General features: G+C 33.8%; 1 protein-coding gene and 1 long non-coding RNA gene across 2 annotated transcripts; both read left to right on the top strand.

Annotated features, from left to right (window-relative positions):
• The first annotated feature begins 34390 nt into the window (after positions 1-34390).
• On the top strand, positions 34391-57570 carry LOC149532787 (uncharacterized). The gene is made up of 3 exons (XR_016356750.1): positions 34391-34724; positions 48519-48583; positions 57325-57570. It is a non-coding gene; the product is annotated as an uncharacterized LOC149532787 (long non-coding RNA).
• On the top strand, positions 34723-38203 carry LOC149532788 (uncharacterized). The gene has a single exon (XM_089803453.1). It carries the CDS (start codon positions 34734-34736, stop codon positions 38073-38075), a length of 3342 nt encoding a protein of 1113 aa, XP_089659579.1. The 5' UTR covers positions 34723-34733; the 3' UTR covers positions 38076-38203.
• Positions 57571-72089: the final 14519 nt, after the last annotated feature.

Raw genomic sequence — 72089 nt, 5'->3', positions numbered from 1 at the left:
CATAACATAGTGAGATATGGGATCAAATAATTCAAAAAATACCTGTATATTTCTTTGGTGTGCATCATGTCTAGGATTCCATGCATGAATAATATAATGAAAATATCTTTCAGCACTTTTTCTCTCTTCCTCATTTTCCCAATCAATAGTGTCCATGTTTGGTGCTCCTTCCAACCATAGGAATCCATGCACATGAGGTGAACCTCGGTGGTGCCACTCATATCTACACCAAAAAATTTTGACTTTCATACCCTTTTGAAATATTTCTTTTCTAAACATTGTATTTCTAATATGCATGTAATGTGCAACAATGTGAGGATAGTCAATGATATTTTGTCTTATCCATTTTTGAGCCTCCCATGGATCACTTGGAAATGTCCTAGGCATTAATGCATGTAAATTAGGCCACTGCATGTTTGCTGCACTTAATGTGAAAAAAATTGTTGGAGTTCCTACTTGGTCAAGCAAGTCTATCAACTCACCTTTGCATTTAGCCCAATATGACCTTGTGCCTCATAGACTTATTCCAAACCTCATCAATCTATCAGCCAAATTACTACATGGCATACTTTCCATATGTTCACATAACTCATTGATTATAATTGGCAAATATTGTAAATTCCTTTTTACAAATACACTTGATGAACTTTGTGCACGATGTCGCATTATCATGTTTGTCATAAAATACCTGAACCTTGAATGTTTACCAAAATGATGATCCCTATACTGAATCAAATGCTTAGTGAATTCATGAAGATAAACTCACTTCATTCTTGGTTCTAACTAGTCACATCTTCCATCAAGAAATAACATTGGAAAAGCCATATCCAACAATCTCAATGTAACATATTCATTGATAGGAGATGCACCTATAGCTGGTCATTCAATTAATTGAGATGAAATTGAATCAAAATTGTTCACCCATGCATGAATTAACTCCATTTCCCTTTGAGCATTGGGTGGTCGAGAGGACATAGATGTAGTATGCTCAAGTATATTATCTTCATCAACCTCCATGAGTGGACCAACAAAAATTACCTCATTTGCATTAGAATCAAACTCCACCTACACTATCTTCAACCTATTAAAAATATTATCATCAAAATTTTTGGTCAACTCATTGAGAGCACCTTCATCAATTGTAACATCTGCATAAAAGCGATCATTTTCTACTTTGTACTTTAATGCTCTATACACATGCTCCTTATTTGTAATAAAGTTATAACAAGTGCCAGGTTGATCTTGTCTACGGACAATAATTATGGGTAACTTGTCAATTGGATGTGGCAAAACATTGGATACTTCTTCTACACGTTGTGGAAAACATATAATGTGTCCCTTGTACTTGTATTGACCACCAGTTGCATGTGTAACTTGAAGTATAGGACTAACATGTGCAATCAACATCTCTTCAACTTGGGTCAAATTTGCAAGCACTTGTGGCTGAGACCCAGGATCCATATGGTTTAGAGAAGAAAATCTATGGATACCTATCTGTTGTCAGCACCTGTTACATATAGGACCTTCATAAGTATGATTAACTTTCATAAAAAGATATGATTCTTGAAAAACATGACACATATTTGGAGTCTTCAAACTATCTATTTGATGCCTAAATTGCATCTGAAATCTTCTAAATTCACTATCAAGAAGACCATTTGGGTTTGTAACATTTTCCATAGTTCCTTCAACACCATCATTCATTCTCAAAAAAAATTCATGATGTGGAGTTGCAGAAAATCATTGTACTGAGCTAGAATTTTCATGTTCAACGTGTAATTGAATATTTCCATTATGTTGTTGGTTGTACCTTTCAGTTCCTTGGGAGTCATTTACTTGATGGTCATGTTCTAGTTCATTTTGAAGGAGGATTTGTGGACTATTTTGATGTCGTCTATTTATTTCTACATTTCTTCCATCTCTATGTTGGATTTCCAATTCTTCCACTATTTCTTGAGCCCTTCTCCTAGCACGTCTCTCTCTATCAACTTGGTTATGCATTGTCCTTTGTTCCTCTATCTGAGCTTCTGTCATTTGTTCTCTTTGATGTCTATGATATTCTCTTTGGTATCATCTATTATATTCTCTTTGGTATTCTATCCTCTCTTCCTTTGATTGAAAGTTCAACCTCAGTCTCACCATAGCTAATTATATTTTTTAAAATGAGTTAAGTTAGCAAAATAAATTTAAAATGTAATTTTTTTGTGAGGTAATGCATTATAATATAAAGTAAATAATTATGTTAAATAAATGTATGTAGGTAGATCATGTTCATATTTAAACATGGACTTAAATAATATAAATGATTATTGGAGTTAAATATGATCCTTATATGTATATTTCTTTGTTGAAGATAACACAAATTTATACAAAAATTAATAACAATTAGATGAATAAAACTTAGAAACTAACTCACAATGTATAATAAAAAGATCTTTGCAATTTTACAATAACATGAAAGACATCTCATATTTGTAGAGAACAATTACATAGTTGTAAAATCCAAAAAAAATTCTCTCATTTACAAAACAAAATTAATGATACCAATGAATGATATCATCATCTATAAGATCATAGGATGGAAAATAGAAAGGTCAAACAACAAATCAGTTCCATTCTTGAGGCCTCCATTCGCCATCTACCCAATCCAACCCTGGACATAAGTTTGAAAATGAATATGCTTTCAAGGTTATAGTGTCTGGAAAATAAACTTCATAGAATTCTTCATGGCTTAGTGGGGTTCAAAATGTAGCTTGGACAGTCCCTCTCCACCAACAATCATTCTCTCTCACTTCAACAGAGTCCCCCACCTTTATACATCTCGATAACGGAATGGCAGGTGGCAAGGGGTCTGATACAATGTACAGTAACTTACTCCACGAGTGATTTTTTAGTCCCCTCATCTATAACGAAATGATCATGCTAAAAATAAAAAGTTCTATCATCTCTATTTTGCACAAATCCTATTATTGTTCCCTCGAACCATGCACCCTGATACCCTTCTTTAGAAGAGGACATTTCAACCTTCATGCTAGTTAGATTGTCCATTGTATCTTCCTTAAATATGATTACAAAAAACTTGATATTTCAATAAATAATTTTAAGATATTCGTAAGACAAATTGTACAACAATATAAAAAGAGTAATGGTTGATCTAACATTAATTATTTAGTAATTTAAAAAAAATAACACAAGTTAGTATAACATTAACGTATAGTAAAAATAAAATAAAAGCACAAATTTTATTATGAAAGAATATTAGCATTAATAAAATATTAATATGGTGACACTGCTTTCCATATGTAAAAGTAGAAAATGTAAAGTAACATAATTGTGAAATAAAGGATTGTATCGAATTATTCTTCTACTTTTGTATACCCTTCTTTTTAGGATATATTATATGTATTTCCCAAATAGATAATTAATCTATTTGTAGTAAAAAAATAGAAGAAATTAGTATGACATTTAAACGTAAATTTAAATTAAAATAAAAATCTAACATTATATTAAGAAAGAATTTATTAGCATTAATATAATATAAATATGGTGGCATTGCCTTCCATATGCAAAAGAACAAAACACAAACTAACATAACTGTCAAATAAAGGAGCTTTTCAAATTGTTCTTTCTACCTTTGTAAACCCCTCTTTTTAGGAGATATTATATGTATTCCCTAAAAAGATAATTAATCTATTTGTGGTTTTAAAAAATACAAGAAATTAGTATGCCATAAACGTAAATTAAAAATACAATAAAAATCTAACATTATATTAAGAAAGAATTTTTTAACATTAATATAATATAAATATGGTGGCATTGCCATCCATATGTAAAATTAGAAAATGCAAGCTAACATTTTAATTAAAAAATAATAGTATATTAACATTAATATATTATGCTTGATATGGCAGCATTGCCTTCCATATATAAAATTAAAAAACTTAAACTAACTTTAATATATACACATTATATTCTAAGCAAGTTGAAAAGTTGTGAACTATTAAAACTTCCTCACCAAAGTAGTGATATTGTGGAGCCTAAATTTTAAGTCACCTTAGATAATGAAACAAATATTAAAAAATTAATATTTTAAATAAAGTGGCAAAAACTGCAGTTGCAAAAATAAGTCCAAATGCTACCCTTCAGTGGGATATATTGCAAAGTGGTACAAGATGAACATCAATATAATATAACTATGGTAGCATTGTCATCCATATGTAAAATTAGACAATGTAAGCTAACATTTTAATTAAAAAATAATAATATCTTAACATTAATATATTATGTTTGATATGGCAGCATTTCCTTCCATATATAAAATTAAAAAACTTAAACTAACTTTAATATATACACATTATATTCTAACCAAGTTGAAAAGTTGTGAACTATTAAAACTTCCTCACCAAAGTAGTGATATTTTGGAGCCTAAATTTTAAGTCACCTTAGATAATGAAACAAATATAAAACTTTAATATTTTAAATAAAGTGGCAAAAACTGCAGTAGCAAAAACAAGTCCAAGAAATTTTGTTTTTTTCTTGCTTTAAGATTAACAACGGAAATTGTTTTTGTGTTTCATTGCTTTGAGACAAAGGAGTTTTTTTATGCAATAATATATTGAACATTATATGAGGCTTCTTATTAAGACTGATTTGTTGGATGATGAACATAAGGGAGCAAGTCAAGTATTATATTGACTTGAGTTTTAACATTCTAAGATATGTTAACGAAGTTATATTTGGTTGAGGAAGCATACCGATATTCTTCAAATGTTGAGGAGAATGGGGAAAGGGGCAAGTGGTGAGCCAAAGTATTAATAATACACTATTGAGTATAAACAAAGGTTCTTCAAGTGCAGCTGAAGTTGTAGATACACAAGAATCAAATGAAGAGAAGTAACATTGCAGCAAAAGAGCAAGTCTTGAAGGTAAAGAAGACTACTTCTGATATGAAGGAAAAGCGGGCTTGAATCTAGAGATAGAGATAGAGGATAAGGTGCTCATAATTGTTTTTTTGGAGGCCTTTAAAATTACATCTTCAAAGTAGCTCATAAGGCCTAAGGTTGTTCAAAAAACTCAATAGCTCCAAATCAAGATGAACCTCAACTTGAAGAAATTGAACCTGTAATGGGAGCAAGCAAATAGTTCACTTGATCAGCAAATACTCTGCTCAATATATTATCACACAAGAACAAGAGGAGGCTAATCACAAAAATAGGGCATTCCAAACATAAATTGAAAAACATGATACATAAGGCAAATAGAAGAACTCCAACAAATGGTTGGACATTATTCAAACATGTTGTCAGTGATTGAACTTTAGTAACCAAGATAATAGTCAAGGTCTACCTTTTGAATTCCTTGATCCGTACACCCCTTTGAACATAAATATTGCAAGAATCTATTGCAGAAATTGTAAAATAATGAGAACCATCGACAACAATCTATCAACAAATAAAATAGAATATTCTCTAGCAGAAGATCCTTCAAAAGCACACCACAGATAGGATTAGTAATAATAAAAAATAAAAATAAAGTTGAAGAAATTGAACCTATAATGGGAGTGAGCAAATACTCTGCTCGATCAGCAAATACTCCACTCGATCAGATGTTCAATAAAAAGGAGCTTTGGGCACTTATAAATAGAAGATTTTGCTATGGTTCCACTTCTGAAAATTGAAATGCATGATAGACTGGCATTTAACTTTTTGCATGGCATGATATTTGAAATGATTCTAATCCCATATTGATTGCAAATTAAACTCTATCTAACAAGTGGCGATGAATTTTAATTTCTATTTCTATTTACAATCCATTCAATTCATTTGTAACTCCTATGCACTCTTTTTTCCTTACACAAGAATATTTGTTGGCATATTCTTGTGATGGCTCCTCTTGCTCCCATTGTATATGCCTCTCAGCATAATAAGTGGTTAACTATTACACTAAAATAAAGGACATGATTAAGGGAAGTATGAGACTTAGGTGTAGTATTGGAGTATTTGGAGTACAACTATGGTCAAATTTGGGATATATGTTATACAAATTACTCGAATAGTGGAAAAAATTTAATTCATGAAAGGGGAATTATAAGTCCCAACACAACTATTTAGATAATGCAAAAAGTCTAAAAGAATATATAAGAATCAATTTTATGGAAATTATTTCTTCGTGATGATGTGAGAACATTATATATTATTGATTTTTTAATAATGCTAATGCAATTTTTATTGCAATGATTAAGAATTGTAATCAATAAATATGCCTATCATTAAGGACATCTATTTAGATTTATGACTTTCTTTCTTAATTAACATATTTAGTAGCCACATCCATTGAAGAAATGTTTTGTACAACAATAAATTTATTTTTCCTTGTTCTCTTCTTCATGAAAGTTGCATAGAACAATGGGGAAACAAAATTGCTAATACAACTAATTAGAAGTAAAATTGTGAAACTGAAGACAAGAATGAACTATATACAAAAAAAAAATCTATGTAATGGTGTAAATACATGTCACATTCTTCAATGATTAGGATTCTTTTGTGACCTTTATTTGAACAATGATTGTGAAAGACTTCTTTCATCATTAAGGGAAACTCGTCCAATTTTGTAGATGTGTCAGGTAGGAATTTTTATGCATCTTTCATATGCATTACTTCCATTTCCTCAATATAGTCAATTGGAAATATTGCATTCTCCACAACTTTAATTATAGTTGTGCATGTATCTTTAATTATTTGTAGGCATTTGTCAAACCCGGTCTCAAAGAAATCATTTAAAGGTCATTGAAGTAGTCATGCTAGTATCAAATGATGTTTGATTCTCTATTCGAGGCAACCGTAACTCAAATAGTAACCTACAAATTTATAAACAAACATCAACATATAGAAATAATCAGAATAAAAAAGTATTAATAATTAACATATATTCTTTCAAATTAATAATGTTAAAAATAACATAAATAAAAATCAAAACTATTTCAAATAAAATAGTTAGATTGTAATGTTAAAAATATGGTGGCATTGTCTTCCACTTTTTAAACATTACAAACATAAATATTAATAAAAATCTATATACACTATGAAAAATATTTAAATAAAACACATACATAATCTAATTAAATAATGACAAAATATAAACTAAATATATGATTCATTTATTTTAAATTAATCATTAACTTTAATAAAATACAAATTTTATTGATAAGGTGACCTTGACATCGACATTAATGATAAAATTTAATAATGAAACATGAAAAATATAAATATTTTGAAACATGCAAATATAAAACTATTATGAAACATACAAATCTAAAACATGCAAACTAAAAGCATTTTGAAATATGCAAATCTAAAACTAATATGAAACATGCAAATATAAAACTAAATTGAAACATGCACATTAAAAATGTGCAAATGAAATGTATTATCAAATATCTAAATCAAATTTATTTTGAATCAATTTGAATTCTAAATTTAAATCAAGCATGCAAGGCTAAACTATATGAAACATATTGAAATTGAAATATAAATCAAAGGAGAATATTATAACTAATTTTGAAACTAAATCTACATTTAAATATAAATATATAACTAGATCTAATAAATCTAAATGCAAAACTAAATTAAAAATTAAAAATTAAAATTAGAAATCTCACATGCAAAAAATACTCCAAAACTTTAATCTACTCCTCTTCAAAAACTCTAATGTTCTCCAATAATCTCCACCTCTTCCTCCCTATAAAAAACACAAAATGAAAATGAAATGGTGAGCATTTGTTTTATAACCTTTGAGAGACTCCTCATATCCCCCAATAGATATCTTTTGACATTCCACGAATTTGTTTCAAATTCCCCCACTCCCCACAATAATAAACATGAATGTGCATGCAAAAAAAATTTAACAAAAAGAAAATGTTTTATATTTAAAATTTTATTGAAATTATTTCAGCCCTTTTTTTTTTGTTCTATTTTTTCCGGCCTTATTTTTTCGGGTCCTATTTGTTGGCCCTATTTTTTGAGTCCTATTTTTTGGCCTCTTTTTTCAGTGCCTATTATTTTGGAATCCATTTGGCTTTATATTATTTTGGCTAGCTATTATTTCAAGAATATTTTTTATTTTATAATATAATAATGATAATATATATGATTTATGTACTTTAAATAAATTATTAACTTTAATAAAATACAAATTATATTGATATGGTGGCATTGTCATCCACATTTACTTTGAAACATGAAAATATAAATAATTTGAAACATGCAAATGTAAAACTATTATGAAACATTCAAATCTAAAACATGCAAACCAAAACAATTTTGAAATATGCAAATCTAAAACTAATATGAAGCATGCAACTCTAAAACTAATTTGAAACATGGACTTTTAAAATATGCAAATGAAAAGTATTATAAAATATATAAATCAAATAGATTTTGAATGGAAATCTAAATCTAAATCAAACATGCAAGACTAAATTGTTAAATGCAAGCCTAAACAATTTCGAATAGAATTCTAAATCTAAATGAAACTAATTAAAATTAAAATCTAAATCAAAGTAGAATATTATAATTAATTTTGAATCTCAATCTACAACTACATCTAAATCTAAATAAAAAATAGAAATCTCACCTACAAAAAAATTACTCCAAAACTTCAATCTATTCTTGTTTAAAAACTCCAATCTAATCCTCCAATAATCTCCACTTCTTCCTTCCTACAAAAATATAAAATGAAAATGAAATGAGAAGCCTTTGTTCTATAACTTGTGAGAGGCTCCTCATATCCCCCAATGGACGTCTCTTTACATTCCACAAATTTGTTTCAAATTCCCCCACTCCCTACAAAAAAAAAGCATGAATGTGCATGCCAAATTATATTTAACAAAAAAATTAATCATATTGAAATTATTTCAGCCCTAATTTTTTTGGGGCATATTTTTGGGCTTTATTTTATCAAGTCCTACTTTTTTAGGCCCCATTTTTTTGGGCCTATTATTTTGGCCTCCATTTGGCTTCCTATTATTTCGAACAACTATTATTTTGGAAATATTTTTTTATTTTATGATTTAATAATTTAATATTTAATCTAGAAGTTTGTAACTGCTCTCTTTTCTTTTTTATTGACAAGGAATCTTGGCATATTCTCATGCTGGACATTTGTGTTGCCATTATATAGAATGCCTCTCAATGTAAATATATTTAGTAAGGAATATTATGTAGTATCATATGTCTGTGATGATTATATGTAATCATAAGTTGCATTACGTATGTTTATATATACACAGTATTTGAATTTTATATATGTAATATATTTAGATATATTCATATATCTATGTATATAGAAAATAACTTGCTACATATAGGAAATTCTTATATATATATGATGTTGACACATAAATAATTGTATATAGAATATGACTTCCTTTATGACTTCTTATATAAAGGAAGTATTACATGGACTTGTGAATTCTATACTAATGTACAGACCTTTTGATGCAAATGAATTAATATGTTTACAACCAATTACCTTATTCTTTTACTATACTCCTAGGAGTTTATAGATGGTGTTGTGTAGGGAGACATAGAGTAAAACTAGAGGATGTACTCCTATCAAGCTCCCTACAACAAGTAAATCCACACTCTCCTTAGGATAGGTGTAGGAGTGATGTAATGAATCAAGGTTTAACCATGTTAATTAGTAGATGCATTACAAGATATATATTGTTTACTAAAAATTAAAGGATGTGTTTGCATAGTAATAGGCTTTAAAATTTGGTTATTGACAACCTCTAAGGAGGGGACATTATAGTAAATACTCACCTTTCTTGAAGAGACCCATGTCAATACGGACTTTGCAATGATTATGTCTTGTCAATGTTGAATTTGTAATGAGGTGTGTAAGAAAACTCAAAAAATACAAGGATCTACCAAAACTACATCACGGAACCATGGATCTAAGCCTACATCAATAAAAAAAATGTGATTAATGTCTCATCTCCTTCCTTGTTGGCAAACAAAATGCTAGATCTTGAAGAGGAAACACTCATAAAGGATTCTTGAATCTTGAATGCCTTGAATGCTTGATTAATTTTTTTTACTTGAATGCTTAAGTACTTGAAATCATGTCTTTTAATTTCTTGAGTGTATCTTGATGTCTAATAACTTTAATGGATGTGAAAATGAGGTGCCTAGGCATCCTTTTATATTAGTTTTCATTAATGAAAACAAAGCAATCTGACTGGGTCAACCAATTTCAAAATTTACAACCCCAAGACTATATTGTCCCCAGGACCTAAAGTCCCTAGGGAATAGGTCAACCTGGGTCACCCTATTATAGAATAGGGTGACCTAGGTTAACCTATTCTAAGGGTGGGACACAAGGAGAAAACCTTGAGGTCTTGGAAACTGTGTAGATAAAAATTTAATAAGAAGGGAAAATTGGAGAAATAGTTGATTGAGAACAAATGTATTAGAAATGCTTTAGAATAACTAAGAGGTGGGGTGAATTAGTTATTTAGGGTCAAAATATCCAATTAAAACTTTTTCATCAAGTAAAGTAAGCCTATTAAACTGTTCATGCATCCAAGCTTAAACTTTTCCTACTTAGCAAGTTATTGTAAATCAGCATACAAGCATAACACATGAAAGATCAACACATAACACAGTGATTTATGTGGAAACCCAATTTGAGAAAAACCACCAGTAACATGCTACTCAATTCTCACTCTTCTGAAGCAATGACCTATTAAAGGCTATAACACACTGTTAAATGTGACTTGGTTAAAGGATTTAACCACCCTCTTAGAAGTGTGCCTAGTTAGAGGACTTTAGAATATTCACTTGGAATTCCACTCAATTAAAAGATTTACAAATGGTTATTAAACCAACTTAAGTCCATAGGATTTTACCCTAGCTTGCACAATTGTTAGAGAGTAACAAGAAGGGCTCTTGACCTGATATAGCTCACAACTTAACTTGCAGATTTCATATCTCTATTTAGCTCTTCACATTTTGCCCGATTTTCAATTTCTACAACTCTGACAACTTGTTCTACTTTCAAGCTTCATCTCCTTGAGTCTTCATGCTCGATGTACCAATGCAATCTCCTATATGACCACTTATCAAAGAAGAGTCTCTATGCTTTGTTCTTTCTTCTTAATTCTTTCTCCTTGACATCCTTCAACAACTTTGCATTTTGGCACCCCAACTTTTTTTGCTTCTTGGCATGTGACTCCTTAAATAGAAGTCTGAAATTGTTTTTCCCGCTCGATTCTTCCCTCCTTTAATTTTAGTTCAAATGGATTAGGTAGGATTCATTGAATCTAACCCACATCTTGTTCCTTTTAGAAACATCATGAAGAATCCTCTTGAATTCACTCAAAAATGGTTTACCTAAAATTTTGTGCCATTAGCTCATCATCCTTATCCTCCATCTAGTTTACAAAATTCAAGGTAACAAACTTTTCGGCTCAGATCTAGCGAATCTTTGACTTTTCACATAATGTAGTAGCTCAGCACAATTGAAATTCTAGTTCTCGACACATACTGTGTTACTTGGCACCAACTATATTTTACTAATGCTCGGCACCTATTGTGGATTCACTCGGCATCAACTAAGTTTTTCTAATGCTCAGCACTTGTTACTTTGCTCGGCACCCGAACACGCTTAGCTCCTTCTGTATCACTTGGCACACACTAGATTTTGCATTTTCTTGGCTCTAACTAAAAATCTACTTGGCCTGAACTAGCTTGCTTGGCACTCACTAATGAACTTAGTTAAGCTTTGCAGATAACCTTGTTGCAACTTATTCTTCCAGTGTTTCTAAGTGTGGCCAACCTCTGCATCTTCAAGTATATTATCAATACATCATTTTACCATTGTCTTAACTGATCCTTGCACTTCATTACAAAACCATAACTCAACCTTTCCCTTAGGTACTTTTGTTACATCTTGTTGATCAAATCCTCTTCATCAATCAACTAAGTGGTAGTACTTGGATCTTATAAGCAATTTTCATTCCAGCAAATAATAGATTTGACATCAATGACAAAACAATGATTGAAAAACATTCTTTATCAACAATCTCCCTCTTTGATAGTACTCTTTTTCAATCAGATTTCCAACAATCTCCCTCTTTAGAATTGATGGCAAACCAAACTGATCAACCAAGTTATCAAAATGCTAACTACGTTAAAACAATAAATCAAATGCCAAAAAGAAAGCATTATTCAAACCTATTCATTTTATTAGCAATATAAACTAGCTTATGACTCCCTCTTAACTCTTTTACTGATAAACTGTGTTCTCCATGTTTGTTCTACTATTCCTCTGATTGATTCTTATTTGCACTATTTTCTCCCTCTAAGCTGCTATTTCCTTTTTGTTTGTTTTCTACTATTCTCCCTTTACATATCTGAACATTCTTTTTCTTTCTCTTTTATGTGGCTTACCACTATTCACTTTGTTGTTGTGTTGCTCCTCACTCCTTACATTATTTCTCCCTCTGCATGCATTGATCATTTTTTGCTATTTTGGTATCAGCTATTTCTCCCTCTATCCATTTGATTTTGTAGATTTGATTAGTTTCTACTATTTCTCCCTCTTTGACAACAATGCCAAAGATACATTATCTCAAGATCTTACCATGCAAGTATAGCATATGCAGGTACTCTAATTTCTCCCTATGTCACCTTACTTGTGACTCATTTGGAACTTCAACACTTTAATTACTTCAAGCACAGTCCTAAAGTAAAGGTCCTCTACATCAATGTGTAATATTTCAACAATCAACTTATTTGATGCAGGGCAATCTTGCTTTTGCTTCAAACAACTAACTTACCTCTAAGATACTCAAATGAATCTTTAGGTAGTGCTTTTGTGAAGATGTCAACAATCTATTCTTTTGAGCTGACATATTCCATCTTTACTTGCTTATCTTCCACCAATTCTCTTACATAGTGATAATTAATTGCAATGTGCTTTGTTTTGGCATGAACCACAGGATTCTTTGATATGTTGATAGCACTTGTGTTATCATAATAGAGTATCACAGGTTCAATTACCTCTTCCTTCATGCCTTGCAATAGATGTTTGATCCATACAATATTAGTGCATTTAATAGCAGCAACAACATATTCAGCTTCTGCTATGGATTGTGAGGTACAACTTTGCTTTTTGTTGGTCCAAGTAACCAATCTTTTGCCTAAGAAAAGTGTTCCTCCACTGGTGCCCTTTCTGTCATCAATATTACCTCCCCAGTCTACATCAATGTAGGCTTTCAACTCAAACTTTTCACTCCTCTTGTAGTATAATCCAAAGTTATCAGGTCTTGTTAAGTATCTCAATATTCTCTTTACTGCCATTAGATGATTTTCTCTTGGGTTAGCAGAAAATCTTGCCACTATTCCAACAGCTAATGCAATGTCTGCTCTACTATGCACAACATACTATAACTTTCCAATCATTGATCTATAAATTATCTGATTTACTTCAGCTCACTCATCATTCTTAGATAACTTATGTCCTGTTACCATTGGTGTACTAACTAGTTTTGAGTCTTCTAATCCAAATGTCTTGAGTATCTCCTTGATATATTTTGATTGGGTCACAAATATGCCATGCTTCAATTGATGTACTTGCAATCCAACAAAGAATTTGATTTCTCCAAACATTGACATCTCAAACTCATTTTTTATTTGGTCAGCAAAATCTATTATATCATCAACAAATATTTCAGATATTAGAATATCTTTAAATTTTTTTTCTTTGATGTACAAGTTGTTGTTGTCATATGTTCTCTCAAATCATATCTTCACAAGGTATTTATGCAGTCTCTCATACCATGCTCTAGGTGCTTGCTTCAAACCATAGAGTGCTTTATGTAGTTTGCAAACCATATCCTTGTTGTTGTCATCAACAAATCCCTCTGGTTGTTCTATGTCGACTTCCTCTTCCAGTATACCATTCAGAAAAGCAAAATTTACATCCATCTGATAGACTTTAAAACCTTTATAAGCAACATATGCAAGTAGTGTTCTTACTCCTTCCATTCTTGCAACAAGGTAAAATGTTTCCCCATAGTCCAATCCTTCTTCTTGTGCATAACCTTTGCAGACTAGTATGGCCTTGTTTCTTGTTATCTCACCATTCTCATCGAGTTTGTTCCTAAACACCCATTTGGTACCAATTACATTCTTATTAGTTGGTCTAGGAACTAGGGTCTAGGTTTTGTTCTTCTCAATCTAATCTATCTCATCTTCCATAACTTTATGCCAATTATCATCTTGTAGTGCATCTTTCACTATTTTGGTCTCAATCTTGCTTAGCAGACATGATTCATTCCTTAGTCGATTCCTTGTCACTGGTCTAGCTTCCTTGTCACCAATGATTTTTTCTATAGCATGATGTCTTCTCACATACTTGGATAGTCTTGGTTCTATTTTTCTTTCCATGTTTCATCCTTCAGCTTCAGAATCACTTTACACATCACTTTCAAGTATTCCATCATCTCTTCCATGTGTACTGATTTCAGAATATGAATGTACATTATCTTCATTCTGCAACTTAGCTTCTAAATGTAGCTTGGCATTCATTGGCTATGACTCGGTTGATACTAAAATTTGATGTTGATTCTCAACTTGGTTGGCAGCTTCATCTTCAGTAGACATTCCTCCATAGAAGTATACAAAAGATCTATAATCTTCTAGTTTATTGGATTCATCAACTTGGACTTCTATATGCTCATCAAAATTTACATTTGCACTCTCCATAATCTTGTTTGTGTTAGTATTCAAACACTTATATGCTTTGCTTCTAGTGGAGTATCCAAGGAATATTCCTTCATCACTCTTTGCGTCAAACTTGCCATTTCTAGAATCTTTAAGAATATAACATTTACAACCAAATACTTTGAAATGTTTTACATTAGATGAGTGACCATACCATAGTTCAAAAGGTGTTGCATCTGTACCTTTCTTGACTTGTACTTGATTCAAGGTGTAGACAACAGTACTTACATCTTCTCTCAAGTACTTCAAGGCAACATTTTTCTCCATCATTAATGTTTTGACACTATCTATCACTGATCTATTCCGTCTTTCTGTAATGTCATTCTGAGGTGGAGTTCTAGGTGCTAATGTTTGTCTTTTGATTCTTTTATCATTGCAAAATATCTCAAATTCTTTTGATGTAAACTCTCCTCCTCTATCTAATCTTAGGCACTTCAGACTCTTTCCTATTTCCTTCTCAACCCTAGCCAAATACCACTTAAACATTTGAAATTCATCTAATATTTTCTTTACGTACATGGTAGTCATCATCCTAGAATAATCATCCACAAAAAGCATTATCTATATGTCTCCTTGGTAGCTTTGTGCTTCTATTGGGCCACATAAGTTTGTATGGACTAGCTCTAGTACTTCTTTGGAAGTGTAGACTTTACTTTTCAAACTAGACTTGGTCATCTTTCCTAGTTGACATTGTTTGTACATGGTATTTTCAGGCTTCTTTAGCTTAGGCAAACCTCTAACTTTTTTCTTTTTATTGATGCTAATCAGATTATCAAAGTTAACATGACATAGCCTTTTATGCCATAGCCACACATCATCAAGTTTTACAATAATACAGGTTGCATCTTCCATATCTAGGTAAAAAAAATTACTCCTAGTTTGTTCTCCTTTTCCTATTAGATTTCTATTAGTGTCATAAATTTTGGCAGTTTTGTTTCCAAATTCTACTTTGAAACCTACATTTCTTAATCATGATACACTTAGCAAATTGTAGTTCAATCCTTCAACATAGTATGCATTATCACATGAGATTTTCTCTGTAAGTTTAATAGAACCTTTTTCTTTGATTTGACATGGAGCATCATTTTCAAATCTAACACTATTTCCATCATATTGAGTAAAGGTAATAAACTTACTTTTGTCTCCTGTCATGTGATGTGAGCATCCACTGTCTATAATCCATTTGTCATTTTTGTTCACACAAGTTACCAGTGTTGTTGTCTCATCTTCATCTAACTCATCCTTCATGGCTACATAGACTACCTCATCATCATTTTCATCAGAATCTTCTTTTTCAACAATGTAGCACTTTTTGCCTTTCTCTTTGTAATCTCTACCATCATCTTCTCTTCTGTTCTTGTTCTTGTTGCCTTCTCTATAATTCTTCTTTTGTGTACATCTTGCAACAATATGTCCTACTTCATTGCAATTAAAACAAACGATAGGAAACTTACCTTTGAATTTACCTTTGCCTCTGTGGAATCTTCTGGCCAATAGTGCTTCCAATTGTTCCACATCTTCTTCATTTGTGCTGCTATCACTTGGTGAATATTTTACCTTTTTATTCTTTTTTGGTTTCACCTCCTCAGTGTCTTTTAATGATAGCTTGGCCTTGAAAGCATATTCAAGGTTCTCAAGTCTGTAGTTATCAAAGTTGGACAACTCAAATGCATTAAGTCTCCCTACTATTCCTTAAAAAGTTAATTGATTTCCTGGTACACACCTTAGCTCTTGGATGGGTAAGACTCTAATAGCATAAATAGGAAGCAAGGTTCTTAAGTATTTTCTATTAATAGTATCATCTTCCAAATGACCACCCAAACTTCTTATTGCACTTACCACTTCTTTCATTCTGGAGGCGTATTGAGCAACATTCTCACCTCCCTCCATTTTCATGTCATCAAACTTTCCTCTAAGGCTTTCTATTTTTTCTCTCTGAACATTCTAATCTCCTCCATAGATATTATTCAAGGCTCTCCACATCTTGAATGTAGAGTCACATCCCTTAATGTCATCAAATTTAGCATAGTTGAGGGCAGAGGCAATCTACAGTATTGCCTGATTATGCTCCTTCTTTTTCTTCATATCTTCTGTAGTAGGTACAACAAGATCAACATTTTCTACTTCAATTGAGGTTTGAGCATGGTCACTTATTGATCCAAGGTGTAGTTTCATCAACCTCTGCCATGTAGTGAAGTTGTCTATGTTGAGCTTGGGAACTTCTCTCTTGGACATCTTGACCTTCCTGCTTCTAGTACTTATAAACTAAATCAACAGATGGCTCTAATACCAATTGTTAGAAATGCTTTAGAATAACTGAGAGGGGGGGTGAATTAGTTATTCAGGGTCAAAATATCCAATTAAATTTTTTTCATCAAGTAAAGTGAGTCTATTAAACTATTCATGCAACCAAGCTTAAATTTTTCCTACTTAGCAAGTTACTGTAAATCAACATGCAAGCATAACACATGAAAGATTAACACATAACACAGTGATTTACGTAGAAACCCAATTTGAGAAAAACCACTAGTAACATGCTACTCAATTCTCACTCTTCTAAAGTGATACCCTATGAAAGGCTTGGTCTGTTAAAGGCTACAACACATTGTTAAATGTGGCTTAGTTAAATGATTTAATCACCCTATTAGAAGTGGGCTTGGTTAGAGGACTTTAGAACATTCACTTGGAATGCCACCCAATTAAAGGATTTACAAATGGCTATTAACACAATCTAAGTTTGTAGGATTTTACCCTAGCTTGCACAATTGTTAGAGAGTAACAACAAGGGCTCTTGACCTGATACAACTCACAACTTAACTTGCAGATTTTAGATCTCTGTTTAGCTCTTCACAATTTGCCTAGCTTTTAGTCTTTGCAGCTCTGACAACTTATTCTCCTTTCAAGCTTCATCTCCTTGAGTCTTCATGCTTGACGTACCAATGCAATCTCCTATAAGACCACTTATCAAAGTAGAATCTATGTGCTTTGTTCTTTCTTCTTAATACTTTCTCCTTGACATCCTTCAGCAACTTTGCATTTTGGCACCCCATCTTTTTTTGCTTCTTGGCCTATGACTCCTTAAATAGAAGTCTGGAATTACTTTTCCCACTCGATTCTTCCCTCCTACAATTTTAGTTTGAATGGATTAGGTAGGATTCATTGAATCTAACCCACATCTTGTTCCTTCTAGAAACATCATGAAGAATCCTCTTGAATTCACTCAAAAATGGTTTACCTAAAATTCTATGCCACCGGCTCATCATCCTTATCCTCCATCTGGTTCAAAAAATTCAAGGTAACAAACTTGTCAGCTTAGATCTAGTGAATCTTTGACTTTTCACATAATGTAGTAGCTTGGCACTATTGAAATTCTGGTGCTCGGCACATACTATGTTTCTTGGCACCAACTACATTCTACTGATGCTCGCCACTTATTGTGGATTCACTCGGCATCCACTAAGTTTTCCTGATGCTTGGCACTTGTTACTTTTCTCGACACCTAAACACGCTTGGTTCCTTCTATATCACTCGACACACACTAAATTTTTCATTTGCTCGGCTCTAACTGAAAATTTGCTCCTCAAGTCGAACTAGCTTGTTTGGCACTCACTAATGAACTTAGTTAAGCTTTGCAGACAACCTTTTTGCAACTTATTCTTCCAGTGTTTCTAAGTGTGGCCAACCTCTGTATCTTCAAGTATATTATCAATACATCATTTTACCATTGTCTTAACTAATTCTTGCACTTCATTACAAAACCATAACTCAACCTTTCCCTTAGGTACTTTTGTTACATCTTGTTGATTAAATCCTCTTCATCAATCAACTAAGTGATAGTACTTGGATCTTATAAGCAATTATCATTCCAACAAATGGCAGGTTTGACATCAATGACAAAACAATGATTGAAAAACATTCTTTATCAATAATCTCCCTCTTTGATAGTACTCTTTTTCAATCAGATTTCCAACACAAATCCATCTATGGTCTATAAGGTTACTAAAGGGCATGAGCTAAAGGGGTCTTAAATAATGGATATTTCCATTTTAATATGGTATGATGCTAAATGCTAGTGTCCCACTAAATCAATTTAAAATTTTAGAATTTAGATGTCAACTTTGGGCCATAAACAATCATGAAATTATTTTGGACCTTCTCAAATATTTGTTTATCAAAAGGTGTAGGAAACATTTAAGTCTGATTGCATTCTGCATTTTAAATTCTAGAATAGAATCTAATCTAAATACATATCCATGAAGCAATAAAGATATGTAAAGATAAGGAGACTAAAATTATCACCAATAAGACATTGATCTATTATCAAGTATTATTTATTATTTTTCATAATGAAAATATACTAACATCTTGTGGTACCTCAAGAGAGAAACTTATAATCATATTACATGAGATCTAAGAAATTTTTCTATGCCTTAGGTAGTTATTGTCATTCATGTTATTTTTTTGAATTTTCTCCCTTCAGAGCATGTGATTCGTATCATCATCATCATTTTTTTTTATGGAGGTGAGAATGCCAAAATGGGATTTGACTAAAGAAACTCCCTATACAACATAACATTTTTCTTTTTTATTTGTGTAGGTGTAGATTTTAAGGATTTAGATGACATGAATGGTACACACACACACACACACACACACACATATTGAAGACTATGATCAATAATTATAGAATATTAACAACTCAAAATCCTATTACTATAGAGTCCACCATATGTTTCCTTCTCTTTACTCAATATTGTGAGGATAGTTTTCCACATCCCAGATCATATTATCCTCACCATTAACTTCCACATTTGTATTCCTTGGTCACTAATGTCCAATGTTTGATTACTACTTAATCAATGTCAACTTTTAATCTTAGGTTCCTCTTTGCACTTCATTATATACTTTAGATTTTTTTTGTACTTTTTTCTATATTTTATGCATTTTGTTTGACTTGTTCAATTTAGACTTATTTGGTCTTGTTCATTGCATATAATCAAGTAATCCCTAACATAATGGTGTGGGTCCATGATAACTTCTCTCTTCACTAAGGACAATAGCCAAGCCCATTCACATGCTTTTAATGACTCATAAATGAAAAATATTGTTTCTAGGTTAAAGTATATATTATTATAGTACCACTTTCCACACACATAAAAATGTTTAGATATAGCTAACATGATTCATGATGGAAATATCAATGTTACTCACTATTTTTATTACTTCTACAGATTATTATTTTTTGAAATATTTCTCAATCATTAGCTTCAAACTATCTTTAATAAACTATGACCATCAATCATTTTTATATCATCTTCAAATTGCACATTTTAATTAATAGATAGGAATTCAATCTAGATATCTACCTTAATCTACCTTAATTTATAACTTGGTCTATTATTCAATGATCTATCTAATAACCAATTTTTTTTGTTTAGTTCTTTCTCTCCATAAGAAAACAATGTTTTTTTTGTATCTTAAAATATTTGTTCCCCTACCATTTTGCCATTCCTCTTTTCAATAATATCTTTGAGACTCTTATCCAATCTTAACCATTCACTTTCATCATGCAATTTGATGCACTGATTTCATCATAAATTTCCTTCTTTTCATTTTGACCACATAATTTTATATCTTCTTAATGGATTTTGTTGCTTTGGATAAAATTTTATGCACTAAATATTTACTTAAACCCTCCCATAACATTTTTATTATATATCTTTAGGTAAAAGAACAAACTTGTGTCACCTTTTATAAAGAAAAATGATCCTAAAATGCAAATTTATCAACTTTAATGACATAAAAATGGTAAATGTTCTTAAAATTTGGAGATGATGTAAACTAATCCAATGTGTGAAACTGAATGAATTTTACACCTATATTTTAAAAAAAAATATTGAGTAAGAATTTACTAATTTTTTAAAAAAATTTGATGTCTTTTTTTTAACTATGAAAAATATAGGGTGTAGTTCATGTCAAACAAGTATATGCAAATCATCTTTTTTTGCTCTGATTCAAAAATATGTTATAGATGACATGTATAGATAGGGCCCAAAAATAGAAATGTTAGGTCGATCTTATAAAAAAACAACAATTTTTTCCTCCTGGCAAAACTTCCCTATCAAACTACACCCTTTTGAAAAATAAATACTTATTCTTGAAGAGGACTCTCCTCTAGGGAAAAATATAGATTTTTTTTTAATATATGATTTACTATTTTTTTTCCTTTTTTGAGGGAGCATCTTCTCAAATGTTAAAATACCTACTTATAATATTTTGTCTTTCTAAAATCTTGATATGACTTTTGGATCAAATTAGAAACAACATCAAACTAGAGAATTTTTAGTTGAGCTAATTTTCTCTATTTGATAGTGAGATTCATAGTCAAAAGTAAGATGTTTAGATTGGGGAATATATGAACTAACAATTATAATATGGAAAATTGTAGTAAAATTATTAGGGGAGGTATAGTTAATTGACACATGTCATGATTGAATAAAGATATATCAAGTGAAGATGAGGGTGAAAGAATAGATGTAGAACAAAGGGTTTATGAGATGCATGTGATAGTGAATAAGTAGTTGATGAATGGGATGAAGAAATTGAAGAGGTACTTGAATCATATCCTCTTCACCTTATACCTCCTTCATATAATTTTCTTTCTTTCTCCTTGCATTTCTTCTCATGAATTCTTTTTATCCTTGTATTTCTTCTCTTCCTTCTTTCTTTCATCTTTGTATATTTTTCTAGGTTTCATCCTTGCAAGATCTTCAACATCACCTCCTCCATCTCCATTTATATATCACAACCATTGGATGGTATATGATAGGTGGAGGAATAGTTGTTTTGGTTCCCTTCCTTTTGTATTTGACTTCTTAATAGTGTTCTTAAAAGTACACTCTTGTTCTCTTCTTAACACCATTTTTTATCGTCTTTTATTGTTTTCACTATTGAAATGAAGAAGATTGTTGAAGTATTTAAATGAAGGATATTGTAGAAACCTATCATGGAACAATCATTATTTTGTCACTAATGTCAAACCTACTACGTGCTAGTGAGACAATTGCTAATTGGGTTTGAATGTTATGATTTTATTGATTGATGAAGAGGATTTGAAAAGAAAGGATAACAAGAGTACCTAGAGAAATGTTGAGTTATATGGTGTATAAAAGGAGCACAAAGACCAAGTAATACTTTGATGATATAGTGTATTTCTTATCTACTTAAGGCAACAATGAAAGGATTCTTAAGCAAAGACAAGAAGAAGACAAGAAAAGAAATGTGTATGCTAAGCCTGACTGAGAAAACTATGGAAGCCAAGCAATTTAGTTTAGGCTGAGTAGAAAGTTAGTTGTGGTCGAGCAAAGATAAATTCAATGTGTGTCAAGCAAAGGAATTTTAGTGTGTGTTGAGCACCAATTAAACTTAGTATGTGTCGAGCATCAGAAGAATGGTAGTAATGACTAAGTGAGTGAAGACTTAGTTCATGCCGAGCAACCTAATGTTGACCAAGCATTAGAAGCATGTTATTTCTAAGAAAACACCATGTTATTTCCAAGTGACAATAAAATGAGTTTGATCGAAGATTTGACAAATCTGAACTGAAAAAGTTGATTTCTTGAATTATGTGAAGTGTTTTGAAGATAAGTACGATGAGTTGGTGGCACAAAATTTAAGATAAACTATTTGAAGATGAGTTTGAAGAGGAATGTAAGGGAATTTTTTAGAAGGAACAAAATGGAAAAGAGGGAGGATTCGATGAATCTGAGCTAACCCCAAGATGGACAATTGTGATGAAGTGGAAAAAGATCAAAATCATCTATATAAGGAGATAATAAGCTAGAAGAAAAGTGTCAGACTACAAATCAGAGATAGACAAGGAAGTTTGGATATGTTGCTTCATATGGGGGTTGAAGGAATGAACCTACAGTTGGCATACTAAGCATGAAGGCTTAAGGAGGTGGAGGCTTGAAGGGTGAACACGTTGTCAAAGACAAAGAAGAATGAATGCCAAGCATAATGGAAAGCTGAATAAGAGAGTTTGTAATCTGCAAGTGAGTTGTTTTGTTATTAGATCAAATCCTACTATTACTTTCTAACAAATTTATTAGTCTGGATAAATCGTTTGGACTAAGATTGACCTAACAGTCATAAGTAAATTCTTTAATTGGGTGGAATTCTAATGGAATGTTTTAAAGTCCTCTAACAAGGCTCACTTTTAATAGGGTGAGTGAAATCCTTGAATCAAGGTCACATTTAACAGTGTGCATTGTAACCTTTAATAGGGTTGGCTCCTCACAGGGTTCACTTCATAAGAGTAAAAATTGGTAGTATGTTACTGGTGGTTTTTCCCAAATTGGGTTTCCATGTTAAATCCTTATGTCAAATTGTGTGATTAAATTTTTGGCATTTCATGTTTACATTTCTATAAAGTTCATTTGACCTAGGACAATAATATACTAAGGTTTGAGATATTGGATGATCTAATCAATGCATGCACATGTATTTGTTAAGTATTGAAATTTTTTATCTGTACATATGGACCTTGGATGATTGCTTCACCCTCCTCTCAATTATTCTATATTATTTCAACAATTGGTGTCAGAGCACTAGGTGCTTGTGAAGGAAAAAGTTTGAAGGTACTTGAAGCTAAAGATCAAGATGTACAAAAAGGAGGTGCCCAAGTTAAACAAGGAAAACTTTCCTACATTGAAAAGTTTGATGAAGTTGCATCTAGGAGGACTTGGAGATTATGCCCAGTCAACTCTTATCATTGAACATGTTGTAGTAGTTGGAGCTCTAATTGTTGAACACCTGAAACATAAGAAAGAACACAATCAGACAATGTTGGAGATTGCATCTTCCCTAAACTATTTAGAGTTTGAAGACATCAAAACATGTACTACTTCTAAAGAAATGAGGGATGCCCTACTAGAGATCTATGGAGGAGACAATAATGTGCTAAGAGCCATTGCAAAAATTCTCAGAGGAAACTTTGATAAAATGAGAATGCAAGAAGGTGAGACTATAGTCAAGTATTATGCAAGAATCAAAGATGTTGTAAATGAAATCGAAGGAGCAACTGGAATTATTGAAGATGAGACTTGTGATCAACAAGTATTAGAGTCTCTGCTATACAAGAACTAAGGTGTACTCCTGGTAGTGATCTGACCCTTAAAGGATTGGTTGGTAGACTCACTTCTTTTGAACTTACAAATTTTGATAATTTCAAATATGAGAATATTGATTATGCTTTCAAAGCTAAACTTACACTTGAAGAGCCTAAAGGAAAGAAAAAGATCAAGAATGTTGCTAGTGATAGTGAAATAGATGATGAAGACCTAGAAGAATTGGAAGCACTGTTGGATAAGAGATTTCATAAAGACAAAAAAAAATACAAAGGTAAGTTACCCATCATATGTTTTAATTGTAATGTAGTTGTTCATATTGCAACAAGATATCTTGAGAAGAAAAATAACAGAAATGAAGACAAATCCATAAGTAGAAAAGATGAGAGTAACAAAGACTATAAAGAAAAGGGAAAGAAAGCTTGTTACATTGTTGAAGAAGAATCTAATGATGAATCAGATGATCATGATGATGAAGTTTTCTATGTTGCTATGAAAGATGATTAAGATTAAGATGAGGCAACTGCATTAGTATCTTATGTAACCAAAAGTAACAGATGGATCATTGATAGTGGATATTCTCATCACATGACTAGTGACAAAAGTAAGTTCATTACCCTTGAGCATTATAATGGAAATAGTGTTAGATTTGGTAACGATGCACCCTATCAAGTGAAAGGTAAAAGATCAATAAGATTGACAAACAAGATCATGTGTGACAATGCTTACTATGTGGAAGGACTTAACCATAATCTATTGAGTATGTCACAATTGAATAGTGTAGGATGCAAATTTGAATTTGAACACAAGAAGGCTAAGATCTATGATGTTGATGGAGAACTCATTGGAAGTGGAGATTAGACAAGAGGCAATCTATTTTGTCTTGACATGAATGAAGCAACTTGTCTTGTTGTACAATTTCATGATGTGTGGCTATGGCACAAAAAGATTATGTCATGTAAATTTTGACAACTTGGTTAGTATTAGTAAGACACGAAGAGTTAGAGGTTTGCCAAAACTAAAGAAATGTGATAACGTGATTTGCAAACAATGTCAGTTAGGCAAGATGACAAAGTCTAGTTTTAAGAGTAAGATTCATACTTCAAAAGAAATTTTGGAATTAGTTCATACTGATCTATGTAGACCAATTAATGTGAAAAGCTACAAAGGTGACAAGTATTTTATTCTATTTGTTGATGGTTACTCTAGAATGATGACAATGATGTTTTTGAGAGAAAAAATCTAATGCTTTTCAAATGTTTAAGTGGTATCTGGCAAAAGTTGAAAAGGAAACTAGTAAAATCTTAAAATGTCTAAGATCTGACAAAAGTGGAGAGTTTAGATTGAATGAATTCAACAATTTCTGCAATGACAGAAGAATCAAAAGACAAACTTATGCACCTAGGACCCCTCCACAAAATGGGATAGTTGAAAGGAAGAACAGATCTATGACGAATTGTGCTAGAACATTGATGATGGAGAAGAATGTTGCTTTGTCAGTACAACTATTTATACCTTGAATTGAGAACAAGTCAAGAATAATACAAATTTCACACCTTATGAATTATGGTATGGATAATCACCCAATGTCAAATATTTTAAAGTATTTGGAAGCAAGTGTTACATTCTTAAGGAAAACATAAATGGTAAACTTGATGCAAAAAGTGAAGAAGGTATATTCCTAGGATATGCAAGAAGTAAAGCTTATAAGTGTTTAAATATTAACACTAAAAAAGTTGTGGAAAGTGAAAATGTAAAAAATGATGAATATATATAAATACACGAAGATGAACAAAAGAAGGAACATGAGAATTAAAAAACCTTTATGTACTACTATGAAGGCATGTTTGCTAATGCTGATGATACTATGAACCAAGTTGCTAATCAACAAGAATTAGCAATTGTCGAGTCACACATAATGGATGTTAAGTTGCATTCAGGAGCCAAGTTACAATCACAAGTCGAGGTACATTTTGATGCCAAGATTAGTTTATAGGAAAGGAATATCGAGTTACCTGACAGAGAAGTACACAGTGAACCTGAGATTGAAATTCATGAATGACCTATTGTTGAAGAAAGAAGAATAGAGCCAATATTATCAAAATAAGTTAGAAGGCATCATCGTGCTGGACAAATCATTGGAGAAAATGAGGATGGACCAATAAAAAGAAATATATTAAGGGATGAAACATGTTTATTAAGCATAAATGAACCTAAATTAGCAAAGGATGCATTAGAGAATGAAGACTGGAGTCAAGCCATGAAAGAAGAAACTGACCAGATTGAGAAGAACAAAACCTAGACACTAGTACCAAGACTAGAAGACAAGAATGTTATTGGAAAAAAGTGGGTGTACAGAAAAAAAAAATTGGATGAGAATGGTGAAGTAACAAGGAATAAAGAAATGTTAGTTTGCAAAGGTTACGCACAAGAAGAGGGAATTGACTATGGAGAGACATTTGCCCCAGTTGCAAGATTGGAAGGAGTAAGAACTCTACTTGCTTATTATGCTTATAAAGGATTTAAAGTTTATCAAATGTATATTAAGTCAACATTTCTGAATGGTATATTGGAAGAGAAAGTTTACATTGAACAACCTGAAGGATTTGTTGATCCAAACAATAAAAACATGGTGTGTAGATTGCACAAAGCTTTATATGGTTTAAAGAAAGATCCCAGAGCATGATATGAAAGGTTGCATAATTATCTTGTGAAAATTTGTTTTAAGAAGACTGATGACAACAACAATCTATACTTGAAGACAAAAGGAGGTAAAGGAATTTTACTAGTTGAAATATTTTCTGATGATATCATATTTGGAGCAAAAAATGCAATGTGTAAGACATTTGCAAATGAAATGATGAAAGAATTTGAGATGTCTATGTTTGGAGAAATAAAAATCTTTGTTGGATTATAAGTATATTAGATGAAATATGGTATTTACATTACTCAGTTCAAGTATGTAAAGGAAATTTTGAAGACTTTTGGTATGGAGGATTCAAGACCAATTAGTACTCCCATGGTGATAGGACACAAACTATCCAAAACTGATGATTCTATTGAAGTAAATCAAACCTTGTACAAGTCTATGATTGGAAAATTGCAATATGTAGTTCATAGAAAACCTATTATTGCACTAACTATTGGGATTGTTGCAAACTTTCTGCAAATCCTAAGGAGAATCACTTAATGGTTGTTAAAAGGATTATGAGATACTTAAAAGGTACATAAGACTATGGTATATACAACAAGAAGAATGAAAAGTTTGAATTGAGAGACTACATAGATGTTGATTGGGTTGGAAACATTAATGACAAGAAAAGTAAAGTGGTGGAGCATTTTTCTCAGGAAAAAGATTGGTTACCTAGACTAGTAAGAAATAGATTATATTTCACAATATACTGTTAAAGTTGAATATGTGGTTGTTGCAGTGAATTGCACAAATGTGGTATGGATCAAACAATTACTCAAAAGAATGAAGGAAGAAATCATTGAACCTATGGTAATCTACTATGACAATACAAGTGATATAAGCATATCTAAGAACCCTATGATGCATACAAAGATGAAGCACATTGCAATCAAATATCATTATTTGAGAGAGTTGGCTCAAGACAAAGAAATGTGAATGGAATATGTGAATACAAAGGAATAGATCGTTGATATATTCACAAAGGCTTTACCTAAGGATGCACATGAATATCTTAGAGGTAAGCTAGGGATGATATCCCTATCTAAAGCTACTTAAGAAGTAATAGTAGTGCCCTAAATCAACTGAGTTGAATGACATACTTTACAACTTGATATAGTAGATCTTACTTTAGGAACTACCTAAAGTAAGAAAGGAGTTGAAACAAAAGATTTATAGTCACATGCAAGCTGACAGAGGGAGAACTTGAATTGATGATATCTACATGAGAAGATGACAAGTCTTTGGCATTTTTGTCAAAGAGGGAGAATATATAGGGAGAAATAGGGAGAAATATAACATTATCAAGAAAGAGGGAGATTAGTACTAGAAAATAGAGAAGATCAGAGAGAAAGATTGTTGTCTGGTGAAAGAGATAGAATAAGATTTTACACTGAATATCTCAAGAAGAAGAGAGATTGTAGCCTACACATAAGAAAGACAGATATTGATAGAGGGAGAGATTTCAATAAAAGGTATTAACTTTCTTTTTGGTATTGGTTTTCCATTAATGCCAAAGAGGGAGATTGTTGAAATGAAGAAGATTGTTGAAGTATAGCAATGAAGGAGATTGTAAAAAAACCTATCATAGATCAATAATTATTTTGTCATTGATGCCAAACCACTACTTATTGGTGAGATAATTGCTAATTTAGTCTGAATGCTATCATTTGATTGATTGATGAAGATGATTTAAAAAGAAAGGATAACAAGAGCACCTAGAGAAAGGTTGAGTTATATGGTGTATAAAAGGAGCACTAAGACAAAGTAAGACTTTGATGATATAGTGTATTGTTTATCTACTTAAGGCTACAATGAAAGGATACTTAAGGAAAGACAAGAAAAGGACTAAGCAAAGATATGTATTTGCCAAGCTTGACCGAGAAAATAATGGAAGTTGATAAATTTAGTTCAGGTCGAGCAGAAAGTTGTGCCTGAGTAAAGCGAAATTCAATATGTGTCGAGCAAAGGAAGTTTAGTGTGTGTCGAGCACCAATTAAACTTAGTATGTGTCGAGCATCAAAAGAATGGTAGTAATGACTGAGCGAGTGAAGACTTAGTTCATGTTGAGCAACCTAGTGTTGATCGAGCATCAAAAGCATGTTATTGCCAAGCAAACAACATGTTATTGTTGAGTGATAATAAAATGAGTTTGATCAAGAATTTTACAAATCTAAGCTAACAAAGTTGATTTCTTGAATTATGTGAAGTGTGTTGAAGATAAGTATGATGAGTTGGTGGCACAAAATTCAAGATAAACTACTTGAAGATGAATTTGAAGAGGATTGTAAGGGAATTTTCTAGAAGGAACAAAATAGAAAATAGGGAGGATTCGATGAATCTGACCTAACCCTAAGATGGATGATTGTGATGAAGTGACAAAAGATCAAAATTCTCTATATAAGGAGATAACATGCCAGAAGCAAAGTGTCAGAGTATGAACCGAAGATAGATAAGGATGTTTGGAGGTGTTGCTTCATATGGGAGCTGAAGGAATGAACTTGCAATTAGCATACAAGCATGAAGGCTTAAGGAGGCGAAGGCTTGAAGGGGTGAACAAGTTGCCAGAGATGAAGGGGAATGAATGCCAAGTAGAATGGAGAGTTGAATAAGAGATCTGTTATATGCAAGTGAGTTTTTTTGTTATCAAATCAAGTCCTACAATTACTTTCTAACAACTGTATCAATCTGGATAAATCCTTTGGATTAAGGTTGACCTAACAAACATAAGTAAATCATTTAACAGGGTGACATTCTAATGGAATGTTCTAAAGTCCTCTAACAAGTCTCACTTTTAATAGGGCAATTCAAATCCTTTAATCAAGGTCATATTTAATAGTGTTCATTGTAACCTTTAATATGGTTGGCTCCTCACATGGCTCACTTCAGAAAAGTGAAAATTGGTAGCATGTTACTGGTGGTTTTTCCCAAATTGGGTTTCCACATTAAATCCTTGTGTTAAATTGTATGATTGAATTTGTGTATTTCATGTTTATATTTCTACAAAGTTCATTTGACCTAAGACAATAATATACTAAGGTTTGAGATATTGGATGATCTAATCAATGCTTGAACATGTATTTGTTAAGTCCTAAAAAGTCTTATCTATACATTTGGATCTTGGATAATTGATTCACCCCCACTTTCAGTTATTCTAAATTATTCCAACACTCACTTATCTAACATCTCAACTAACAATAAATATTGGCTTTGTGCCAAGATTAACAAAATACATGGGATCTTCTAAATCAAACTGATTATTATCTATGATTTTGGCATTCCAACTTAATGAGAATTGTTTATTATAATTTAGTCCAATCCCTCTTTTGTCCTCAAAATTTCTATCATAATCAACTTGATAATCTTCTAGTTCTAAAAGGTGATAGAAACTAGATCCCAATTACATATTATTATTTTATTCTTCTTTTTGGTATCATGAGGAAATCTCCTTTAAAAAATTTGCATGGATTGTCTCACCGTCTTTTCAAATATTTAGTGAATCATAAAATGAATTGCATAAATAATGACTACACCAATGGGAAATGAACTCCTTCCTTCTTTCTTTCTTTGCACCTTTTGCATAAGCCCATCTATTTGCAAAACCTCAATGAGAACAACTACTTTCACTTTTGGGTAATTTTTGCGGGAATTCATCAAAGGCTCCAATTCTAATATATATGAATCTATGAAACCAAATGTAATAACTCTTTTATATATTGACCAGTTGGTTATGTTCTATATAGACATTCTTATGCCCTACCACTTTTTAATTCACATATCACATGAACTGTAAATTTGTCATTCACCCTTTTGAAAATTCTACACTTGTCCTTTAGTTGACATTGTGGATAATAACTATATGTTTGAGTCACCTCATCATAATTATTGATTGTAACTAACCTTGGTTAAGATCATGCCAATATTAACATAATAGATAAGATGAAATATAATGAGAAATATCAAGCTAAAAAATGGATGACCTTCTAATGAATCTTGTCATTGATTATAGTTCCTCAAACTATGAATTTCTCTCCTTAAGTAATGACCATACATATCAAATACATGTATTCCTTAAAATGATGATCATCTTGGTCACCAACTAATCTATACAAAATGTGATCTATGTAAAAAAAAATAGTTCTTGTATTTTTCCCCTTTTAGGTATTATCAATCACCACCTCATAATTGTATTGCAACAACTAACTTTCTTTTAAATAAGATATTGATAATAAATTACAGTATTGAGATTGAAAATACACCTCTAATATTTGTGGATTTCACCTCTGAATTTTCAAGGTCATAATGGTCAATCCATTGTAGAACTAGATATATTATATTTTATAATCATGGAAAATTCAACCACTTGCAACACCCAACTATTTACTAGCTTTTGTGTGGTTGAAGATATTTTTGGCATTCACTATTCTTCAAAAAATAATAATTGAGGTTGACATATCTTAGTTTTGCTTCCTCAATTTTAGGCATGTTTCTCTCTAATCTAAAAAAATGCTCATGCTTGAGGTATAGGCTTTTCATTTTAGTTAAGAAAAGATTACATATATTGCAAACCAAATTTTTTAATAAAAACATAAACAAATCTAGAAGAATTTTACTTTGTTAGAAACACTTTGTGTTTAACATTTTTTTAATTAAATTTGTCTAAATGACCAAAGTCTCCCTTCTTTAAATTATAAGAGAAAAAATAAGTATTTACCTTAAGAGAAGCTTCTTTGTCCTATATAGTCCTTGAAATCCTCCACAACTTATTAAATGCTCCCATAAATTCACCTAATGCTTTTTCTCCATTTCATTTTTTCTTTTTGTTGGGAAGTATTAAATATTTTTGAGCTTTATGAGTATATTAATGTTTTCTTTAATGTTGGAACATGCATAATAAATCCATTTTGATGATACTAACTTACTTTTCAATAGTTTGATACATTTTCAAAAACTTATCAAATTCTACTAATAATTTCAAAATGTCTAGAGTTGAAAAACATGTTTATAAATATTGCTTCAGGTTCTAACATGACTTCAAAATTCTTGTCAACAATCAACGAGGTTATGATAACCTTGTAAAGATTTGATGTTATCATGAAAACCTTTTCACACTAAACTAGACACAATTGATATTACTTTGAATATCTTTGACCACCATAATGGACACCCAAACCTAATAAGAAGAGGCCACACCATCATACTTGAATGCCATCAATTACATGTAACCTCAATACAACAACATATTTTAAGAAAGAAAATACTTTGTTTAAGCCATAATATGAAGGAATGATGTACCATAATGACCCAAGGACTCATGCTAAATTAGTAATTTACTTTTATTTTATGAATCACATGCCCAATAAATATTAAAAATCAATTGGACACATTTCTCATTAATGGTACTTGTCATAAAAGAGAATCAATGAGACTAAGGTCAAGAGCAATATTTTAGAAACAATTTTGCCAATATCTAACACAGTACATTAGACAAAAACACATGTTGCCATAACACAACAATGCAAAGTCAAGCCTCAATACTTGATAACAACGTTGCAAAGAGGGTGTGTTGCAACCAACAAACAATACCTAAACAGATGCATGAAAACCATTTAACCAAGACAATTTTTTATTTTTTTTAATTGGTAAGAGGCCGAAGCCAAGGTTAATTATTATTTGTCATGGTTAATTATTTTTTTATTATTAGTTAACCTTGAGTAGATTCAAACGCAAGACCCCCAAATTAAGAGGGTCACAATTTACCATTGTGTTGTAGGCTCTTGCCTATTTAACCAAGACAAAATTACAAACAATATTTAAACCAATTTTGTCAATTAACACTAAAAAATCTAGGGGAATTTTAATTCTTTACAAACAATTAAATATGATTGAAAAGTTTTCATGAAATTAATATAAAACATTTTCAAAAGCTACTTGACCTCTATAGATGGTTTTGAAACCACTAATCAAAGTTGAAAGAGATGGTTCTACATATTGTTTCAAGTTACAACTTAGTTCTAGAAGTCTTGCCATGAATTAATGAGGTTAAAACAACCCTATCAAGCTCCACCATGTGATAGTATAGAAACCTTGTCACACTTAGAGATAATTTTCGAAATCATGCAAGATTATCTTTACTTTTCATATCTTGAGCCACTACAATAGACAATAACACCTAATGCAAAGATGCTACATCATCCTTCTTGAATATCATGAAATAAACACCATCTTAGTGTATCAATTCAACTTTATAAAGGAAATGTTTTGGCTAAGTTCCATTGTAAGGAGCCATGTATTGGAATGAGAGGATGGGTTTCAAAAAGTTATTCGCTTTCCTTTAATCATTTACATGCCCAATAAAGACTGGAAATCAACTATACCCAAATTCTTTGGATGACACTTGTTATTAAAATGCATTAGTAAAATCTCAAGCCTCAAGGCTTGACAAGAAATTGTGCTACAAAGAGAGATAATGATGCGTTCAATAATTGACACAAACACCACAAGTACCATCAATGTAATGCACACTTATAAGCCAACAAGCATGTACTTAATGCATCAGAGGAAAAATGTTTATCAATAACATGAAAGGAGGGTCCAAACCCGATCGAACAATGATGCTCAAGAAATGAACAAAAATAGCTAATAAACATTCAATTATTGATATGTGTCAATCTCAACTGCAAAAAAAAAAAAAAAAAGAATAGATTTAACGTAACACTCAATCACTAACATAAAAAAGAGTGTCAAGTACAAGAATGATGCTTAAGATATAATCATGACATTAATAGACATTCAATCGTTAATATGTGTGAATTTTAACTATATACATAACACAAGAAAATAATAGATTCGAAGTAACAAATTCATTCCAAAATCAAAATATTAATATGTATCAATTTTTAAGTATATTTTAATTAATATTAATGACTAATAAATATTTAGTATTACATTCAAAAAGACTCATGAAGATGAATACCATGTTAGAGTGGGGTTACCATTGCACCAAAGGACCGATCTTTCAATGCCCGATACAACCACTCAACTTCTCATAATAGGAAGCAGTTAAGACCTTGTCACAAATCTTGAGGGGAGTGCTGAACAAATTTCTAACAATCTCCCCCTCAACGTTACTCGAGGGTTTGAGGATTTGAACCTATGACTTGTTAGAGTGGGGTTGTCGTTGCACCAAAAGATCGACCTTTCAATGTTCGATACAATCACTCAACTTACAGTACATAAAAGGTGGTTAAGTCCTTGTCACGAATCCCGAGGGGAGCATTGATCAAATTTCTAACATATGAATCAACCACAAAACATATATTGTATATTAATTACATAGTTTCATAATTTTATTGTTAGGTGAAAGAGATCCTTCCTATTAAAAATATTCAATTTAAGAACCTAATAATCCACTTGATCCACTCAAATCAATATAGATATTACTTAAAAAAAATTCAAACATAGATTTTCAATATGAAAATCTTATTAACTTACTATTACAACACAAACCCATTGAGTAGTCAACGACAATATTATCATTGTTATAACACACACACATATATTCTAAAGATGTATCAATTTTAATTTTTGTATTCTAAATATTAATTAAAAAAATTGACTTCTCAATTTAAATTACACATATATCATCCCAACAAGACTGCGAATAATGACAACGCTAGGATATTTATGAAAATATCTTTGCTAACAACTTTAGATGTACCTCCTCGGTCTATTTAGCAAACGAATAGCGGAATGCCACGTCTTTGAAGATTGAGTGCTGTGATTTCCTCTCCGATCATATTCAATCAATTGTAATAAGATTTTGGGGATAAGGTATGCATCTGAGGAGGAGAGTACTATCTTTTCAACCTGGATACAGACAACAGAGACAAATCACTAGATATGTTGACCGCGGGAAGAAGGAAACAAAATTCGGAATGCATTCCAGAAATGAGTTTGTTGAAGTAGGAGATGAGAGTGGGAACTAGTACTCTTATGTGGCAGAAATGAGGTCATGGAAAGAGCTTCCTCGTTATCAGTGAGTGGCGGCAATTGATTGGCATCATCAAAATCTCGGAACAGATTGCAGCCTATTAAAGCGTATCAGGTCACTCGAAGGTAAGAATTATGGAAATATGTATATTCGGAAAATGCAATGCAAGTCATTTAGAATACGTATGCGCTTGGCAATTTGGAAAGGGGAAAAGATTAGCACCTTTTTATGTATGTAATCTGATTGATCCATCTAGGCACAGTGCCGTTGTGTGTAATGTGGCGAGAATTAAGCATAGGAGCATTCAAACCGGATTTGGTTTAGTTTCTGAAAATCCTAGGATTATACCTATTTTTATAGAGCAAGAAAACTTGAGTCCAGACTATGTTATACGGTTCTTGAAATCATGTGCTGATCCCAACCAGGCATTGGATTTCTTCACAAATGCAGCCCGGAAACCCGAATTCCTGCACACCACAGAGGCCTACAATGTCATGCTAGAAGTGCTTGGGGCAGCCAACATGGTTAAATCCATGGCAAAAGTTCTTAATCAGATGCAAAGACTACGTTGTAAGCTTGATTCTGAGACTTTTAAGATAATTTTCAGTACCCTTAGGTTAAAAGCAGTCATCGAAATGGCCCCTGTAGCGCTAGAACATATGAAAAGGGCTGGATTTGTGCTTAATGATAGGTCATATAGTTATCTAATAGATCTTCTCTCAAAATCTGGTTTCCGACGAGAAGCAATGAGTGTTTATCGGAAGATGAGGTCAGAAGGACTTGTACCCAGCAAGAAATGTTATTCCGTCCTCATGAGTTCCTGTGGGAAAAGTGGGGAAGACACAGTAAAGTTATTGGAACTCCTCGAGGAAATGCAAAGGCTTGGATTGAAACCTAATTTGTACACCTTCACAATTTGTATAAAAATCCTTGGAAGAGCTGGGAAGGTGGATGAAGCATGTAGCTTGTTGAGACAAATGGAAGAGCAGGGCTGTAAACCAGATGTAGTGGCCTTCACTACACTGATGGACGCTCTTTGCAGGGCAGATAGGTTAGACCAGGCAAGAGAATTGCTGATGGAGATGAGGAGAAACGGTTGCAGGCCAGATTGCATGACATACAATACCCTCATTCATAAGTACGGGGATTCTGGGCATATCGGTGTTGTTTGTGAGCTTTGGGAAGAGATGGAGACCGAGGGGTGTAAGCCAGATGTTTTTGCCTTCACTACTCTTATCAATGCCCTCTGCTCTGGAGGAAAAGTTGATGATGCATTTGGAGTGTTGGATAAGATGATAAAGAAAGGTTGCTCCCCCAATTTGTACACATACAATTCCTTGATTGGAGGCCTCCTCAAGAGTAATAGATTGGAGGAAGCACAAAATCTTTTGCGGGTAATGCATATGAAAAGATTTGAGGTCACTTCATTTACCTACAACATTTTCCTTGATTACTATGTTAAGGAGGGTCAATTCAATGAAGCATATCAGCTTTTCCTGCAGATGAAGATAAATAACATCACACCTGATATTGTTTCTTACAATATTTGCATTGAGGGTCTTGGAAAAGCAGGGAGAGTTAGAGAAGCTAAGAATCTCTTTGCAGAAATCAGACAACTTGGATTTTCTCCTGATATCATTACATATAACATGATGATAAGATGTTATGGCAAAGCTGCAAAGATGGATGAAGCTATTCAGCTTTTCTCAGAGATGATGGATAATGGTTGTGGCCCAGATAAAACCACATTTAATAGTTTGATTGAATTTTTTTACAAGGCAGACAGAGCAAATGATGCATGGAAAATGTTTGCCAAAATGCAGCAGATGTGTTTCTCACCTACAGTTGTAACATACAACATTCTGGTGGATGGGCTTGGCAAAGATGGCAATGTCAAGGAAGCAATTGAGTTACTTGACGAGATGAAGGCAAACAAGTGCCCTCCAAATGTTGTCACTTACAATTCAATCCTGAACTGTCTCTGTAAAAATGGCAAGGTGGAGTTGGCTTGCAAAATGTTTCGAGGAATGGAAGAAAATGGATGCAAACCAGATGATTTTACATGCAACATACTTGTTGATGGTCTGGTTAAAGCAGATAGAATAGATGATGCTTGTTATCTTTTTAATCAGATGAAGAATATGCTTTCTCCAGGTCTAAGCAGTCTGGGTAGTCTCCTGCCTGGGCTTGCAAACACTGGGCGGATGGACTATGGTCTAGAATTGTATAAGGAATTATACCAAGTGAGAGGATTAGTTCCCGATGATGTTACCTGTGCAGCATTGATAGATGGCATGGGTAAAGCAGGCCGGATAGAGGAAGCAGTCTTGCTTTATGAAGAGATGCTGAATAAAGGCATAGGTCGAGATGTCTTTGTGATCTGCTCTCTTATTGATTCTCTCTGTAAAGTAGGGAGAGTATTTGACGCTCACAGATTGTTTGAGGAATCAATACATCAAGGTGTTGTTTTCGATTCTGTAATCTACAATGCACTTATTGACGGTCTTTCTAAAGCTGACCGTTGTCATATGGCTTGGAATGTCTTCAAGGAGATGAGGAAGTTGGGCCATACCCCAGATGCTTTTACCTATAATACCTTCTTTAATGTCCTTGGGAAGGCTGGTATGATGGATGAAGCCTTCCAGCTGCTTGATGAGATGGAGGCACGAGGATGCAAAATGGACATAATCACCTATAACACACTCATTTCAGGCCTTGTAAAGGCAAATAGAGTGGATGAGGCCATGGATTTATATAACGATATGATGCAAAGTGAATGTTGCCCATCTGTATGTACTTATAGTCCTCTTATTGGTGGGCTTGGCAAAGCGGGAAGATTTGATGAAGCTAGGGAACTTTTTGAAGATATGATCCAAGCCAGTTGTCTGCCAAACTGTGCTGTATATAATGCTCTTATGAATGCCTTCAGCAAGGTGGGCAATGTAGATGAAGCATGCCGATTTTTCAATAGAATGGTTGCTGAGGGTACAAAACCAAATATCCAATCTTACACTATTCTTATAAATGGCTTTTTTTTGGAGGGGAGAGCAGATGACGCCCTTCATTTTTTTGAGGAATTTAAAACATGTGGCTTGAACCCTGATATGATTGTATATAGTATCGTCATTGAGGGATTGGGAAAAGCTCAGAGGTGTGAGGAGGCCTTAATAGTTTTGGAGGAAATGAAAATCAACAATCTTGTTCCAACCCTCCATACATACAACTCCTTGATGCATAACCTTGGAAAGGTGGGTATGGTAGAACATGCAAACATATTGTATGAAGAACTTGTATCAAAGGGACTCAAACCAGATGTTCTGACCTACAATGCATTGATCGGAGGATTCAATAAAGCAGGCAAAATAGATTGTGCATATGGGGTCCTTCAAGACATGATTGCTAATGGCCATGAACCTACACCAAGGATATATGCTAACCTACCTAATCAGTCAACTCTGGGTTCTATGTACTTGTGAATTTTGTGACAGATTTTTTTCTCTCTCGGGGGGGGAACATAAGATCTATTTGTTGCTCCTTGCCTTGTAATTATATCTGATCAGATATCAGTATCATTTCTCAAAGGCTTAAGGTCGTTTTCACTTCATCTTGCCATTTTTTCTCTCCTGCTTATATTTTCTGTTTCTAAATTTGAAATTTGTCTCAGCCTAAGAGGGAACTCCAAGATTTTTTAAAATTCTATTACACTACTACAAATAGTTGTTGCCCCTGAAATACGCTGCTAAGAGGCTGGTCATCATTTTGTCAGATATTTTCATTTAGATTTCTAATCACTTTGATAAATACATACATGCATCCAACTTTATATAAGATCCTTTTTTCTATTAAAATAGATCAAAATGATGTTCAGCATGCTGACTGACTCTTTAAAGCAAAACCATTGAAAAGGTACCTGACCCTAAACTACTATCAGTGCGATCAGTATATTATAGCTTTTTACATTACAAAAAAAGTAATTGGAGAGAATCAAAAGGAAAGCACTATCAGCTCGGTCATCAAGAGTCCCATGACCCAATAATGTTGTTACTGCACTCAGCACGATCCATATCATATGCCCTAATGGCGGATCAACAGCTGGAGGGACCTTCACAGCAGCCTCCCAACTTGGAGCATCAGGAGTAACTCCTTCCTTACTCTTTGCCTTTTCCTTCTCCACATCAATACCTTTTTCTTGCACAAACTTGTTCAATATATCAAGTTCTTTCTGGTTCAGCATGTCTTTGTATGTATTGAAATAATGTGCCAATTGAATATCAGGGTTGTAGATGATTGGAGGTCCTTCTCGCACGAGGATCATAAACCTTCTTTTAGGGATTTCAAGCATTGCTGAAACCTGTGACATAATAATATGTCGTGAGTTTATTGCTAAATCCAGTAAGCCCTTTTTTCTTGCCTTGAAAAACCTCCTCATTTCTCTGCTTCCAAAGAAACCACGAGATCTCAGCTGAAAAAACAAACCAGAACTTATCCAATTTAGCATCAAAACAATCAACAAACCTGGCTAAGACCTCAATCCAAGAGAGACTGGGACGAGCATTCCAAACAATGGGAGATCCTAGAAACAGAGACCAAACCATTGAAGCAAACTTGCACTCAAAAAAATTGTTTTCAACTGCCCCAGGAAAATTGCAAAGAGCATACAACAGAGGAATAATGCCCATAGAGGACAGAACAGAACCAACAAGAATTTTTTTGAGCAATAATAACCTTCTAAAGCGAGATAGTTTTGGTTCAAGGGTTTGGTGTCAAATGAAGTCAAACATAAAATGTTATTTAGAACCCAGCCAGTTTAAGGCCCAACACTGGTTGATCCACTTAAGAATAGAAGAGTTTTCCTTCAACATCTCATAAATTAACTCAGTAGAAGCATCCAAAAACAAAATACCATCCTAATTGTTCAAGAACGAGTTACTGTTATAGATTTTACCCGGAAAGAAGCTGCCAACTACTTTAACTATCAAAGTGCATATATTCCCTTGAGATTGTGGGATTCCAAACTTATTCTCTAGTTCCTTCCACGTCCCTAGTCTGTTGTCAATCAGAACATCTCTGATAAGAGAGACACCCTTACTATTGCACTGCTTAGTAGAGCAACTTTGTGTCAAAGGAAGAGGTTTGTCATTCATATTGATCCCCCAACATAAAGATTTGTCAATAACTGAGAAGGTAGGAGGCCCTCCTACAACACCTTTGGAGCATTGCAATCTGCTCACCTCTGTCCATGCTTTCCACAGGGAGGCAAAAATATTCGACCCAAAAACTTAAATAGTAAACTCCCCTAAAACAATATCATAAAGTGAAAAGCCCCTCCATTGCTTACCTTTCTTGATGGACGATCTCAATGAAAACACAAAAATACTAAGAGGGGAAGGGGGTGAATCAGTATTTTAAATTTTATTAATGGATAGAATAGATTCACATGAAAAGATTTGAGACAATGACACACACAATTGATCACATGGAAACCCATTTGGGTAAAATTCATAGTTTACTAATCAGTTAATAATGGGCTTTAACCCAGTACAACAAAGGCTTCAACCTTGACAAATCAATCTCAGGCTCCAACCTTTCTAAGAGTAAAACTCTAACTGATTGCATGGCTTCAACTATTACAGATACAACTCGATGTCATTATAAGCAAAAGATTGTTTAGAAACATAGCTAATAGTAGTCATAGCATTGACTACCTTTCAAAGAACTCTATGACAAGAAGTACTTTAACTATATGCCTTTTAAAGCATGGAACTCTGTCACTGCTCTCAGAGAAGTTCCTTTAAACTATTCAGATTTGAGGATAGCTTCCAGCCTTCTCAGTTCATTACCCTGCCCATGTTTGTTTTCTTACAGCTACCAATAAAACTTTTCAATCTTCCAATATATGTATATCACTGATAGAGCTTTAGTGAAGAACCCTTATTTGAATTCTCACCTCCTTAAAACTTCAGAAAAAGTCTCATCCTATACCATTCAGCGTTTTTTCATCGAACTACCTCTATTCTCTATAACACTTGTTATGTATATACTTATGCACATCCCCTCAGAACAGATTCATCAAAAAATATTCCCATTTTATCAGTTACCGCCATCAGCTTGTTGAATACATTCTCTGACATTCTCTTTTTTGTCTTTTCAAGAATAGAGAATCATTATGACAGTTGCAGTCACTTGTGCATATGATTTTGTAGACGTAGTCCAGATAGAATAGAGAATATTTATGATACTGACAGCCACTTGTGCATATGATTTTGTAGACACAATTTAAATAGAATAGAGAATCTTTATGGCAGTCACAACCACTTGTGCATATGATTTTGCACACACAGTCCAAATACAATAGAGAATATTTATGAAACTGGCAACCACTTGTGCATATGGTTTTGTAGACACAATCCAAATAGAATAGATTACCCAACATTAACAGTAATCTGTAACTATAGATTATCAATGAAAAATATCAACAATCTCCCCATATTTTTCATTGATGGCAATCCATATTGAAACCAACTTCTGAATTGTAGAGCTCCCCCTGAATGATGGTACTCCCCCTTTAAGAACAATGATCAGAACACTAACTCAATTTGAAAAATTGGGATAAAAGATAATGCATTTAAGCACTCCCCCTGAATCCTTACTCCCTCTTTGACAGCAATGATTATTAAATCTGAAACAAACTGAACTGATTTTGTGAGAAAGATATTGCAATGAAGCGCTACCTTTGAACATATGCCTTCTAGCGAGAGAGAAGAACACCGAGTTTGCTCCTAAGATATTCAACGTGTTCCTGGGGTAGTGGTTTTGTGAAGATATTAGCCACCTATTCTTTGGAGCATACATATTCCAGCTTGACAACATAATTAGCAACATGTTCTTTCAAGTAATGATATTTAATTGGAATACACTTAGTACGAGAATGCATAACAGGATTTTTAGAAATATCAATCACACTGTTGTTATCACAATAAATGGAAATGGGGTGAACAAATTGGAGCCTGAAATCTAACAAAGTATTCTTCATCCAAATTACATGCTTGCAACAGGATATAGTTGCAATATATTCCGTTTCAGCTGTCGATAGAGAAGTGCAGGTTTGTTTCTTGCTAAACCAAGAAACACGACAACCACCAAGAAAAGAAGGTTGTTAGAGTAAAATAAGAATATGTAGGAAACCATAAACTATAGTTAACAGTCTTTTAGGTACTTAAAGATCCTCTTCACAGTTTTCATATGAGTTTGCTTAGGTGTGGTTTGAAACATGCAACATAACCAACAACTTACATGATATCAGGTCTAATAGTTGTAAAAATAACGAACTTCCTTCTATAGATCTGTAGTAAGTTTGATCAACACTAGAAGGCTCATCCTTTTAACTTACACCCAATTTCCATAGGATTGCTAACCGGATTACAATTTTCCATTCAAAACTTTTTTAGCGACCCTCTAACATATATAGATCAAAAATTAAAATACCTTCTGCTGATTAACAAATTTGCAGCCCAAGGAAATAAGACAACTCTCCCATCATTGACATTTCAAATTCTTTTTCCATACTATCAACAAATTCCTTTGTCATTTTGGAGCTGTTACTTCCAAAAATTAAATCATCAACATAAAGAACAATGATGAGAATGTTTTTATCTTCCTCCTTTACATACAAATTGTGTCCACATATCTCTTTTTGAAACCTTGCTGTTGTAGATGTTTACCCAGCCTGTCATACCAATCTCTTGGAGCTTGTCTAAGTCTATACAAGCTTTCTTCAGCATGTACACATAGTCCAAATTGTTAGTTAAAAGAAAACCCTTTAGGTTGTTCAACATATACTTCATTCAATTTACCATTTAAGAATGCTGATTTTTCATCCATTTTGTAGACTTTGAAACCTTTAGAAGTAGTGAAAGCAAGAAAGGTTCTAATAGCTTCTAATCTTGCTATGGGTGCAAAAGTTTCATCAAAATCCATGCCTTCAACTTGTGCATACCCTTTACATATTAGTCATGCTTCATTTCTTACTATCCATTCTCCATTTACCATGTTACAAAACACCCATTTTGTGCCAATGAAATTCAGGCTGTTCAACATACACTTCTTCATTCGATTCACCATTTAAGAATGCTGATTTTACGTCCATTATAAACTTTGAAAGCTTTAGAAGTAGCGGAAGCAAGAAAGGTTCTAATAGCTTCTAATCTTGCTATGGGTGCAAAAGTTTCATCAAATCCACACCTTCAACTTTTGCATACCCTTTACATATTAGATGTGTTTTATTTCTTATTACTTTCCCTTCTTCATTTACCATGTTACAACACACCCATTGTGTGTCAATGACATTCCTATCCTTGGGCCTAGGCACAAGCTCCCATGTGTTACTCTTTTGGATCTGCTCTAATTCCTCTTTCATAGCAGCAATCCAATGCTCATCCTTGGCTACCTCTTCACAAATCTAGGCTCAAATTGTTACATCCATGTTTTTGACCTAAATTTAAATGTTCATATAACTGTTGAGATGTCACGTGAAGTTAGTTGACACTTGAAATTTGTTATAATCATGTGAAATGGTAAGATGGTTAATCGTTATAATTTCATATGAAGATGACATGCTAATTAATCATTATGATGCTATTATATTGTTATCTTGAAATCTTAGAAAATTGGTTATCATCATGGGAAGTGGGATGATGGTTTATGAATAATAATTTGTTATGGTAAATTGTCATTATATTGAGGAATATAATATAATCGTGGAGAATTCCCTTGCAAGAGCACGTCGAAGGGGGGGAACATTGCCAGAAAGGAATTGGGCATGGAGGGGCACTGCCATCATTGAGCGATAGGTACAAGCCCTAAACCACCTGAGTTAAGGATAACGACTAGGCAGGCAAGAGTGTATGTTGGACGACCATGAGCTAACTTGTTAAATCACATATCATTTAATGGTAAAAGAGATTACTAAGCATGAATTGGAAGTTGAACAAGTTTGTACCTTTGTAATTGTGTTGTTGGTTGGAGCCTTCTAATGTATAATCATGTCTTATCATATCGACATCATGATACTACATATCTATACATGTACATACATGTATATGCGTACATACGTAAACCAACTTTATATATGTAAGGACGTATACGCATACTTGATATTTGTCATATACGAAAGAAATATATGGATGGGGTTTACACATGTACATGCATATGCATACATACATATATAGGTATCTATAGATACTTTGATGCTAAATACTAAGACAATATTATTTCTTTAACCTTGGTGGTGGTCGAATATTATTTCATGCATAGCAACCTTTCATATTCTATTTTATTTTTCCATCGGGCCTTATAATTTGAGTTGGCCATTTTAAATATTGGGGCCGATGACTTCTTGTTTACATTTGTAACTCTCACTGCCACCCTCTTCTTGTTATTAATGTGCATATAACTTTTCGTTATTATTCTTTCCGCTACCTAGGAAGCGGGTCTTTTCCTCTCGAAATTGTATGAGTTTACATTTGTTCTACAAGGCACAAACCCTCGGTAGCATGGATTACCATCTTTTCTTGCATCACTATTTCTCTGAACTATAGCCGTAGTTCTTACATCTGTTTGATACAAATTTTTCCTACATTCTAAGTTCATATAGACATTGAGTAGAGTCATTGGAAGTGATGCTTGTCGTGCACCTTGGTTTGATAGAACACGGTAGTGAATTGTATGAAACGACTCCAGGCGGAGCATAATCTAGATCATGGTTTGCTTATCATGTTTGAATTTTTATGTGGTCCTTGAAATATATGCATCTAAACTTGAAGCCTTTTCATAGCTCAGGTAGTATAGACAGTCACCCACTGGGTGAATATGTAAGTGAATAAGACTTTTATTTCTTGAAGTTGTGATAGTGAATCAGATTTCCAAATTCGATGGCAAACCTTGGTTCAAATCCGATTGATGTCCACAGGAGGGTAAATCCATTAGTTTGAGTAATGAATTACAAATGTTTGTTGATGATTCCCACTTAGAAAATTAATCACATAATGATACATGTTTTTGTTTAGTCAAATCTGTGAAATATCCTCAGAATAAGGACCTCTATTCTTTAGTCCGTGAGTTAAGGACAACAAGTAAAATAAGATGCAAGTATAATTTGCTTCATAATACTGTGATAAGTCCGGATAGGACATAAGATTTGATAGTGATTATAATACAGAAAGAACACTTAAGCATGCACCTAGAAATTCATCCAGGAGGGCCATATTGGCTGAGATGAAGGGTGAGATGAAAATCATTGTACCATAGAATTATTTCCTGCATGAAAAGAAATGAACCATTATTAATAATAATTGTAAGCTCAAAGAAAAGAGATATTAATCATCAAGAGTCGGCTCATCGTAGTCCAATATTCAAATCCTTATGCTTAGTCGAGCGGTGGGAATGATACTCTAGTACTAGGATGCTCAATTGCTGGTTAAGTTGTTCCATGTCTACTTCTGGGTAGGGAGGGTCTTTCTCGTTAGAGATTGCGTGGGGATAAGTTATGGTCCGAGGTTGAGTGGTTAAGCCACTGACAATGTTTCCCTCTCCATAAGATATCAAGACATGCATCCAATAAAAGATAAGTTGAGCATTCAAACATTTGTCGGTAATAGGTATTTTTACTTTTATGATATTTATACAAATAGAATTTATAATGGATTAATTTATATTGTTGAATTTAGTTATCTCCTTTGATGTAAACAACCTTACTTATCAATGTAATTGGTAATCATTAGATTGGTTGACCTTTCAACTGAATATGGGATATATCTATAGGATTGATATTTCAGTCTTTCATTTATAAGAATAATGATTATGAGCAAATCGTCTAATCTTATGTTATTGCCACAATTAACAGTAGGAAGAAAGGAATGATACAGTGGTATGTGATGTTCTAATTGATACAGTGGTATCTGATGCCCTAAATGATACAATGGTATTTGACACCCCAAGTGATCCAATGGTAATTGATGCCCTAATTGATACAGTTGTATGTGATGCCCTAATTGATATAGTGGTATTTGATAGTAATCGTCATTTGATATTGATATAAGTGGTATTTAATGGTTGTAACATACGGTTTTTCCTTAACAAGTTTTAGTCTTAAACTAAACTAATTTCTAACTCTATTCACATGACTAAGAGTTCCAACAACTGTTTAAACTAAAATGAATCTATTTACATTACTGAATACAAAATGAGATGTTAACAATTAACTTCTTAATCAGCTGAAAGTAAATATCAGATGTAATCATTTAACTACTTCTAGTTTTTCAATCGAAATTAAATAGCAGATATTCTTGAAAAGAAATAAGAGATATCTATCAATACAAATTGAGACATTTGAGATCATTCAACTTCTTTAACGTAATAGCTATTTGTAAAGTAAATGACTTTAATCTTGAAATGAAATAACTAAACATTTAGAGGCTTAAAGAACATACATAATATTTTGTGAAACTTCATTTATTGGTTGTCCAAGCCCTGGCTTTGGTGAGAGGAGAAGCATTGACATAGGCTTAACCTCCCAACCATGGACCATTACTTATCCCCACTTATTCTAATTTAATCGAACAACCCTCCTTACCCTACCCTGAGGTCGGGCTTGGGATGTTCATAAGTCCAGCCATCAAAGTATCCAGGTGGGTTGAAGTCCCAGCAGTCATTCGACAAAATAACTGAAGCGTCTGGACAATCAACAAAGATCACTTGTTTAGCAAATCTGCCTAATTCCACCCTAGCCAAAGATTTCAAAATATGGGTTGACAAACCCGATCTCCACCACTGGGCTTGACAACTTTCTTCATGAGTGGAACATGCATGAGCTAATGCTATTATTTATCATGTTATTATCTTATTATGATGACATTCTTGTTTTGTAGATTCTCTACACCTTCTCACCTATTTCAGGCCAACAAGCCGGTGATTCCTAGGTGCTATCAAATTAAATTCACAGTGATACATCACACCTTCTTCACCTTATTCTGGCATTTTTTCCTGGTGAATTCCTTGGTGTTTTGGTTTCTATATCTCACTCTCAGTTATTTTTATTTATATCAGGATACAATTGATTCTATCAGGGATGATAACTTCCATGCCATTGACCTTAAATGACTCAAAGAAATTCTACATATTTAGATATATAGGTAGTTAAAAGAAATGTTAGACTTAAGTATAAATTAGTGCAGTATTATCATAAATGGCAATCAACAGACTTTTCAAGGAAGACAACATACTTAATAAGAAATACGACAGGCTTTACAAGAAGATGACATACTTTATACATTAATCTTTGTCTTAATATCACTAAGGAAACGAAAAAATTTGCAAAGGATAATCAACAGGCTTATGCATTAAACAATATCATTTTATCACATGCTGAAAGGTTACGGCCAGAACCGATGGCATAAGAAACAATTTCGATTTCCAAATAAATAGGTCAGAAGTCTTACATGACTCTACCATGAAATGACTGAGGAAAATCTTGTGCTTGAAGAAATCTGCTAGTCCAGCTCTGTGACCCGTGGTAAGATGGAATGGATTCAATTGGGACAGAATGAATATCTAGCAAGGGTTCGTACGCTAGAGGTAATCAGAATGCCATAGACGACTTAAGAATTTCTATAATATAGAAGGAGCTTGTCTCTATAGCTTCCTACAGTTACAAGATTCAATTTGAATGCCCTCAAATCGACTTAAGAGAAAAGAAGAAAGAAAGGAGGGAAAAATAAGAAAGAAAGAAGATGAAAGATTTTTAAAATTAATATTATTTTATTATTGTTTTATTTTCTCAACTATGCTTATGTGTACGTAATGATAGGGTGGCATCATTGGATTATTAATTTATAATGTAATGGTGTCATCTTATTATCATTTACATATTATCATAGTTGAGAATGTAAAATAATAATTAAATAATATTAATATTTGATAATTCCTTAAAGATAAGAATTTATGTTTTTTTTTTATTATTTATTATAATGCTCCACTTATAGCTCATGCGATTCCACTATGAATTATGTTGCCAAGTCCTAGTAACCTTGCCAAGATGGTTTTAGGTCAAACCTGTCGATTCTGATGACTGAGTTATTTGACCATCCCCTTCCGATGACCCCGTTTCGCAATGCTTCCCCTCTCTCTTTAGTCTTCATCCTGTAATCATTCAAAACAACATTCTCGCCAAGACATCAATTCAAGATTTATAAATTGCTAATTCAAAATCATCAAGTGACCGTTAGGGATTTGATTTCATCAATGTCAGAATAACTAACTTTACACGCTCATCATATATGTACAATGACTATAATTAACTGACTCAATTTCACATGATCATGAATAGATTGATACAACGGTTATAATTAACTCACTTTCATATGATAATTAAATTGATACAACGGCTATAATTAACTAACTCAATTTCACATGATCATGAAGGAATAAACAACGGCTATAATTAACTAACTTATTTTCACATATTATAACAATGGCTATAATCAGTTTTAAAATTTAGGGCAAAATTTGGGATGTAACAATGGTAATCGTCATTTGATATTGATATAAGTGGTATTTAATGGTAATCATTATTTGATTTTGATATAGTGGTATTGGATGATAATCGTCATTTGATTCTAAGTGGTATTTATGGACTAATGTGGGTGTTTGCAGAAGCATCCCTAGATTGATTTTGGTTTCAAATACCATAGTATGTAAATTTAAATTTCCACAGTAAATTCATTGATGGTGTTTCCAATTCTTAGTTATGAACTTTTGTTTAATTGTTTGTAACCATTAATCTCATTCACATGAACGTAATTGATATAATTGTCTTCCTATGAAAAAAAGTAATAACTATATTTCTTTGATATGTTAATTGTTAGTTAACACCTGGGAAAAGTGGTTGTTACACAAATAAGGAGATTAATGAAACATCATCATCGTCAAGGTAATTGACATTCTTCCTAGAAGTTCCTGTTCTATTTCCAGCAAGCACTTGATCTACAGGATGATTCTTTTGCACAAATTTAGAGAGTTTCAAAAGAGGATGTACCAATTTCACCTGTGGATCAAATTTGGAAGGCACATGTGTAGTTTAAACTTCATTATGGAAGAGACTCCATTATCACTGTGTGACTGTGACTTCTCTTTTGTATTTTCTTCATCTTTGTTTACTGATCCAGCTTGAGTAGATGGAGGAGAAGAAGGTACAACAGTGTTGGTTTCTACCTTTTTCTCATTGTTTTTGTTGTACACATTCTCACAAGTTTAATTAGTAACCTCAAGAACTTTAACATTTGCACTCTCAACAATTTTATGTAGCCTTTTGTTGTAACATTTAAATGCCTTACTTTTAAAATAGTAGCCAAGAATATACCTTCATCCGCTCTTGAGTCAAACTTGCTCAAATTATCTCCATCTCTCCTAATATAACATGAGCTACTAACAAAATTATCTCCATCTCTCCTAATATAACATGGGCTACCAAAAATCTTAAAGTATTTAACAATGACTAGTTTTCCTTTCTAAAACTCATATGGTGTCTTATTGTACTTGGCTCTCAACAAGGTTTTGTTTTGAATGTACACAACTGTATTGACAGCTTCTCTTCAAAAAGTATCACTTAATTTTCTTTCATTAAATAAGCAATGAGCCATTTTTTGGATTGTTCTATTTTTTCTTTCCACAAGACCATTTTGTTGTGTTGTTTTAGGAATTGAAACTTATCTCTTAATCCCATATTATTCACAAAAGCTCACAAACTCATTAGAAGTAATTCACCAAAATTATCAGAATGTAAACACTTAATCTTTAAATCCACTTTATTTTCAACTAAAGCTTTAAATCAATGTTACAGGACTCTGTAAGTCCCAAGGCGAGGCCTCTTGCCTCAGACTTGGCCAAGTCCTGGACGAGTTTCCATGGACTCGCTAAGTCCACTGGACTAGCCAAACTCGGCTAGTCCCACTAGTCAGACATAAAAAAATATTTTTTCTCAACTTAGGGGTAGTAGGATTTATACAAATATAACATTAAACTTCTTATACTTTAAGTTTTATTTGTATAAATATTGGTAGGATGTTTGAGATAAGTTTCAACTTCATAGGAGTTAAAATGTGGATTCTAGATGTTGGGGGTTTTCAAAAAATTTCAGGCTTAGCCAAATTTCAAGATTTAGCATGCCTTCAACATTGTTATCTCCCACAACTTGTCTTGGCTATTTGAGGTCAAATTGAAGCTGTAACAAGGATTTTCTAATGATTCTAACTCATTTTCTCACAAATCACTTGGTTGCAATTATATATTCCCAAGTCCTGTTAGACTTGACTCAACCACTTGCTAACACCCAAGGCAAGCATTACTTTCTAGTAGGCCAAAATTGCTCAAACTCACTCTCGAACTATTTTGCTATAATGTATTTAGTTCTAGTTTATAGAAACTATTTGCTATGATGTATATATTTCCAGTTTTATAGAAACCAATTGTAATGATGGGTTTACTTCTAGTTTTATAGAAACTATTTACTATTTTTTTCCTGCCATCAGCATTCCGCATGAGAATGCGAATTCTTACCCACTTTGCATTTATATGTATCTGAACTATGTTTGTTTCTTTTGTGTTCTCATTAATTAACTTATTGAATGCATCTTCTCATTGAATTTTACAAAAAAAATATTTTAAATTAAATTAAAGTTGTTTTTTAGGTTCTAGAGTTTTTCCCCAAGTGTTTTTAAAAGTTGGTCGATTTTTTTTCGGAGTCTTCCATGACCTATCTTAAGTGTACTCGTAGGAGGACATAGGCTACTACAAGCCTTTATTTTGATATATGTTTTGAACTTTTGATTCTATGGATTTCATATTCCATGAATATTGTAGACATTTGACAGTGACACTCTATTTCTATTAGTTATTTAGTTTAACTTTAAGTAATTTCTTTCAAAAATTTGCATTTATACTTATTTGATTTATGAAAAGTTGTGTATGTGTGCAAAGTAGCTTCTATTTATCTCAATTATTGTGTATTTCATGTTAATTGGCTAAATGATGCACGCTATACCTTAAAAAACTTAACATCCTTAAAAATCTTTGAATATCTTTGACCTTTTAATTTGTCGAGTCTGACCACTGAGTTCGAGCCCAGCTTGGGCTTGCTGAGTTTGAGGCTTGTTGTAACAAACAAATTTTCTTAACTAAAAAGATAGAGCTATATCCTAAATTAAACAGGTGTGCCAACAATACTTCAAGCCAAATTACCAAATTGAACATCTATAATTCCATTTCATGTGACTTTTTACTGATTTACAACCAACGAAATCCTATTGAAATAATTGATTTCTATCTTATTTACAAAAAGAACTTAAATCATTACCATTAATTCTATGATATTCAATAATTACAAGAGCAAGTAAATGCATAGTAAAGAATGGTAGAAGAACATACAAAATCTAATTGGAGAGCCTTGAAATAGTTGTACAAGCCTCGGCTTTTGGATAAGAGGAGAAGCATTAGCTTAGGCTTAACCTCCCAACTACGGACCATATCAATCCCCACACAATCTTTTGATAAGAAAGACCCTCCCTACCTTAGGGCTAGGCTTGGGGCACTATTAGTCCAGCCATCTGAGCAATTCCGATGTTTGGAATGTTTGCTTAGTAATAGATGGGCATGTCTGACTAACTGGCGCCATCGACATCATGTGATATATAGAAGGCAAGCATGCTTTTAACGACCTTGGCCAAGGATTTAGATGGGTTTCTAATACCTGATCACCACCGCTCAACTTGACAACAGGGTAAGTAGATTGGACATGCATGAGCTTATTGATTAGTGTACAAAAATAAAGTTATCATATCAAATTTTGATTCCTGTTCTTTGTTTTTTTGTAGAACTTCTTTTCCACCTCTTCACCCTCTCTCGTGGCCAACCAGCCGAGGTGAGTCTTGGGTGTTCGTTCATAGAGGATATTAACTCATTTGCTGAAACTCAGCTGATAGAAGATCATATTTTAGAGCTGGCATGACGCCATACTTGAGACTCAAGGACTTCTTAAAATAATTAGAGAATTGTGATTCAAAAATAAACGACAGGCTGATTTGAAAAAATGGAATCATAACATAACAAATGCATTTGGTTCCAGATTCTACATGATTAGATAGCTGGGTAAACTTGGTCGAATGAACTACTTGGTAGTCTTAAACTACTTCACAGTCAAGCATTGAACATTGGAAATTCTGAAAATTCCCCTTGCATCTAAAATTTGGATGCAATAAATATACCAAATAAGGAATAGAAGCTATTCACATAACCTGATCAATGATGGAACTGAACTTGGTTATTCCGATTGGCCGGCTCTCAAATTTGGGTTTGCCAACGTGGTCTATAGAATGTTGAGTCCTTTTTACGAGCAAAACAGCAAACTCAGACTCTCTCCCAATAATGGTCGTATGAAGAGAAGAGAAAAGAATGAGAAGGAAGAATGGGTAAAAAAAAACAATATCAAACACAGTTGCAAGACACATTATCGAGCTTAAAAATGTAAACAATATGGAAGGCTTCTATTGAAGCCACGGCTCTTGATGGTAGTTACAAGAAAGATTATGGGGTTCTTGGTTCACTAATTCAAAAGAAGGAAATTGCCAAGTGTACTCATCGTCTCTAATAGAGACTTATAATTATAAAAAAATGAATTTGAAGGACTTCTTATTAAAAGAATAATTTATAATTTTATACATATATATACTTGCACATATATATATATTATTTTCGAATGGTGTTATCATATTATTATTGTGTTCAAGGTAAAACCTATTAGGATACATATCTCTATATACGTGCATAATTGGGAGATTATTTATTTTCACATCCTCTCAATGTGTATATATATATGTATGTATGTATGTATACGTATGTTAATAGAGATGAGGTTGAATAATTTAATACTATGGTGGCACCATACTTTTTATACTTATGTGCATATATACATACATACATACATACATACATACATATGATGAGAGTACCAACATAAACTATTTAAAGGTATAAATTTTGAATATGTTTAAATATTTAATGGTTTTATTGGTTGTCTAAGTAGCTCATGCGTATCCAATGTATGTACCCTATTATGTAGTCGCTAGGTTCTTACCAAGGTAGGTAGAGGTTATACCTGTCGATCGGATAAATGAACTAAGGTAGTGCCCCATTCCGTAGATCCTGTTAAGCAATGCTTCCCCCTTTCGTCTACTTCTGCAACCACCCATGCAACATTTCCCACAATAATAAGAAGTACTCCATGATAAATCCATATCAACATATAACACAGATAGTGGTAAAGAAATTAGTTAACTACCATCATTCAGAAGAACAAGCAATTGCTAACTACCATTATCAACAATAACGGCTAACTATCATCATCAACATGTGACAAGTAATGGCTAACTACCATCACCATTAAGCAATTATACATAGTAATTGTTAACAATCAAGTTCATATGAAAAATAAAAATGGTTAAATATAACCACCCTTTTCACATGAACGAGGAATCAATAGTTTTAACTAATCATCACAATGGCTATAATTTATTTTTAAATAGGTCAAAATTTTGGGATGTAACACTTGTAACTATGCTTTAAACACTTTAAGCTTATCTAAAGCTTCTGATTTTTCTTTGAGAAATGCAACACAAGTAATAAGTGAAAAATCATCTATCAACAACATGAAATACCTCTCACCTTGTAGACTTGTTGTTCTACTTGGCCCACAAATATCCATATGGATAAGCTTTAGTGACTTGTAGTTGGAATGTTCCTTTGGTTTGAAGGATGCTCATGTTTGCTTCCTTGCTTGACAATTTTTGCAAATGATATTTATTGGTATCTCTATCATAGGCTTATCTCTAACCTCTTCCTTATTGCTGATTTTAATCAGTTTGTCAAAATTTACATGCCCAAGTATTTTATGCCAAAGCCATACATCTTCAGCTCAGCTCTTAAAGAACAAGTTTCATCATTATTACCATCATGAATATAAAGATTATTCACTGCTCTAGTAGCATTTGCAACAAAATCTTCTCCTTTCCTTATGATACACGAACTAAAACTGAAAACTAGATCATATCCTTGGTCACAAAGCTGACTCACTCTTAGCAAATTGTGTTTTAGACTTTTGACATAAAGCACATACTCAACTTTAGTTTCACCATTTTTTAATACAAGAGTTCCTATAACAGCAAATTCAACAGATGAACTACCTCCAAATCTAACCTTTTCATCTTTGATTTTCTTGATAGCATGAAACTTATTCAAATCATCAGTCATATGTCTGTAACATCCACTACCTATATACCATATATCTTTTTCATTTCTAGCAAACAGAGCAGTTTGAACAACCAAAGCCTTAAGATATACCTCCTGATTCTTCTTTCTCCAAAATTTGGTAATCTTTGGTTTTTCTCTGGCTTCAGCATTGTTAGATAACCTTGCACTATTATTCTTGCAAAATTTTGCAGCACGACTAAAGTTGTTGCAGCTATAACAAATGATATTGCATCTAAGTTGCATGGCTACACGTACCCACACCCTTGGGATGTGTACCCACATACCTAAGTACCAGGTACACGTACCCTAGGTACCGGGTACTTGGTGGAGAACATCATAGCTAAGGACCTTGATTAACATTTCTGATTTTTGTTTGTGTATCATTTTGTTGTTTATTTAAGCTTAATTCAATACCTAATCAGTTTGAAACTTTGATATAGTATTAATTAACATAAAACTTTATCACTGTTTAAGTCAGAAGTTCATCATTTGCAACATGTTATTGTTATATAATTTATGATCTTGTTCATGTTTTAGTCTGCCTTCTTTGTTATGCATCCAAACATTTATCATATATTATTACAAACATATTACAAATCTGAAAGTGAAAACAATACATTAGATCTGCAAACTTTATCACTGTTCTTATTTTGAAAAGATATTGTCATGACTCAATTTTTCAGATTTCCACAAACATTAAAATTATACTTAATGCTTGACATACCCAAGTACCCGCATCCCCTATTTTGAAAAATGGCCCTACCTATACCCATACTAAGTACCCAAGCACCCCCGTCCCCATGCAACCTTGTATTGTATTTACCAAAAGATCTATAGGAATTTCTGTTAAAGAAATATGGCTTTCTCCTCGTAAAAAATCTGCAATTTGTGGCTGTGTCCAAAATAATTACATGAGAAGCAATAACCATAGAAGAAAGATTTATTCAAATGGTCTTATTTGATGATAATAGGCTTCCCACCATTTGAAATTTGTTGTTCCTTTGGTTGAGACATGGAGCATTGACCAACTTCAAGTCCAATGCCTCTATTGTCAGTTGAAGATTTTTGTGAAGAAAGAAGATTGTTCGAAGGCATGCTGCTGTTGTTATTTGTGACCTCTTCACATAACAATGTTGTAGATTTCCCAATGTTCCTTAGAGAAACAACTTCAGCCTCTAACCTGGAAATATTTCCTTATTTTGTTTTAATCTGATTTTCAAGATCCTCTTGAATCTTTGTTACATCCCAATTTTCGGCCCAATTTAAAATGTTCATATAGCCGTTGAGATTCACATGAATTCAGTTGACAGTTAAATTTGTTATAATTCTGTGAAATGGTAATATGGTTAGTCATTGTAATTTCATATGAAGATAACATGCTAGTTAATTATTTATCATCAATTTATAGAATTGAAAAAACAGTTAGCCGTTGTGATTATTTATGATTAATAACTTGTTATGGTAATATGATTTAGCTGTGGAGAATTTCCTTGTAGGAATCATGTCGAAGGGGTGGAAGTATTATCAGAAAAAAATTGGGCACAAGAGCATCACCATCACTAGGTAAATGAGTATGAATCGTGAATCACCATGGCTGAGGACCTAGCGACTTGAACATCAGGATACAATCGATGGAACCGCATGAGCTATTAAATAAACAATTTAAAACATTAATTAACTTAATTAAAATATAATGCGTATCTCAAAGGTTTTGAATGATTTTTCACCATATTATTTTAATATATGTTCACCGACAACAATATATACCTATGTACGTACACAAATATAAATCTAAAGTGACACCATAATATTATTTTCTTTATAATATAATGATGCCACCTCACCAATATATCTACGTGTATGTAGATAGATATAAACCATAATATTTTTCGAATTATAACGTTCAAATCTTCTTCCATTCTTTTTATTCTTTTTCTTGTTTGAAACTGATTGAACACTTGGCACATTTATTTGGCATCCAAGAGCCAATACATTTCCTTTATGTTATGGCTTCTTGGAAGCCAAGGAGTCACATTACTCATTATATATTTTGAAGTCAAAGGAGACGGAAGGCAACATTTTATTCTCATTTTTTTACAACACACAACTACCTTGTTCTTGCATACGACTTCTATGATCATTACCACCTTCCACATTACTGACTACCTTTTTCTTAGTGCCAACATCCCTGCCGTTATCAATTCATACCATTACATTATTCCTTCCCACGATTTCTTGCTCATATAGTTATTCTGTCAGAAATCGCGAGCAACCTTATACAAGGATTGCATTAGAGATCTTGCAAGCAAAGGTGAGGCAGGTAGCTGAGCATCTAACAAGACTTCATTTCCAAATTAATCCAGGTAATGTGGAATATCCAAATCCAACATTGCAAATATGATTTTTCTTGATCAAATGTTACAACAAAACCAAATTACATAGCAGTAAGCTACAACTTTTATCATGATGATATCTTGTTTAATATTATAGGATTGATCCTCTCAAAATTTGATTTGTTTATGGCAAGTAAAAGCCAAGTAACCATGTTATGAATTCATGTATCATTATGCCATTGGAAATTATAGTTAGACAATATTTTCTGCAAAATCTTTAAGAACATCTTTCTCAAATCACAGATTGTGATAAGCTAGAATATATATATATATATATACTAATCATGAATCATTTGAGAATCAATGGACAAAGTCGATTGCTTTGAGATTCGCGCATCTAGGACTCATTGGCTGTATAGCCATGGAAAAGGGTGAAGAGGTGAGAGAGAGGAATCTACAATAACATGAAACATAATCAGATGTGACATAAAAATGTATATCTTTTTAAAAAGAATTGTTTAATAGCTCATGCGTGATCATGTTTATTGTTTTCTCTTGTTGTCAAGTTAAGTGGTGTGATTAGATACTAGGATGCTTAGTGGCTAACAAGGTGTTCCATGCCTATTTTGGGTAGGGAGGGCCTTTCTCGTTAGAGATTATGTGGGGATAAGTTATGGTCCGAGGTTGGGTGGTTAAGCTCCTGGCAATGTTTTCCCTCTCCACAAGATGTCAGACATGCACCAGATAAAGATAAGCCATGCATTCAAACATTTGTTGAAAACGAGTATTTTTACTTTTATGATGTATATTCAAGTAGAAGGTAAGATTAAATTGAGTTGTATCATGTTACAGTTATTTCTTTAAATGAAAGCAACTCTTATCGTCAATATAATTGGCAACCAGTTGGATCGATTGATCTTCTAACTGAACGTGGAATATTTTTATTTGTGAGAGATAGATTTATTTGATGGATTGTTATTTTAGTCTTTCATTTATAATGATTATGAGCATATCTTCTAATCTTATGTTATTGCCACAGTTAAGCAATCGAAAGAAAATGATTGATATAGTGGTATTGACGCCCCAAATGATACAGTGGTATTTGATGACCTAAATGATACAGTAGTATGTGAATCCCTAAATGATATAGTGGAATTTGATGCTCTAAATGATCCAATGGTAATTGATGCCCTAATTGATACAGTGGTATGCGATGCCCTAAATGATATAGTGGTATTTGATGGTAATCGTCATTTGATTTTGATATAGTGGTATTTGATGGTAATTGTCTATTGATCCTAAGTGATATTTGTGGACTAATTTGGGTGATTGCAGAAGCATCCCTACATTGAATTTTGGTTCAAATTTCATGGTATGTAGATTTTAATTTCCATAGTAAATTCATTGATAGCGTTTTCAATTTTTAGTTATGAAATTTTGTTTAATTGATTTTAATCGTTTATCTCATTCATATGAACATAACTGATTTAACTGTCTTCCTATGGAAATGAAGTAATAACTGTATTTCTTTGATATATTAGTTGTTAGTTAACACCCAGGAAAAAGTGGATGTTACAATCTTCTTAGCTTCTTCATTCAGAATTTTTGAATCGGCAAGATGATTTTTCAGCCTCACAAAGAGCCATAGTGATCTTTAGTTTCTCTAGACTTTTGCAAAGTTTACTTACAGATTTCCTTTTCACTGCTAAATTATGTATATTCCTTGCAAGTACAGTCAATGCTAATGAAGTATACAAGTGTTGCACATTATATATAAAACTCAATGCAAATGATGATAAATATTTATTCAAGATCGGCATCTGTATTGCCTTCGATCTGCACACATTAATCAATTTCTATGTTGCAATATCGGGCGGCATATACTATATATATGATTTTGGATGGATACATGGGTGAATGGACATGTCTCCATGTGGAGACATGTCCATTCACCGATGTACCTATTCGGTGGAATGGTCACACGTGATGATTAGTCATAACAAGAACTAATGCCATTAAGACTTTAACTTAATCTTTTGCAATTGATAACAATCAATATAAATATGATTGTTTACTGAATTCAAATCTGAGATATTACTTCAATCATAATATGCATCGACAGTTCTGAATGCTATGATCTTCATTAAGAATATTCAGACTATATTCATGTACATATACATATCAATATTCTGCATATCGACATGTATATGTACAAGAGTATGGTCTCATGTGATCAGTGCAATTTTCTGAAACCAAAGCTATTTGTCTCAACACTCCCTTTTAGCTAGGGAAGACAAAGTGTATATGAATTTTCTCATTATAAGAAGTAATATCCTCAATATATATATATATATATATATATATATATATATATATATATATATATATATATATATATATATATATATAAGAAAATCAAGTCTCATGATATTCTTTTCAGTTATGGTGACTATAAAGATATCAAGTCACATGATATTCACCATACTAGTTCATGGTATATCCATAGATATTAAGTCACATAATATCCACAATGAATTTGAACATATTGATCTTCAACAAATATCCAGTCACATGATATCCATCAACATGCTTTTTTAACTAGCATGATCTTTCCTTGAATATCAATTCGCATGATATTCATCATCATAGTAATCTAATAATAATAAAGCTGTCACCTTATATTATCAGAATCAATATTTCATTATAAAAGATTATCTCCTTAAATAATGAACATAGGGTAGGCCCATGAGTCATAGAGTCACGCATATGACAAAAGAGTTTACATTTTAAACATCTTTATTTAATTAACACAAATTTTACAAAGTTGAGACCCAATCTCATAAAATTACATTTCAATCAAGCCAAGTTTCTTTCTAAAATGATCAACTTTCACTTTAGGGAGAGCCTTGTTGAGAATGTCAATAGTTTGATCACTTGTATTAATATATTCTAATTGAATAGCTCTTCTTTCCACCCTGTCTCTCACGTAGTTGTAAGGAATCTTTATATGCTTGGACCTATCATGAAATACTGGATTCATAGATAACTTGATACAACTTTGATTATCACAATGAGTCATAGTAGGTTTCAAAGGTTCACCAAACAAATTTGAAAGCAATTTCCGAAGCCACACTTCTTCTCGAGCTCCCATACCTGCTGCAATATACTCTGCCTCAGTAGAACTTTGAGCAACAGAAGCTTGCTTTTTGCATATCCAGGAGATCATAGCTGATCCTAAACTGAAGCAACATCTTGATATGCTTTTCCAGTCTTTTACACTTCTGACCCAATCAGAATCAGTATATCCATGTAATTCCAAGTTGGTACTCTCATATTTAAGTTCATACCCAATAATACCTTGAAGATACCTCAATATGTGCTTCAAAGCGACAAGATGAATCTCACGAGGTTCACACATGGACTGACTTAATGCATTCATTGCATGGCAGATATCAGGATGAGTATTTACAAGATACATCAAGGACCCAATTATCTCCCTGTATAAGGTGGGATCAACTAGTCTGGATTCAACACTTGCTTCCTTTAGCTTGTGAAGATTGGTTTCCATAGGTGTAGACATGGGTCAATAGTCTCACATTTCAAATCTTTTCAAAATATCAATAGTGTACTTCTTTTGATGTAGAAAAATATTGCTAGATTTTTAACGTACTTCCAAACCAATAAAGTAATCGAGAATTCCTAAATTCTTCATTTTGAATTTAGAAGCCAAATCTTTCTTACATTGATTAATAAGGTGTACTTCCCTTGTAATCAGAAGATCATCAACATAAAGAATTAGAATTAACATATCATCTTTAGTTACTTTGAAGAAGAGATTTGGATCAGCCACGTTCTTGGTGAATCCAAGACTTAAAAGGTATTTGTCAATCCTATCATACTAGGCTCAGGGAGCCTATTTATGTCCATATAGAGCCTTCTTCAATTTACACACATAAGAAGCAACATCATGAGTTACAAATCCTTTTGGCTGTTCCAAGTATACTTCTTCCTCTACCTTTCTATTAAGAAAAACAATTTTTACATCCATTTGATGGATATTCCAGCCTTTGGCTGCTGCAATGGCTATTACAACTCTACTTCTTCCTTTACCTTTCTATTAGGAAAAGTAGTTTTTACATCCATTTGATGGATTTTCCAACCTTTGGCTACTGTAATGGCTATTACAGCTCTAACAGAAGTGTACCTGGCAGCTGGTGCAAAAGTTTCTTCAAAATCAATTCCTTTCTTTTGAGAAAAACTTGTAGCCACAAAACGAGCTTTATGTTTTTCAATGTTGCCATCTGCCACATACTTATCTTTGAAGAGCCATTTTGAAGACACAAAAGATTTTTCCTTAGGTCTTAGAACTATGTCCCAAACATCATTTTTTAGTATAGACTGGTATTCTTCCGCCATGGCGTCTTTCCAAGCTTGATGTTTAAGTGCTTCAGAAGTGCTAGAAGGTTCAGGATTCAAGCTCTCACATACGAAAGCATTATATGTCAATTTTCTAGGTCTCTTGCTTTCTCGGAAGGTTCTTGAAGGGGTTACAAATCCATCTCCTATCTCTATTATTTTCCTTGCCCAAAGTGACCTTTTAGAGTGATTAAGACTCTCTTCTTGAGTCTCTGGAAGGATTTCAGTTTCAGTTGTACTCTCTTCAAGGAACTCCCTCTGAATCTCAGGAGCAAGAGTCTCTTTTGGAGATACATCAAATGTATCTAGTTCATCGATGGTTTTGGCTCTTTTGAAAGCAATGTCTTCCTCAAAGATGACATCTCTACTTAGTTCCATTTGTTTCTATCCAGGAATGTAGACTTTGTATCATTTTACTATTTCACTAAAACCAATGAGAATACCCTTTCTTCCAAAAGGTTCTAACTTATTCCTTTTCTCCTTAGGTACATGAACATATACAGGACATCCAAATATCCTTAGGTGACTGATGTCAGGTTTCTTTCCAAAAAATGCTTCTTCAGGAGTCTTATTGTCCAAATGCGAGTGAGGACATCTCTTCTGAATATAGACTGTTGTGTTGGATGCTTCAACCCAGAATGACATACTCAAGTTTTGATAAAAAAATCATGACCCAAGTAGCTTCTACAATAGTTCTGTTCTTCCTTTCAGCAACCCCATTTTGTTGAGGATTGTAACGGACTCTAAACTCTCTCTTAATCCCAATGAGTTTGCAGAACTCTTTAAATATTTTAGAAGTATACTCCTTCCCATTAGCTGCTCTCAGAATTTTAATGTTCTTACTGGAGGAGTTATCAGTGATAGTTTTGAATTCTTTAAATTTAGAGAGAATCTCTTCAAATTCTTTGCATTTAAGGAAGTATATCCATGTCTTCCTTGAAAAATTATCAACAAATATCAAATAGTACAAGAATCCTCCTATAGATGGTATAGACATGGGCCCACATAGATCAAAATGTACTAGTTCCAACACTTATTTAGTTTTGCTCAAACTATGGGGAAATGACTTTTTAGTGTTTTTCCCTAAGGCACAACCTTTACATGATTCATTGTGAATATGTTTTAACTTGGGCATTCTAGTTACTATTTTCTCCATTGATGTTAGGGCACGGAAGTTGATATGACTTAGTCTTCTGTGCCATATTTCATTTGAATTAGAGGTCTCATGTACAAGTGCAAGGTTTGTCTTAGCACATAGCTCATATAAGAGTCCTTGCCGTACTCCTATTGTTAGAGCCCTTTTAATGGTTGAATTTTTAGGCTATGCTAGTACTTTCCCTTCCATGAAAGCAATTTTATAACCATCATCTTCAAGAGCGGATATAGATATTAAATTCCTCTTAATACCTGGTACATAGAGAACTCCGGAAAGTTGAATAGAATTTTCAAAGTTCAATATTATGGTGTAGGTCCCCATTCCTTTTACTGAGTGTGCAGAGCCATCACCAATCGTAACTTCTTCATCTGTTTCTATTTTCATGCTTTTTAGGTTATCCTGATATCCAGTGATGTGTCTGGAAGACCTGCTGTCAACTATCCATGTATTCCTTTTAGTTGATGTTTGGTTGGATAATGCAAAATAGAAAGCATATTTCTCATGTTCATTTCCTTCATTTTACTTCTCAAATTTTGCAAAAGATGCTTGAGGTTTAGATCTATCGGGACAATTTAGGCACATAGCTCATATAAGAGTCCTTGCCGTACTCCTATTGTTAGAGCCCTTTTAATGGTTGAATTTTTAGGCCATGCTAGTACTTTCCCTTCCATGAAAGCAATTTTATAACCATCATCTTCAAGAGCGGATATAGATATTAAATTCCTCTTAATACCTGGTACATAGAGAACTCCGGAAAGTTGAATAGAATTTCCAAAGTTCAATATTATGGTGTAGGTCCCCATTCCTTTTACTGAGTGTGCAGAGCCATCACCAATCGTAACTTCTTCATCTATTTCTATTTTCATGCTTTTTAGGTTATCCTGATATCCAGTGATGTGTCTGGAAGACCTGCTGTCAACTATCCATGTATTCCTTTTAGTTGATATTTGGTTGGATAATGCAAAATAGAAAGCATATTTCTCATGTTCATTTCCTTCATTTGACTTCTCAGATTTTGCAAAAGATGCTTGAGGTTTAGATCTATCGGGACAATTTATTGCATGATGTCCATATAGATCACATCTGAAGCATTGGATTTTGGACAAATCTTTCTTTCTTCTGTTTGGATTGCCCTTTTCCATGAAAATTTCTTTTCCTTTTGTTGTTTTCCTTCTTTCCTTTCTTATGAGCATTTGTATTAAGAACTTGAACACCTTCATCTAGGGTTTTGTGTTCTCCCTTAATCATTAATCTCGATTCTTTTTGAAGACAATCTAATCTTAAATGATCCATTTTAGGGATTTTAGACCTAGCACTCATGCCTTGTACAAAGGATTCCCATGAGTTTGGAAGTCCTCCTAATGCTATTAAGGATAACTCGTGATTTTCAATCTCATAACCTAGTGCAGAGAATTGATCTCTTAAGTCCGTGATTCTCATAAAGAAAGCATTTATAGTTTCTCCTCTATTCATGCTTACACTATTCATCTGCCTTTTAAGAGCAAGTTTTTTGCCAATATTATTGATTATAAATGCATTTTCAAGAGTTTGAAATGTACGATACGCTGTGGTATGTTTTGCCACAATAGGTACTATGTGGTTTCGAACAGTATCTACAATTATCTTCATTGCCTTTTCACTTTTCTCAATCCATTCTGATTTTTCAAGATCATCTTTAGGTTTCTCTTTGTCCTCTTTTATAAATGATTCCAATTTGTTTTCTTTTAACAGCATCATTATTCGAAGTTTCCAAGATTCAAAGTTATCAGCACTTCCAAGGTGATGTTTGAATCTCGTTGTGTTTGTCATTTTGTAGGGGGAGAGGATTGTTTGTCTTAAAGTAAAAATCTGATTTAATAAACTTAGTGTGATCTTTCCTTAGCCAAGCTCTGATACCATGTAAAGTTTACTTATAGATTTCTTTTTCGCTGCTAAATAATGTATATTCCCTACAGGTATAGTCAATGCCAATGAAGTATACAAGTGCTGCTTAGTATATATAAAACTCAATGCAAATGATGATAAATATTTATTCAAGATCGGCGTCTGTATTGCCTTCAATCTGCACACGTTAATCAATTTCTCTGTTGCAATATCGGGCGGCATATACTATATATGTGATTTTGGACAGGTACATGGGTGAATGGGCATGTCTCCAAATGGAGACATGTCCATTCACCAATGTACTTGTTCGGTGGAATGGTCACACCCGATGATCAGTCATAACAAGAACTAATGCCATTAAGACTTTAACTAAGACTTTTGAAATCAATAACAATCAGTATAAATACGATTGTTTGCTGAATTCAAATCTGGGATATTACTTCAATAATAATATGCATCGGCAGTTCTGAATGCTGCGATCTTCATTAAGAATATTCAGACTATATTCATGTACATATACATATTGGTATTCTGCATATCGACATGTATATATACATGAGTATGGTCTCATGTGATCAGTGCAATTTTTTGAACCAAAGCTATTTGTCTCAACAACTTTCCACTTGCAGCAGATCTATAAGATTCTGATTTTTCTTCTTGAGTTTTTAAATTTCAGCCAAGGCTGCTGCAAGCTCAAGTTCTTAGTCCAATCCTTTCAAGTCATTCCGCTCTTCATTAGTTAATTTTTCATCTCCATACACATCAGCTTGGGTATCCTCTACAACCTCGCAAGCAATGTCACCTTTAGGTTCTTTACCACGAGTTACATGTAGTTGCTCCCAAATTTCTTTGGTTGTACTAAAATACATGTATTTGTCATGCCGTGAATCAGCTAAACAACTTAGGATAGCACTCGTTGCCTTTGCATTGACTGACTTCCTATCTTCAGAATTTGTGAGTTCTAAGAGAAGTACATAATTAGCTGAAATGCATTTCCATACATCAAGACCAACAGACTTAATGCAAATTAGCATTCTAAGACTCCAAATGGTTAAGTTTATCTCATCAAACTTAGGAACCCCACATTTTTCATGCTCTTCCAAATTTAAATCATCTATTGCCATTAACAACATTTCATCATTTTGAGGGTCATCCTCACTGCTGGAAGAACCATCATGCCATCCTTGGAGTATAGAATGTTTTAGATTTATCAGATTTCCGATGTCTTTGAGGATCATCGTCACTGCTAGAAGAACCATCACACCATCCTTGGAGTATAGAATATTTTAGATTTATCAGATTTCCATTGTCCTCTTACAAATTTTCTAGACCCCCTAGACTTAGAATTTCTTTAACCAATGCTGTCATCTTCTTTCTCATAAGGACATTTTGATGCAAAATGGTTGAGTTTACCACAATTAAAACACTTTAAAGTTAAACTTACCTTTGTGCTTACCAAGACCTTTTATCAGTTTTCTCACAAGGTCTGCAATTTCATCATTTGAGTCTTCCTTTGAACTTTCACTTTGTTTTTGCTCCTTTTCCTTGCCAACTTTTGCAGCCTTGAATGTTGTTTCTCCTTCAGATGTGCTCTCAACATTCGTCCTCATTTCGTAGGCTATTAAAGTACCATGCTATTTGTCTACAATAAGAGTATCCAAATCCTTCATTTCTTCTTCAGAAAAAACTTTTGCATAAAATCTAAAAGGAAGAGTGAGAAGAATCTTCTAAACTATAGTTTTCTTCAATCTGAATAGGTTTCCACAATCCATTAGACTTTTTTGACAATTTGCTTTTGGATTTGATTGTGTTTGCTATTTTTTTAGCATCAACGTTTCGGATCACACTCTGTGGTCCATCATCAGGATGAGAGAATGCAAGAATGAAAAAATGTGAGCTGATCCAGCTAGTGCAGGGGTTAATAAAGGGAGAAGGTAGGTAAAAAGTGAGGTGGACAGAAAAAAACTTGAGGGTAGGACCCACGGGAGAGAGAAAGAAGAAGAAGCATTGAAAACAAGGAGTACAAAAATGACAAAACCCCAAAGGAAAAAAGAGATAAAATTAAAAGAACTTAATTGAGAGTAAACGAAGGAGTCTCCCAAGTAATGAATTAGAGAAAATAAATAGTAAAAAACAAAGCAATCTAGAGGCAAAAGCAAGTAAAAAAGAAAAAGAAGAGCGTTAAAAGGACAGGAGATATAATAAATATATGTATGCGTATATGAAAATATAAATATAAATACTATTAAAGGAAATTAATACTAAATACTGGTACAAATATGACCTAATAATAACGATATAAATAAAGAATAAATAAGACAACTATTGAGGTAAAAAATGAATAAATAAATAAATAAATTTAAACAAATAAAAATCAGTGAGGAGGAAAAGACGAGAAAAAGTGAACAAAGGAAGAAGAAAAGGGGGACCAAGACTAGAAAGTACAAGAAGGGGGAGGTTGAGGCGGAGAACAAAAAGGGGGGCGGGGGGGGGGGTTTAGAGCCACGACATAAAGGAAAGCATACACAAGAGGCAAAGGAGCACGACCAGGGAAGAAGAGAGGAGGAAGGACAGGGAGGGGGGATGCTCAAGGGCAGTGATGACTATCCAGCGAACTTAATAATGGTTGCCAAGACTGGCTCAAGGACCATCCATCCTCTCGATTGAGATTAAGGGGATGGTGGTGAATTTCAATGGCTTCCATTAACTTCCTCTTGAAGTAGTTATCTTCCTTGACAAGGATTTGGGTGCTCTCGAGACAAATGTGGTGTTTGGTTGCAGATGAGTGCTCAGCTAGAGCAGATTTTTGGACTCTTTCATTTTTGATGTCTGCACCATGCTCCCTAATTCTAGTCTGGAATGAGCGACCTGTTTCTCCTATGTAGGCTACACCACAAGAGCAAACAATCTTGTAGACTCCTGAGTTGGCCACCCTGCTGCGCCCTGACCTATGGGTGCGGTTAGATACCTCTTCTTTCCTTCGTGCCGTGGGGCGTCAAGCTATTTGCATCTAAAGACAGAAGTCTAAGTTTTGCACTCTTCTCAGACAATCGCGTGGTGGGCATCGGGCTTCTTCGTCACTACCTCTCACTGTTCAGCAAACCCTCTAGCACTCCTCTCGGACAGGACATTCACCCTCTGCCAACGGTTTCTTCAGTAGTATCACCACAGTCGATGCTTTGGCTGTTCCAACGCTGTCCTCCGCGAGCCAAGGTTCTGGTGTCTGGCCTTCCTCGCCTCGTATAAATCATCACGCAGTGGATGTAGCAGATCGACCCTCTCCGCGTGCGTTCTGTTCGGCTGTTCCTCTGGTCCGCGATGAGCTACCCAAGCTAGAGCTCCCGGCTCGAACTACATCTTGCCTCGTCGGTGACTCGGCCCAACGGTCATCTTCTCCTAACGGCTCCATCTTGGGTGATACAGGTACGTCTACCTACACTCTTAACTCTCATGACGTGCATTGTAAGTCTTTTTGTTCTTCTCTCTTAAACTCTGTAGTTGGTGCAGCCCATCGAGCCCCTCACGCGTTAAATGCTAGTCTTGTCACCCTGAATATCAATGAGCCATCGTCCAGCGTGCAGGCCTCTTGCTTGATTAACTTTGTTTCTACCCCTTCGTCCAGCGTTCTTGGTCGGACTGTTGGTGTTCCGCTCTCTACTGCGGTTGTTGATGCTTCCCATCGTGCCCCTCACTCTTTAATTGCATTTCCTGTCACCATTAATAAGAGTGAGCCGGGGTCCAACGTGCAAGCTCCCTCCTGGGACATCTTGGATTCTGCTCCTTCATCCCCCACTATGGCGACATCGGAGTGGGAGTCTCTCCATCTTCCTAGTGGCTCTAATGCTCTCCCAGCTGCTGCCAATCATGTGGTTCATCCCTTGAACCTTATTGCTAACCCTATTAGTGACCAATCCGGTTTCCCTTCTCTTTCCCACCACACAGTGCTCGATTGGGAAAATAAACTTGTGGTCAACTTATCTCATGCCATTATTGACCGTCTTTCCTTTAATTTTTTGAAACGTGGTCTCAACTTTGCTTGTGCTCCTCGATCTATTCCTCACATTAAATTTTTGGTTGAGATCGAGCAGGCTATTCGCTCCCTCTCCTCTGATTTGGCGGAAGAGGTCAGACAGGACTGTGCTGTTGCCCTCAGGCGTGCCAAACCGCCCAGACTCAACTTCCCCAAAGCTGAGTTGTGTGCCTTCAAGCATTTAGTTGCCAACAACGATATTGTCATTACCAAGGCTGACAAAGGTAATGCCACTGTCATCATGAACAGACATGATTATGTCACCAAGATGGAGGTTTTGCTCTCTGACTCGAATAGCTACAGAATCCTTCCTCGTAACCCGTGTTTGAAGATTCTCAAGCTTGTCAAGGCCGCCATATCCAAATCCTCCTTTGATGAGACCACTAAGAAAAAATTGTGGCCATCTAAAGATGTAACTCCTCGCATCTATGGGGTTCCGAAAATTCATAAAGATGGCATCCCGCTTCGACCCATTGTTGACACCATTGGGTCGCCAACCTATGAGTTGGCATCTCATCTTGCCAAGCTCATCTCCCAATTGGTGGGAAATTCTAACACCTTTGTCAAGGATTCTAGCCACTTCGTCCAATTTTCCAAGGACGTCAAGTTGGAGAAAAATGACATCTTGGTGAGTTTTGATGTGGTTTCTCTCTTCACCAAGGTGCCCATTCCGGACTCTATCGACATCATCAAGGAGAAGATGGGTGAGGAAATCGCTTCCTTAGTGGATTTATGTTTGAGGTCCATTTTCTTTTCCTTCCAAGGCATCTTCTATGAGCAAGTAGACGGGGTGGCTATGGGCTCTCCCCTGTCCCCGGTCATCGCCAACCTTTATATGGAGCATTTTGAAGAGGTGGCCCTCCACTCTTACCCCCTTAAACCCAAATGGTGGAAGCGATATGTGGATGACACAAATGTGTGTTGGCCACATGGTCAAGATAAGCTAGTGGAGTTCCACCAGCACATCAACAACTTATCCACCAACATCTCCTTCACGATGGAACTTGAGTCAAACAACCAGTTACCGTTCCTTGATGTTCTTCTCATCAAGAAGGCAGATGGAACCCTCGGTCGTTGTGTGTATCGCAAGGCCACGCACACTGATTTATACCTCCACTCTTCATCTCACCATCACCCCAGCCAAAAGGTTGGCATCCTCAAGACCCTTTCTCTTAGAGCCCTTAGAATTTGCGATGATGACAACTTGAACCAGGAGCTGACCCATCTCCGCCGTGTCTTCAAGCTTAATGGTTACTCTCATAAGCAAATTTCTAAGGCGCTTAACCAGGCCAAATCTTTCCTTCTCGCCAGTGCCAACCGCAAACCTCTTTTGTCTCCTCCTCCCTTGAGTGTGGCCCTTCCTTTCGTTGATGGTATATCCCAAAAGATTGCCAAAATCTTGTCCAAAAAGGGCCTCAGGGTTACCTTCAAACCCCTGTCCAGGATCCGTAACTATGTTCCCCCTCTTAAGGACTCCAAGGATGCTCTTCTAAACTCAGGAGTCTACAAGATTGTTTGCTCTTGTGGTGTAGCCTACATAGGAGAAACAGGTCGCTCATTCCAGACTAGAATTAGGGAGCATGGTGCAGACATCAAACATGAAAGAGTCCAAAAATCTGCTCTAGCTGAGCACTCATCTGCAACCAAACACCACATTTGTCTCGAGAGCACCCAAATACTTGTCAAGGAAGATAACTACTTCAAGAGGAAGTTAATGGAAGCCATTGAAATTCACCACCATCCCCTTAATCTCAATCGAGAGGATGGATGGTCCTTGAGCCAGTCTTGGCAACCATTATTAAGTTCGCTGGATAGTCATCACTGCCCTTGAGCATCCCCCCTCCCTGTCCTTCCTCCTCTCTTCTTCCCTGGTCGTGCTCGCTCCTTTGCCTCTTGTGTATGCTTTCCTTTATGTCGTGGCTCTAAACCCCCCCCCCCCCCCTTTTTGTTCTCCGCCTCAGCCTCCCCCTTCTTGTACTTTCTAGTCTTGGTCCCCCTTTTCTTCTTCCTTTGTTCGCTTTTTCTCGTCTTTTCCTCCTCACTGATTTTTATTTGTTTAAATTTATTTATTTATTTATTCATTTTTTACCTCAATAGTTGTCTTATTTATTCTTTATTTATATCGTTATTATTAGGTCATATTTGTACCAGTATTTAGTATTAATTTCCTTTAATAGTATTTATATTTATATTTTCATATACGCATACATATATTTATTATATCTCCTGTCCTTTTAACGCTCTTCTTTTTCTTTTTTACTTGCTTTTGCCTCTAGATTGCTTTGTTTTTTACTATTTATTTTCTCTAATTCATTACTTGGGAGACTCCTTCATTTACTCTCAATTAAGTTCTTTTAATTTTATCTCTTTTTTCCTTTGGGGTTTTGTCATTTTTGTACTCCTTGTTTTCAATGCTTCTTCTTCTTTCTCTCTCCCGTGGGTCCTACCCTCAAGTTTTTTCTGTCCACCTCACTTTTTACCTACCTTCTCCCTTTATTAACCCCTGCACTAGCTGGATCAGCTCACATTTTTTCATTCTTGCATTCTCTCATCCTGATGATGGACCATAGAGTGTGATCCGAAACGTTGATGCTAAAAAAATAGCAAACACAATCAAATCCAGAAGCAAATTGTCAAAAAATATAGTTTTCTTCTCATCTGTTTCACCCAAAGCTTTTAGAACATTAACAACTTCATCAACCCTGAGAAAATAAGCAGCAATACTCTCATCTTCTTTCATGCAAATGCCTTCAAAAACAATTGTGTGAGTTTGAAGATTTTCCTTCCTGACTTTATCATCTCCATGATAAGCATTGAACAACTTATCGCAAACCTCCTTACCTGTGGTACAACGCATGACTTTAACAAATGCAGATTCCAATAAACCACATGAAAGAGCATTCATGGCTTCAGCATTATTCTCCAAATCTCTCTTTTCATCAATATCCATGGGGGGTTGAGCTAGAGTAGTATATCCACTGACTACACTCATATAAACATCAAAACCGAGAGACATGATGTAGGTATTCATATGAGCACTCCAGAAGGCTAAGTTGGTCCCATCAAACAAAGGAGTGCAATTTGTGGCTAGACCTTCTAAGGCGCTCATAGTGATACAAGACAAACCTACCCTTAGGTGTTTAAGCTTTTAAAGAGAGTACTTGCCTTTGATACCAACTGAAAACACAAAATACTGAGAGGGGGAGAGAGTGAATCAGCATTTTAAAATTTAGTAACAAATATAACAGATTCACATGAAAAGATTTGAGACAATGACACATAATTCATCACATGGAAACCCTTTTAGGTAAAAATCATGGTTTACTAATCAATCAATAATGGGTTGCAACCCAGTATAACAAAGGCTTTAACCTTAACAAATCAATCTCAGGCTCCAACCTTTCTAAGAGCAACAACTCTAACTGATTGCATGGTTTCTCAACTATTACAAATACAACTCAATGTCACTATAAGCAAAAAATTGTTTAGAAACACAGCTAACACTAGTCATAGCATTGTCTGCCTTTTAAAGAACTCGATGATGAGTACTTCAATATATGCCTTTTAAAATATGGAACTCTATCACTTCTCTCAGAGAAGCCCTTTTAAACTATTCAGATTTGCGGATAGCTTCCAGCCTTTTCAGTTCATTATGCTTCCCATGTTTATTTTCTTATAGCCAACAACAAAACTTTTCACCATCTTCGGTTTTGTCTCAATACGTGTGTATCACTGATAGAGCTTTAGTGACGAACCCCCTTTTTGAATGCTCACCCAACTTAAAACTTCAGAAAAAATCTCCTCTTGTACTGTTCAGCCTCTTTTCATCGAACTAACTCTATTCTTTTTAGCACTTGTTATATATATACTAATGCACATCCCCTTCAAATAAATTCATCAAAAAATATTCCCATTATATCGGTTACTATTGTCAACTTACTCAATACATTCTCTTTTTTTTTTCAAGAATAGTCATAGCCACTTATGCATATGATTTTGTAGACATGGTCCTAATAGAATAGAGAATATTTATGACACTCGCAAACACTTGTACACATGATTTTGTAGACACAATCCAAATAGAATAGAGAATTTTTATGACAGTCCCAACCACTTGTGCATATGATTTTGTAGACATAGTCCAAATAGAATAGAGAATATTTATGACACTCGCAACTATTTGTGCATATGATTTTGTAGACATAGTCCAAATAGAATAGATTATCCAACATTAATAGTGAAATTTGTAACTATAGATTATCAATGACAAGTATCAACAGTCAAGATATCATTCCTAATAAGGGCTTTCCAAGGCTTA

This window comes from Cupressus sempervirens, chromosome 10, assembly GCF_028749045.1.
Source record: "Cupressus sempervirens isolate cs-2001-9-10 chromosome 10, ASM2874904v1, whole genome shotgun sequence".
Taxonomy (NCBI): domain Eukaryota; kingdom Viridiplantae; phylum Streptophyta; class Pinopsida; order Cupressales; family Cupressaceae; genus Cupressus; species Cupressus sempervirens.
Note: the sequence above shows the minus strand (reverse complement) of the source record. Positions and strands in the feature narration are given on the sequence as shown.

Excerpts from the sequence above, each read along its gene's own strand:
- LOC149532788 (XM_089803453.1), top strand. The coding sequence starts at position 34,734 with ATGGAAATATGTATATTCGGAAAATGCAATGCAAGTCATTTAGAATAC.